At 45.7% G+C, this 72,089-nt stretch overlaps 2 protein-coding genes and 1 pseudogene across 3 annotated transcripts; 1 reads left to right on the top strand and 2 right to left on the bottom strand.

Annotated features, from left to right (window-relative positions):
• Window positions 1-40,227: 40,227 nt before the first annotated feature.
• Window positions 40,228-41,624, bottom strand: LOC125553062 (phosphoglycerate mutase-like protein AT74H). Its single transcript, XM_048716815.2, has 2 exons — window positions 40,960-41,624; window positions 40,228-40,847 (listed from the first exon to the last, which is right to left on the bottom strand). The coding sequence occupies exons 1-2, from the start codon at window positions 41,495-41,497 to the stop codon at window positions 40,342-40,344; spliced, it is 1,044 nt and encodes a 347-aa protein (XP_048572772.1). The 5' UTR covers window positions 41,498-41,624; the 3' UTR covers window positions 40,228-40,341.
• A 3,701-nt stretch (window positions 41,625-45,325) lies between these two features.
• Window positions 45,326-50,879, top strand: LOC125553063 (G-type lectin S-receptor-like serine/threonine-protein kinase At1g34300 pseudogene; annotated as a pseudogene). The gene is made up of 2 exons (XR_015601748.1): window positions 45,326-45,869; window positions 49,250-50,879. The product of XR_015601748.1 is annotated as a G-type lectin S-receptor-like serine/threonine-protein kinase At1g34300 pseudogene (transcript).
• Window positions 50,880-51,024: 145 nt separating this feature from the next.
• Window positions 51,025-56,438, bottom strand: LOC125553064 (uncharacterized). Its single transcript, XM_048716818.2, has 6 exons — window positions 56,042-56,438; window positions 55,651-55,907; window positions 52,260-52,524; window positions 51,967-52,166; window positions 51,697-51,884; window positions 51,025-51,574 (listed from the first exon to the last, which is right to left on the bottom strand). The coding sequence occupies exons 2-6, from the start codon at window positions 55,755-55,757 to the stop codon at window positions 51,288-51,290; spliced, it is 1,047 nt and encodes a 348-aa protein (XP_048572775.1). The 5' UTR covers window positions 55,758-55,907; window positions 56,042-56,438; the 3' UTR covers window positions 51,025-51,287.
• Window positions 56,439-72,089: the final 15,651 nt, after the last annotated feature.

Genomic DNA, 72,089 nt, shown 5'->3' with positions numbered 1-72,089 from the left:
TCGGCATAAATGCCACGGTTTCATTTGGGGACCTCGCTGACTAGAACCATAGTTACACCTAACGGGATCTTGGTCGTGTTCGGCCATGGTAACACCATCTGATCAGCTCAAATAAACCTTTTTTTGCAACGTTTTCTCATTGCACTTGATTTACACTTTTCTTTGAAGGGGGTTTTTTGCTTTTTATTGCGTTTTTTAAACCGACAAAGTTTTTTAACCAATCAATTGACGGAACACAGTTCACGTCAATCAGGAGACTATTTGCCCGGTTTGATCCTTGTTGTTAACATCCTCTTATGGAGTAACACGGTGTTTATTATAACCCAGCACGGTTTACATGGTAAACCAGCGTCATATATATACACGAGCTGTTATCTCCTCCAATAGTGTGGGTTTGCAAGACTCCGCTTCAAGATTGGCCAAGCCAACTTCATGCTCAACGAGGGCAAGTATTATGTATCACAAAAATTTGGTCATATACTTAAGAATTTTTTTGGATGTTTTGACTTCATATATGCAGACATCATATTCCGCCGGACGGTACAACCGCGGTGGCACTTGAAGAGTTTTTATTGCAGAAGGTGCTTTGGAAAGTTCATCACCACAGGAAGAACAAATTATGCACGAAGGCATATCAACATCAAAAGTATCAGCTAGCCTATTACAAGGCAACACGGTGCCCATAATAATATCATTGTTTTTCGCAAAGGAGAGGCAGTTTCAAAACCAGCTTCCGGTTCAAGCTTGGTCACCAGCCTGGCCTGATGGTTGTGGGTCACCTTGCACCGCTTCAGCCTCCGTTTCTCTACCCAGTGGCTAGAAATCAACAGTTGTCCAGTCTATTCCCATTAATGCTTGAAAAACAGCTTCATCATGGATCAGCAATGACGGGTCAATATCGGGAGCGTAAGTGTGCTTACGGATTGGAGGGATAAGATTTTCCGACTCATGAATTGGGGCAGCTATTCGCTTGTTCTGATTATCATATTGAGCTTGATAACGAGACAAGTCTGCTTCTTCAGCCAGTTGACAAGCTAGCGGACGCACCTCCCGGTTTATGGCTCGCTGATCCGCTTCACTAAATTCTGACCCATCTTCTTTCAAGCTGGGATAGCCCTGAGCCGCTTCAATAGGATCAAAATCCGGCACCCAGGCTTTTGCCCGCATTAAGGCATTGATCGCACCGGTTCGAGCAGCAAATTTCTTCAGCTCTTCAACCCGGGCGGGAAGCACCGACAGTTTCATCAGGATATCTTGAATCAAAGTGGGCGCTGGTTTGTTGTGAGATGCGGTACAGATGATCCGCTGTGCGCCAGTATACAGCTGTTCGACCAATGTGTAGACGGCCTTCAATTTTTTCCGCACATCTCAACCCAAATGACCAGTGTGTGTCCTTGAAATATCATAAGGGTTAAACCGGCAGCTCTGTAAGAAGGCCGAGTCAATTTAGAAGTCAAACTGGCTTACCAAAGATAGCAGTGGTCATAGTATGCACGTGCCGCTTTATACTGGTCAATTCATCCGCCACCGGTTTTAGTGCAGCCTCGGCATCCTCTACTCGTTTGATTAAAGTGGACTTTTCAGTAGCCCAATCCGCTTGTTTCTTCCTGAAGCTCTCCTTAAGCTGCTCCATGGCGCTTAAAGCGCTGGCTAATTCCTCTTTTGCTTTGGAGGTTTCAGCTTGTTGGGTTTTCAGGTTTTCTTGGAGGTCGGCTATTTGGTTTTCTTTCGTCTTCAGCTCAGCCTGCATGCAGACGGTTATATGCTTCAACAAAACGGTACAAGGATTGAAGTACCAACCACATAACAAGTTATGCACTTGGCACTTGGGGGCTAATGCATATTCGATCTTCATCTTTCAATTGCTTACAAAGTCCCAAGATCAATACAAGTATTCAACTTGGCACTTGGGGGCTAATGGCTATTTGCTCATATATATTCTGATGCAGCAATTTCAATTACTTAAAGTACCGGTTTAACTACGCTAAGTTGAACCGGCCCTTGGGGGCTACATCAGCGAATTTCAATGCATCAAGATTTATATTAGTAAGTCCCGCTTTGAAAGAATATTACAAACCGGCCCTTGGGGGCTAGGAGAGTCAGCAAGAATGGAAGCATACAAGCAGGAAGGAGCATATGGAAGTTGCCTTATATTTATCTTTCATCATGTTAACCAGACCGGCTTCATAGTCGCGACTGGTATACAACCGGTTCAGATAGCCGGAATGGATATCTTGGGCGTTCAGAGCAGCATAAGTCGTCAGATCAGCGTTCCACTTGCCTTTGCCAAAGGCAGCAAATTCTTCCTTGGAAGAATGTTTGGATAAAGCGACAGGATTGCTTGGCTCAGTATGGCCAGTGCCAGTAATGACAACCTCATCATCCTGGGTACCGCCGGTTTGCACTGGGGCTGTTGGCTTGTTAGTAGGTTTTGCTGGACCGGTGGAGCTTTCAATCCGGATGGAACCTGTGGGCTGATTGACAGGACCTGAGGCATCAGTAGGTCTCTCTTCAGCAATAAGATCATCGTCTTGCTGCGGTGGATCGTTGGGTATATCCTCAGGAATAGCTGCTTCAAGATTGGGTGTCTTGCCTGGTTCAAGAACGACATCTTCTTCGGCCGCTTTGTCCAGGCGGGCCTTCTTGCTTGGCCTAGGTTTGGCCCTGAGAAGAATAACAAAATCAAATACAGCATATGTTCTAAGGCGATGTACTGCAAACATCACAATAAGTATAGCTTACCCAAGCACCGTTTTGAGCAGTGGGAGCTGAGTAGCCGATGACTCGCCAGAAGATGAGTGGGAAGTAACCTGGTAATCGGAGTCAGACGGATTAAGAGGTTAATGAAAGCAGCCCGCTTTAGGACAATCACTGACAAGCAAATTAGAGACCTCTGAATGGCGTTTCCGAACCGGACTGTTCGGTAAACCGGCGGAGGTAACTACCCGGCCGCTGTGCCGGGTTGTGCGACGAGCTTCGTGTTGTTGGGTCTTTATAAGAAATTTAGGATCCAAATAAGCAAGAGGATGAGAAAATTTAACTTTCCGGTTTGCCTAACGGATTTTCTGTGAAGGCAAAGTTTCTGAATCGGAAGAGAGAATAATTACCTCTGCAACATCCGCGTGGCTGGCTTCGGCATCATCCTGACAAATATCATCATCAATAAGATGCATGAAAAATAAACCAAGTGAGTCAAGCTCTACCTCAAAGTCCGGATTATCCACATCATCATCAGGGGACGGATTAGAAGATGCAGTGGTTCTTTTCCTGTGGGCAGTCTTCTTCACAGCCTTAGTCTTTTGCCGAGTTGCTCTTTCCGGTTTGTCTGGTTTTTCTGGTTTCTCCTGCGGCAGTTTCTTGCTCCAAAACGGATCATTGCCCTGATTACACAGACACTGATATTAAACAAAGACCAGATATATCATTAACAGATTCAGCAAAAAGAAAAATCAAAGTCTTACAGCTGGCGGTTTGTTGGTGGCACAGAAGGGAAGTAGGCCGTTTCTAGCACAGACGTGTTCCGGTTCATTCAGCATCTTATTCACAGCCTCTGTGATTTCTTCATCGGTGAGCTGGATTTTCGAATGTCGCAGTGGATCATCAACACTGCCAGTATACTCGCACATCAAACCGGAGCGCTGACTAAGGGGCAGTATGCTCCAGGATATCCAATAGCGAGCGAGATCAACCCCTGTTAAACCGTTGGCCATAAAGGCTCTGAGCTTTGACAGTTGAGGAGCATATTTGCTTCTCTCCTGTGCAGTCAATCTTTGTGGAAAAGGGTGTGTATTGCTGAGCCGCTCCAGACGAAAGCCAGGCAAGGGATTCTCACCAGCAGGGGAGGTGTCTTTGCAGTAGAACCATGTCTGATTCCATTCTTTGGGGTGGCTATGCAGTTTGGCGTGAGGGTATGTGACCTCTTTCCTTTTCTGAATCGCCACGCCACCCAACTCTGTATTGGAGTCGTCAGTAAACTCAGTACGGCGGTTTAGATGGAAAAGGTCTCTGAACAATTCCACTGTGGGCTCCTCTTGAAAGAACGCTTCACAGAGCACTTGGAAGTGACACATATTTGTAACAGAGTTGGGGCCAGTATCTTGTGTATGGAGCTGGAAATCGGCTAAAACATCCCGGTAAAATTTAGAACCGGGCGGCTTAAAGCCCCGGGCTAAGTGATCTACGAAAACAACAACCTCTCCTTCTCAAGGTGTGGGAGGGCATTCTTTGCCAGGAGCCCTCCAATGGATGGTATCTTTGCTGCCTAAAGCGCCAATCAGGACTAAATCGTCCAGTTGAGCCTCTGTGACGCAAGAAGGAACCCAATTGCACTCATACACTTGCTTGGCCATGATGGAATCTACAAGGTAGAAGATCCCGGTTCAAAAATGCATTTGATCAAGATACATTGGTATGGGCATTGTTAAACCGGAGACAGAACTATCTGAACCGGAGTTTTATGAAGCAACAAGCATCTGGCGGTTCAATAAGGGGACTAATGGCATATACCGGTTTGGAAAAAATTTCTATAAGGTTAAACCGCCTGATCTAAGCATTGCGGATGGACAAGTACGCAGAAACAGGTTTCACGAGATTTCCTTATAGTATTGGATCTGAAGCAAGTTCGGAAAAGAGATAAATACTTAGAGGTTCAAAGGAGCTGTACCGAACCAATGAGCAAAACGTTCATATAGATCTATGGTTTTGAGATGCATAAGTGAAGGCGAAGGTCAAACAACTATCATTGCACAGAGTAAAGATTTGCGGATTAATCTAAAGATCTATCATATGAGCAAGAGGCAGACGATGAATACTGAAGAACTGTGAAACCCTAAAACAGATCCGCAGGGGAAAGGATAGAAGGTTTACCGGAGCTGAGGAAGACGCGGAAGGTTGCCGCGAGGCTCTGGTGCGCCCAGGTTGATGCAGCGGCCAAGGTTGAGGCAGAGGTCGACGGTGGCGGCGGAGCTCTGAAGCCGGGCAATGCAAGGAAGACGAAGCAGAAGGGGAAGAAGGAAAATAGAAAGGAAATGACCCTTCAGTCCTATTTATAAAGCAAAAAGACATGTGTCAGGCGCGACAATCAAGGGGCCACGAAACGGAGCTGTCGCCTCGATTTCCGCAGATATATTAAATAAAGAAGCATAATGGATATCTTCGTTATGACAGGTGACGTCACTCCGGTTTACAGTAATCATAGAAGATGACATCCTGGCGGTTTACCAATTTATGAGAAGATGTTGAAGATGAAGTTTTTGTTAAAGGATTGACATGAACCCGTTCAAATCAATCTGGGGCCTAATGTTGGGGATATTACTGCTGGGCGTAAACCGGCCTATCTGGGCCGGGTCAACTTCATCAGTAGTTCCAGAAGTGATAAAGCCCAAGAAGGCAGATGAGGGCCTAAGGCCCGTAGCCGGTTCAAGACTTGTAGCTGTAAACCGGAATTTGTATATAAACTTGTATTGTAAGTTAGGAATAAGGAGAGACCAACCCGGGTACGAATATCGACCGGTGTTGGGACTCTGTGAACCGACGGGTGTCACCCGTGTATATAAGGGGACGACCCGGCGGCGGTTCAAGGACAACAGACAACAACTCGAGACATAGGCGAAGCTTGTTTGCTCCCTAGTCACCGAAACCCCATCAATTCCATCACAACTAGACGTAGGCTTTTACCTTCATTGAAGGGGCCGAACTAGTATAAACTCTCTTGCGTCCCTGTGTCCGCTTTAACCCCTTCAAGCTAACCCATCGCGATGGCTCCACGACTAAGTCCTTTCTCTAGGACATCTGCCGTGACAAAACCACGACAGTTTCCGAAGTTTTTCTCGGTTATGTGTTGAAGGATGGATACAGCTGGATGTAGGATTTTCTAGATTTGGGTGAGATATTATGCTTCCCCTGTATCCCCAACACCTGATTGCATAACCGGAAAGGTTCGGGAGTTTCATAGGTGGGAATTCTTGTAGCTCTAGTTCTTCTTCCACGGATATTGGGTTTGAGATTGGGATTTCTTACCGAGTATTCGTTCTTGATCCATACCTTGTTGATTTATTCCTCTACCTAAATTCTAAGTGGCTTCTCAATTTATGGATATGTGACCATTTCAAGTGGAATGCATTCGTTCATTTTGTTCGGATGTGAAGACTATATGTTGCAATTTCAACCCGTTTGATTCAGCTTCATTTTATCTGTTAATGTGCTAACGGTTGTCAACCTCTTCAGGATGGCTCCCGCTAAGAGCACCAATCAGAATCAGGATCAGGATCCGCCAGCACCTCCACCTCCTCCGGAGGCATGGCAAGCTGTGATGGCCGCAACCAATGCAAACACACAGTTGATCATGCAAATTCTTCAAGAGCACAATCAAGCGAACCAAGGCAACCAAGGCAACAATCAGAATCACTTTGCTACACTCAACCAGTTCCTTGCTAACGGGCCAAAGACTTTCAGCAATTGTGTTGAGGAAACTGATGCTGACGATTGGCTCGTGGATCTGTGCAAGAATTTTGAGTGCAGTAACGTCAGGCCTGAGGACTTTGTCAAGTTCGCATCCTTCCAACTCAAAGACCAAGCTGCAGAATGGTTCCAGCAGGACAAGGATTCCAGAGGAGGCCGTGTGATTACTTGGGATGAATTCCGTCAAGACTTCAAAGCTCATCATATTCCTCAGAGCGTGGTTGAGAGCAAGCGTGAGGAATTCCGCAACCTGAAGCAAGGCTCTTTGTCTGTCTATGACTACAACAAGTTGTTTTAGAAGCTCGCCCGCTTTGCTAAGTAGGACGTCCCCGACGAGAAGAGCATGATATACCAGTTCAGGGGTGGTCTCAGAGAAGAAATTCAGCTAGCTCTTGTTCTCTTTGAGCCCTTGAGGTACGATGAGTTCTACAACATGGCATTGAAGCAAGAGGCTGCTCAACTGAGGTGTGATGCTTCCAAGAAGCGAGTCAGAGATGCTACTCCTTCTTCCTCTACTCAAGTGGCCAAGCAGCAGAAGTATTGGCTTCCTCCTCCTCCATTCCGTCAGCCGTATCAGAAGAGCAAAGGTGGCAGTGGATCTTCCCACCCACCCAACCCTGGCTTTCAGAACAAGACTTCGTCTCAAGCTCCAAGATCAAGTGCTCCGTATCATCGTCCGCTTTCAGAGATCACGTGCAACAAGTGCCAACAGAAGGGTCACTATGCCAACAAGTGTTTCAATCAGAGGCGCCTCCCTCCTCCTCCTCCTGTGAGATCGGCAAGTACAGCTGTGGTCAAGCATAACCCCAAGTACGCCAAGGTTAACATGGTGAATGCAGCTCAGGCAGAGGACTCGTCAGATGTCATCATGGGTAACCTTCCTGTTAACAATATTCCTGCAAGAGTTCTTTTTGACACTGGTGCATCGCATTGTTTCATCTCGAGACCTTTTGCATCTAAGCATGATTTTTTTACTCAAGTGTTGTCGAAACCGTTGGCTATTGTCTCTCCGGCCCGTCAAATGACATCTCGAGTATGTGTTCTGGATGTTACAATCACTTTGGGTGACTATAAGTTCTTGTCCTCTCCAAATGTCCTTGGTGACTCGGATATTGATCTTATTCTCGGGATGGATTGGCTTTCTAAGCACAAGGCGCATCTTGATTGTGCAGCCAGGCAGATTCAATTGACTCATTCGTCTGAGGATGTAATTGTTTTTGCCGCTCGTGATGATACCATCCGTCTGTTTTCTCTCAATGAGAAGGGTGAACTGGATGCTTTCTCGTAGATTCCAGTCGTTTGCGAATATCAAGACGTCTTTCCAGAAGAGCTTCCAGGAATGCCTTCGCACCGGCCAGTTGAATTCGTCATCGATCTTGAGCCTGGCACGGAACCAGTGTGCAAGCGTCCTTACAAGCTCGGACCTGAAGAGTTGAAGGAGCTGAAGAAGCAACTCGATATTCAAGAGAGAATGGGTCTCATCCGACCTAGTTCTTCTCCGTGGGGTTGTGGTGTTCTTTTTGTGAAGAAGAAGGATGGAATGGACCGACTTTGTGTTGATTATCGTCCATTGAACAAGAAGACCATCAAGAACAAATACCCACTTCCCAACATCAATGAGCTGTTCGAACAACTCAAAGGTGCCCAAGTATTCTCCAAGCTTGATCTCCGTATGGGTTATCATCAGATTCGAATCCGTGAGCAAGATATTCCCAAGACGGCCTTCGGGACAAGCTTTGGTTCATACGTATACACTGTCATGTCTTTTGGCCTCGTCAACGCTCCTCCGACTTTCTCTCGCATGATGAACTTCATCTTCAACGCCTACACCAATGACTTCGTTTTGGTCTATCTCGACGACATTCTGGTCTTTTCAAAGAACAAGGAAGATCATGCCAAGCACTTGCGTCTGGTGCTTGATAAGCTCAGAGAACACAAGTACTACGCCAAGTTCTCCAAGTGCGAATTTTGGCTCGATGAGGTTCTTTATCTTGGTCATATCATCTCTGCCAAGGGCATTGCGGTGAATCCTGAGAAGGTGTCTGCAATTGTGAATTGGGAACCACCTCAGAACGTGAAGCAACTCCGTAGCTTCCTCGGTCTCGCAAGATATTGTCGAAGATTCGTTGAAATTTTTTCTAAGATCGAGAAGCCTCTCTCAAATCTTCTCCAGAAGCACGTCAAGTGCGTTTGGTCTCCGGAGTGTGACATTGCTTTCAACACTTTGAAAGAGAAATTGGTCACTGCTCCAGTTCTGACTCCGCCTGATGAATCCAAACCGTACGAGGTCTTTTGCGATGCCTCTCCCCAAGGTCTTGGCGCAGTGTTGATGCAAGAGAGAAAGTTGTGGCTTATACCTCTCGCCAGTTGAAGCCCAACGAGAAGAACTACCCCACTCATGACCTCGAGTTGGCGGCAGTTGTGCATGCTCTTTTGACTTGTAGACATCTCTTATTGGGAAGAAAAGTGGACATCTTCACTGACCACAAGAGTCTCAAGTACATCTTCACTCAGCCTAATCTCAACCTCAGGCAGACTCGATGGGTCAAAATGATTCAAGAGTATAATCCGAGTATCGAGTATACTCCAGGCAAGGCCAATGTGATTGCTGATGCATTGAGCAAGAAGGCTTATTGCAACAGTCTGATTCTCAAGCCTTATCAACCCAAGCTTTGTGAAGCTTTCCGCAAACTTAATCTGCAAGTGGTTCCTCAAGGTTTCCTCGCCAACCTTCAAGTCTCTCCTACCTTGGAAGACCAGATTCGCCAAGCCTAGCTTCTTGATGCTATGGTGAAAAAGGTGAAGACTGGGATTGCCAAGAGTCAACCCAAGTACAAGTGCTACCGCCTTGATGACAAGGATACTCTCTTCTTCGAGGATCGTATTGTTGTGCCCAAAGGTGACCTTCGTAAAGTGATCATGAACGAGGCTCACAATTCTCTCCTCTCCATCCACCCTGGGAGCACGAAGATGTATCAGGACCTCAAGCAGGCTTATTGGTGGACTCGAATGAAGCGTGAGATTGCTCAATTCATGAATGAGTGTGATGTCTGCAGAAGAGTGAAGGCAGGACACCAAAGGCTAGCTGGTCTCCTCCAATCTCTTGCCATTCCAGAATGGAAGTTTGACCACATTGAGATGGACTTCGTGACTGGGTTTCCAAAGTCCAAACGTGGCAATGATGTTATATTCGTTGTCATCGACAAACTCACTAAAGTGGCTCATTTCTGCCTATCAAAGAGTCAATCACTGCAGCTCAATTGGCGGAGCTCTATACCTCTCGAATTGTCTTGCTACACGGTATTCCACAAGTGATCTCTTCAGACCGTGGCAGCATCTTTACCTCCAAGTTTTGGGATTCTTTTCAGAAGGCCATGGGCACCAACATCCACTTCAGTACTGCTTTCCATCCTCAAACTAGCGGTCAAGTCGAGCGTGTCAATCAGATTCTTGAGCATATGCTCAGGGCTTGTGTGATCTCCTTCGGCATGAAGTGGGAGGATTGTCTTCCAAATGCTGAATTCTCCTACAACAACAGTTTTCAAGCAAGTTCGAGCAAGGCCCCATTTGAAATTCTGTATGGCAGGAAGTGCCGTACCCCTCTCAACTGGTCCGAAACCGGTGAACGTCAGCTTTTGGGCAATGACTTAATCACAGAGGCAGAGGAAATGTGCAAAGTCATTCGAGATAACCTCAAAGCAGCCCAATCGCGCCAAAAGAGCTACTATGATAGTAAGCACCGTGATTTGGCTTTCGAGATCGGAGATCATGTTTACCTCCGCGTCTCTCCTATGAAAGGTACTCGCCGCTTCGGTATCAAAGGGAAGCTTGCCCTCAGATACGTGGGACCTTTCAAGATCGTCAGCAAGAGAGGCGATCTCGCCTATCAACTCGAGCTTCCTTCAAACTTTGCAAATGTGCATGACGTGTTCCATGTCTCTCAGCTTCGAAAGTGCTTCAAGACTCCTGACCGCACCGTCAACTTCGAGGACATTGAGCTCCAAGCAGATCTCTCTTATCGTGAGCACCCCGTTTCTATTCTTGAAGAGACTGAACGCAAGACTCGCAACAAGTCAATCAAATTCCTCAAAGTCAAGTGGTCACACTATTCCGACCGTGAAGCTACCTGGGAACGCGAGGATCACCTCCGTTCTGAGTACCCGGTGTTCTTTCAGTCCTACATCTCGGGACGAGATCCTTTCGTAGTGGTGGAGTGTTGTAACACCCCGGATATGATTTACCCATTATGTACTCCAACTCTTGCCGTTTCTGGCATTAAGTTATTTTATTTTCTCGGGTTCGGGTTTTTGTCTCCGTGTGTTGTTATCGTTGTCATGCATCTCATATCATGTCATCATGTGCATTGCATTTGCATACGTGTTCATCTCATGCATTCGAGCTTTTTCCCCGTTGTCCGTTTTGCATTCCGGCGCTCCGTTCTCCTCCGGTGGTCATTTCTACCTTTCTTTCACGTGTGGGGATTAAACATTTCCAGATTGGACCGAGACTTGCCAAGCGGCCTTGGTTTACTACCGGTAGACCGCCTGTCAAGTTTCGTACCATTTGGACTTCGTTTGATGCTCCAACGGTTAACCGAGGGACCGAGAAGGCCTCGTGTGTGTTGCAGCTCAACACCCCTCCAATTTGGCCCAAAACCCACCAAAACCCTCTCCATCATCTAGAGCGTTTGATCACGATCGCGTGGCCGAAAACCGCACCTCATTTGGACACTCCTAGCTCCCTCTACCTCTATATAAAGACCCCTCCTCGAAAATCCAGATCTCCCCCGTCCAAACCCTAAAAAATCACCTCCGCCGCCACCGGACACGTTCGGACGGCGCCGGACGCGTCCGCCCGCCGTCGCCCACCAGTCAGCCGCCGCCACGTCAGCCCCCGCGCGCCCACATCGCCGCCAGCGCCGCCGGCCCGCGAGGCCCGCTCGGGGCCCCCGAGGCCCACTCCCCCACGCGCCCACATCGCCCGCAAGCCGCCGCCGCCTCCTCGAGTCCGGCCGCCCGAGACGACCGGAGCCGCCGTCGCGCCATTGACACCGGCCGGCCGCGAGCTCGCCGTAGCTCCGCCGCCCGCGCCCGCCATCGACCCCGCCGGCCGCGCCGCCACCCGGACAGCTCCGGGGACACCCAGGCCATCTCCGTCCTCGTCGGCCCCCCATCTCCGTCCTCGAGCTCCGGCCGCCTCAGCTCTCTCCGGCATCTACAGTGCATCCCGGCCAACCTCGTAAACCGCGCCCGGCCAGATCTGGATTCGGATCTTGCCTCGGTTGACTTTTTTTGCCCGAAACCCTAATTTTTTGGCATTGTTCATCGCATCGTAACTTTGCACCCGTAGCTCCGTTTTGGGCATATAGCATATCAAAATGTTCATATCAGAGGGTATATCATTTCATCTCATTGCATCATTTTCATTTGAGTTCATCTTGATGCGCGAAATGCTGTTAGAAGAGTGCTATTTGAGATAATTGTCAGATCTGCTGCTCCAATTAGATATTTGTCATTTTTGCCATGATTATTGTGTGCATGATATGCCCCTGAGCTCTACATGTGTTTTGTTATATGTTTTGCCATCTATCCAGAGGTGCAACCCATGTGTTTTTGTGATGTGTGTGGTGACTAGCACAAGCTTGCAAAGTGGTGCATTCGTTAATGCTGATTTCAGGGACTTAGCATTTCCACCAAGTCCTTGATCTGTTTATCTCATTATGACATATGTTCATGTTGTTTCCTAGTGATCCGTGCCTCTTTTGAGGATGATCAGTAAGGATGTTTTGTTAATCTTGTAGTGCTCTATCCATGCATGTCTTTTTTTGCAATTATGGATCACCCTAGCTTGAGTCAATCGAGCTCTACTTTTGCTATTTCGTGAATCTGGGCAGATTGTCTACTTGTTAGCGATTTTGCCGAGGATGTTGTAGTTGATCCGTGCATGCTATGTTATTGTTCTTGCCATTTCTAGCTTGTATAATGTGTATTCTTGATGGGTGTATGCTTAAATTGTCATGACATGCTGTGTAGCGAGTGCATCGAGCTTGTAAACATGCCTACTTGATATCTGATTTTGCATGCTCCAATTTTTCACTAAGTCTAAGAACTGATTATGTTTTTGCCATGTTTGCCATGTTCGCATTCTTGATGGGTGATCTTTATATCGTTTTCAAGAAATTTCATCTCATCTTTCCAGTGGCACACTTGGATTTCCAAGTTGAGACCAGGTTCATGCATTCCTTGTCAAATCTTGCATATGCATCGCATATCGCATCCCGCATAGCATACCATCTTTGCATCATGTTGTTTGAGTTTGCACGTGGTTGATTGTGTCCTTGTTGCTTGTTTGTCTTGTTTGGGTAGAGCAGGGAGACGAGTTCGCTAACGAGGAGCCTGTTGAGTTTGCTTTCGAGGATCTAGTCAACTCTGACAACTTTGCAGGCAAGATGATCATACCCTCGAAATCACTACTATCTTTGCTATGCTAGATGCTCGCTCTTTTGCTATGCCTATGCTACGATGCCTACCACTTGCTTATCATGCCTCCCAAATTGCCATGTCAAACCTCTAACCCACCATGTCCTAGTAAACCGTTGATTGGCTATGTTACCGCTTTGCTCAGCCCCTCTTATAGCGTTGCTAGTTGCAGGTGAAGATTGGAGGCCGTTCCTTGTTGGAACATTATTTACTTGTTGGGATACCATTATATTGCCTTGTTATCTTAATGCATCTATATACTTGGTAAAGGGTGGAAGGCTCGGCCTCTCGCCTAGTGTTTTGTTCCACTCTTGCCGCCCTAGTTTCCGTCATATCGGTGTTATGTTCCCGGATTTTGCGTCCCTTACGCGGTTGGGTGATAATGGGAACCCCTTGATAGTTCGCCTTGATTAAAGATTTTCCAGCAATGCCCAGCCTTGGTTTTGCCATTTGCCACCTAGCCTCTTTTTCCCTTGGGTTTCCGGAGCCCGAGGGTCATCTTATTTAAACCCCCCTGGGCCAGTGCTCCTCTGAGTGTTGGTCCAACCTAGAGCCCCTTGCAGCGCCACCTCGGGGAAACTCAAGGGCTGGTTTTAGTTGTACGGATTGCTTATCTGATTGTGCCCTGAGAACGAGATATGTGCAGCTCCTATCGGGATTTGTCGGCACATTCGGGCGGTGTTGCTGGATTTGTTTTAACTTGTCGAAGTGTCTTGAAGAACCGGGATACCGAGTCTGATCGGAATGTCTCGGGAGGAGGTCTATTCCTTCGTTGACCGTGAGAGCTTGTCATGGGCTAAGTTGGGACTCCCCTGCATGGATTTGAACTTTCAAAAGCCGTGCCCGCGGTTATGGGCAGATGGGAATTTGTTAATGTCCGGTTGTAGATAACTTGAACCTTAACTTAATTAAAATGAATCAACAGTGTGACACTTCAAGCGATTTCATATCATCTTTCCAGTGGCACACTTGGATTTCCAAGTTGAGACCAGGTTCATGCATTCCTTGTCAAATCTTGCATATGCATCGCATATCGCATCCCGCATAGCATACCATATTTGCATTATGTTGTTTGAGTTTGCATGTGGTTGATTGTGTCCTTGTTGCTTGTTTGTCTTGTTTGGGTAGAGCCGGGAGACGAGTTCGCTAACGAGGAGCCCGTTGATTTTCTTTCGAGGATCCAGTCAACTCTGACAACTTTGCAGGCAAGATGATCATACCCTCGAAATCACTACTATCTTTGCTATGCTAGATGCTCGCTCTTTTGCTATGCCTATGCTACGATGCCTACCACTTGCTTATCATGCCTCCCAAATTGCCATGCCAAACCTCTAACCCACCATGTCCTAGCAAACCGTTGATTGGTTATGTTACCGGTTTGCTCAGCCCCTCTTATAGCGTTGCTAGTTGCAGGTGAAGATTGGAGGCCGTTCCTTGTTGGAACATTATTTACTTGTTGGGATACCATTATATTGCCTTGTTATCTTAATGCATCTATATACTTGGTAAAGGGTGGAAGGCTCGGCCTCTCGCCTAGTGTTTTGTACCACTCTTGCCGCCCTAGTTTCCGTCATATCGGTGTTATGTTCCCGGATTTTGCGTCCCTTACGCGGTTGGGTGATAATGGGAACCCCTTGATAGTTCGCCTTGATTAAAGCTTTTCCAGCAATGACCAACCTTGGTTTTGCCATTTGCCACCAAGCCTCTTTTTCCCTTGGGTTTCCGGAGCCCGAGGGTCATCTTATTTAAACCCCCTCGGGCCAGTGCTCCTCTGAGTGTTGGTCCAACCTAGAGCCCCTTGCAGCGCCACCTCGGGGAAACTCGAGGGATGGTTTTAGTTGTACGGATTGCTTATCCGATTGTGCCCTGAGAACGAGATATGTGTAGCTCCTATCGGGATTTGTCGGCACATTCAGGCGGTGTTGCTGGATTTGTTTTAACTTGTCGAAGTGTCTTGAAGAACCGGGATACCGAGTCTGATCGGAATGTCTCGGGAGGAGGTTTATTCCTTCGTTGACCGTGAGAGCTTGTCATGGGCTAAGTTGGGACTCCCCTGCATGGATTTGAACTTTCAAAAGCCGTGCCCGCGGTTATGGGCAGATGGGAATTTGTTAATGTCCGGTTGTAGATAACTTGAACCTTAACTTAATTAAAATGAATCAACAGTGTGAGTTACCGTGATGGTCTCTTCTCGGCGGAGTCCGGGAAGTGAACACGGTGTTGGAGTAATGCTTGCCGCAGGTTGTTCTCTAGTTATTCGCTCGCGCCTTGCCTCCTCTTCTCGCTCTCTTTTGCGAACAGGTTAGCCACCATATATGCTAGTCGCTTGCTGCAGCTCCACATATTTACCTTGCCTTACCTATTAAGCTTAAATAGTCTTGATCGCGAGGGTGCGAGTTTGCTGAGTCCCTGTGGCTCACAGATTACTTCCAAACCAGATGTAGGGCCTGATGATTCTGCTCCAGATGACGCGCTTGAGCTCAAGTGGGAGTTTGAGGAGGACTCATGCCGATATTACGTGTCTTTCCCTGATGATCAGTAGTGGTGCCCAGTTGGGGTGATCGGGACCGCGTCGCATGTTGGGTTTATCTTTTATTTTGGCGCCGTAGTCGGGCCATGAGTGTTTGAATGTTGTAATGCTATTTATGTACTTTGTTTGACGTGGCGAGTGTAAGCCAACTATGTATCTCCCCTTTTATTATCTATATTACATGGGATGTTGTGAAGATTTCCTAACCTGCGACATTGCTTTCAATGCGGTTATGCCTCTAAGTCGTGCCTCGACACGTGGGAGCTATAGCCGCATCGAGGGCGTTACACTTAAGGTGTTATTCTAGTACGAACTCTATGATAGATTGAGCGGAAAGAATAGCTTCATGTTATTTTACTACGGACTCTTGAATAGATCGATCAGAAAGCATAACTTTGAGGTGGTTTCGTACCCTACCATAATCTCTTTGTTTGTTCTCTGCTATTAGTGACTTTGGAGTGACTCTTTGTTGCATGTTGAGGGATAGTTATATGATCCAATTATGTTATTATTGTTGAGAGAACTTGCACTAGTGAAAGTATGAACCCTAGGCCTTATTTCCTAGCATTGCAATACAGTTTGTGCTCACTTTTATCATTAGTTACCTTGCTGTTTTTATATTTTCAGATTACAAAAACATTTATCTACCATCCATATACCACTTGTATCACCATCTCTTCGCCGAACTAGTGCACCTATACAATTTACCATTGTATTGGGTGTGTTGGGGACACAAGAGACTCTTTGTTATTTGGTTGCAGGGTTGCTTGAGAGAGACCATCTTTATCCTATGCCTCCTACGGATTGATAAACCTTAGGTCATCCACTTGAGGGAAATTTGCTACTGTCCTACAAACCTCTGCACTTGGAGGCCCAACAACGTCTACAAGAAGAAGGTTGTGTAGTAGACATCAAAGGAGAGTTCTAAAGTAGGATAAGGTCATTGGCGCACAACTGCTCTACAAGGACTACCTCCAACCTAGACCATATTCCCTGAATCATTTTTTTGTCGATGCTTCCACATGCGCAATCCTTATTCTTGCACGAGGTGGAGGGAGTGGAGGCACACGATGCCTACTTCAGGCTCAAGAGGGATTGTTGCAGACAACTCTTGTTCTCTCCTTTGCAAAAATGAATGGCTACTCTGAGGATGCTTGCATTAGGTACTGCTGCCCATGTCGTTGGTGAGTTGGTCCGGATGGGGGAGATCACATGCCTTGATACCACTATAAGATTTGTCATGCCGTGGTGAAGGTATTTGGAGAGGAGTATCTAAGAGAACCAACTATGCAAAATACAAAAAGGTTGATGGCTATTGGAGCGGCAAGAGGTTTTCCAGGTATGCACGGTCTAGTTGATTGCATGCATTGGCAATGGAAGAACTGCCAAGGGTTTGCACAGGATGTACCAAGGTCACACCAAAGAGACCACCATTGTACTTGAAGAAGTGGCATCAAGGGTTTGCACAGGATTTGGCGTGCTTTCTTTTGGCATGCCTGGTTCTCACAATGGCATCAATGTGCTCTAGCGATATATGTTGTTCAAGACAGTTCGTGATGGAGATGCACCATCATGCAACTGCACCGTCAAGGGGCACAACTACAAAATGGGGCATTGCATTGCCGATGGTATCTATCCTCAACATGCGATGTTTGTGAATACCATACCTGATCCCCATGGCAACAAATAATGCCATTTTGTAGCAATGCAAGGGGCAGCTAGGAAGGATGTGGAGAGGGCATTCAGAGTGCTCTAAACTCGTTGGGGTATTTGTTCATGGAGCTGCAATCACTAGTAGAAAAAGGGCCTTTTGTCCCGGTTCATAAGGGCCTTTTGTCCCGGTTCTGGAACCGGGACTAAAGGGTCGTTACTAAAGGTCCCCTCCTTTAGTCCCGGTTCTTATATGAACCGGGACTAAAGGCCCTCCATGTGGAGGCTGCCTGGAGGTACACCTTTAGTCCTGGTTGGTAACACCAGCCGGTACTAAAGGATTTTTTTTTGAATTTCTGAATTATTTTAACCTCTAATCTCTAATCACCCCTCATCACTGCTCAATTTAATCTCTAATCACCCCTCATCATTCCAAATCAGCTAACTTCCCGGACGGTCACCCATCCTCCCACTCCCCCAGCCTGAGCACGCTTAACTTCCGGGTTCTATTCTCCCTCGTTTCCAAGTCTGCACTTGTTGTTTTGCTGACAATAGTAAGATGTCAATCCTATTAACCCTCAGGAGTTTAGCTTGAGCATGAAGTCACTCATTTCACTGTTTGAGTTTAAAACTATTGTTCTAAAAAACAATAATTATTTGGTAACACTAATATTTCTTGAATAAGTAGTTTGACCATTGTTTGACCACAGTTTGACCAGATTTGACCAAAATTCAAAAAAACTGAAATAATTATTTAATAACACTAATATTCTTGAATAATTATTTAGTAACACTAATACTTCTTGAATAAGTAGTTTGACCATAGTTTGACCAGATTTAACGATTTTTTTAAAAAAACTGAAATTTGAGCATAACTTTTTTCCTTTTGGAATTTGAGGCTTCTACAAATTTGCAAACAGGCCGTCTGCTGTCAAAACCGGATGCGGATTTTTGTGCTGAACATTTTGATATATTATATGTTTTTTTCTGACATCGTATGCAAAAGTTATAGCCATTTTACATTTTCCCTATACTTTTTGCAAAACATGTCCAAATTTAAGTTTTTAAATTTTCCTAACTAGTAGATATAGTAACATAACTACATCTCAAAGGATTTTAACTTTTGAAGTTTTTATCATTTTCTTTTGCTTTTTACAAAACTGAAAAGGCGATACACACGGGGGGGTAGGATTTGAAAATTGCACCATTAGTACCGGTTCGTGGCACGAACCAATACTACCGGTTGGTGCCACGAACCGGTACTAATGGGCATCGCGCCCTTTAGTCCCGGTTCGTGGCACCAACCGGGATTAAAGGTCCCATTTGAACCGGGAGTAATGCATGTACGGTGCCCTAGCCGCTCGAACTGGGACTAATGCTCACATTAGTCCCGGTTCGTAATGCAACCGATACTAATGCTCTTTTCTGGCCGAACCAAAGCCCCCTTTTCTACTAGTGAATGATGTGGGAATTAGAGATTTATGGAAGCCGATGACATGTTCTGTCATTTTTGCACAATATGACTCTCAAGGATGGGGTGAAGAGGCAGCACGACCGCATCTTTGAGTAGCCCAGAATACAAGTCTGCCTCTCGGAACAAGATGCATAGCATATTGTGAACTTTCTGGAGATGCACCAAAATCTTCAGGATCAACAGGTGCACGTGCAACTACTCAATGATCTTGCAGAGCATATGTGAACCGACAATGAAAATCAATGAATTTAATGTTTGCATTGTGCACTTCAAATAAATTTTATGTTTGAACTATTATTTTTCGCTGTCAAGAAATGATATTTACGTTGATATTCATATGTATGATCAACATACATAGATTTACGTGGACTTTAGATTTTGATATGAGGAGTGTGGTTGTGCATGAGGACATTCAGGCCATTCGGCGCTGTCTGAGGCTGTGTCTCGGCGCGTCAACAGATATTTAAGGGGGGGTGGATTTGCCCAGTCATGTAGATGCTCTTACAGGTACCCGTGCACAAGTAATAGAAGGTCCTTGTCTTTAGGCTTGGTCAGCTCTTATGCATGGGGTCATCTAGTAAATTTTCATGTTAGCAATTGTGATCTGCGTAGCATGGACGTCTTGAAAGAGTCACCTAATAAATCGTTGTTGTCGGTGTCAAAACTGGCGGATCTCGGGTAGGGGGTCCCGAACTGTGCATCTAGGCCGGATGGTAACAGGAGGCGAGGGACATGAAGTTTTACCCAGGTTCGGGCCCTCTCGATGGAGGTAAAACCCTACGTCCTGCTTGATTAATATTGATGATATGGGTAGTACAAGAGTAGATCTACCACGAGATCGGAGAGGCTAAACCCTAGAAGCTAGCCTATGGTATGATTGTTGTTCTGTATCTTGTCCTACGGACTAAAACCCTCCGGTTTATATAGACACTGGAGAGGGTTAGGGTTACACAAAGTCGGTTACAATGGTAGGAGATCTACATATCCGTATCGCCAAGCTTGCCTTCCACGCCAAGGAAAGTCCCTTCCGGACACGGGACGAAGTCTTCAATCTCGTATCTTCATAGTCCAGGAGTCCGGTTATCCGAACACCCCCTAATCCAGGACTCCCTCAGTAGCCCCTGAACCAGGCTTCAATGACGACGAGTCCGGCACGCAGATTGTCTTCGGCATTGCAAGGCGGGTTCCTCCTCCAAGTACTTCATAGAAGATTTTGAACACAAAGATAGTGTCCGGCTCTGCAAAATAAGTTTCCACATATTGCCATGGAGAGAATAATATTTACACAAATCTAATCTGCTGACGTAATCCGTAGTGTGACACACCACGGCCAAGCCTTTATCCAAGTCGTTTTATTATCCCACCTCAGCGCGTCATGCGAGGCGGTTTCCTTGGCACGTCTTGTTAAAGCAGAGATCGTGTCCCCTTATTCTGGGATTCTCATCAATACGTGTGTGGGTAACCCAACCGCGCCATTGATTACGGCGCTTGGAGATAAGCGAGTTTTACCAGGCTGGTGGGGACACGTAGTTGCGTCCACCCATATTAGGGGATAAGGATCCACCTTTTCACCTACGCCTTCTTCCTCCCTTGCTTATCCATTCTCGCACACTCGAGCTCCAGCGCCCATGTCCGCACTCCCCACCTCAACCTTCTCCAGCCATGTCTGGAGCGGGAGGAAAGTGGATGGCCTCCTCCGTCACGGAGGGACACATCAAAAAACTGAGGAAGGCCGGATACTTATCTAACGACATCGCGTACCGGCTTCCCGAAAAGGGGCAGCTCATCCCCACCCCTAGGCCCCATGAGAGGGTGGTGTTCCTCCCCTATTTCCTCCACGGACTGGGCTTCCCTCTCCACCCATTTGTCCGGGGGCTCATGTTCTACTATGGCCTGGATTTCCATGATCTCGCCCCGAACTTTGTCCTCAACATCTCGGCGTTTATCGTCGTGTGCGAGGCTTTCCTCCGCATCCGCCCCCATTTCGGCCTATGGCTCAAGACTTTCAATGTCAAGCCGAAGGTGGTGCGCGGCAACCAGGCGGAGTGCGGAGGCGGCATGGTGGGCAAGATGCCCAACGTCTTATGGCTCGAGGGCTCCTTTGTGGAGACCCTGAAGGGGTGGCAATCGGGGTGGTTTTACATCACCGAGCCGCGCGACCCCGAATGGGTCGCAGCCCCCGAGTTTCGATCTGGACCCCCTACGCGGCTCACCTCCTGGAAGGAGACAGGCCTGTCGTGGGGTAAAAAAGGAGAGCTGACCGGACTCCAAACATGCATCCAAACCCTGGTGGACAGGAAGCTCAAACTTGTCAACGTAGTCCAGGTTATGCTCATCCGCCTGATCCTCCCGTGTCAACAACGGGCTTTCAACCTGTGGGAGTTCGACCTGGCACGGCACCGAACTCTGAGCAGGCTCTTCGACATGACGTACGAAGATGCCTGGAAGGTGCTTTTCAAGGGCGCCGAGGCCCCCGCATCCGCTACCGAGGATCGCGGATTCAGTACGCAGCGTCATGCTCATGCGGTAAGCTGTTTTTTTTCCTTTTACAGGGTATCAGTTTTTCATAGTTTGACTCCATGTGGGATCTAAGCTCCCTTACCTTTGACAGGATTGGCAGGAGACGTCCGGACAGATCAACTGTCCCGCTCCTTTGCCCGAAGGCCCAGCGGACGCTCGCTTGGCGAAGCTGCTGGTTCCGGCACCCCATGTGGTGCCGGAGAAGAAGGCCAAGAAGAGGGCCACGGGGACTCGAAAGAGTGCCCGGCGCCTGGAGGTGTCGGATCCCTCATCCGACGACTCCAAGACTCACTCCTCCCATGAAGACGAGGAGGAGGAAGATGAGACCCCTCCCCCTCCAACGGGGGAAGGGAAGAAAAGGAAGGCCGCCCCAGCTGGGGAGGCCGAAGGGTCCAAGAAGGGGAAAACCCTTCCTCCGGACTACTCCACCGACACTGACGACGGCGGAGAGGAGTGGCCGCCCAGGGCCAAGCCCCTGGCTAAATCGTAAGTATCCGGATACCAGAGTAATTCATAGTATTCGTTTATTGCACAGCTTTCCCTTATGTCGAATATGTTTATGCAGCCCACCCAAAGACCGGCTCGACGCATCGTCGAGCGGCTCACTGGACTCGTCGGATGTGAACTCGCTTCCGACGGCTTCCTCCCCCCACCCTACGGACGACACCGAAGTGTTGTCCCAACAGGTTCCAAGCCGGGAGGAGGTGGTCCTGGAGGCGCCGCAAGGCGACCTCCCGGACTCCAGGAGTAAAGGGGATGAAACCCCCCAGGGCTCCAAGTCCGGCTCTAGGCCGGACACCGCTCCAGAACCTTCAAAGGTTCCAGAGTCCGGCGGGGGGGCTCCTTCCAAGAGGAGCAAGCCCGCCGTGCCGGTGACCCCTGTCCAACCGGAGGCGCCGGACAATCTGTTGGGGGCGCTCCAAGGCGCCTCCATCGACGAGGAGCACCGCACCATTATGAGTGCGGTGGTCCAGAAGGTTCAGTCCGCCAAGAGCGGACTGACTGAAGCTTGTACTAGCCTTTTAACAGGCTTTGAGGTAAGTAAAGAATGTGTAAATAATATTACCGCATAGACAGTAGCCCCTGATGCTCTGTTTGGCGTTCGGGAAGAAAAGCCGAATAGGGGACCAAATAAAATTCGCAGGAGTCTAACAAAAGGAGTCAATATGCGTATGCAGGCTTCTCTGCTTGCGTCCGCCGCACTGACTGCGGAAGTGGGCATGCTAAAGCAGAACCTCGAGCGGTCCGAGCAAGAGCTCGGGCGTGCCAAGAAGCAGCTCGAGGACAATGAAGGTAAGAAATACCTTGTTTAAATATATATATATATATAAAGGTGCAATTGCAAAAAATGACAGGATTATCGTGGCTATTGTAGGGGCCACTCTGAGGTGGCGACCCTTAAGCAAGCGCTGGTCGAGGCTGAGAAGAGGGCGGCCACGGAGCGCACCGAGCGGGAGAAGTATGAGGCCGAGGTTGGCAAGGTGCGGCAAGAGCTCCAGGCTCTCATGGAAAAACATGAGAGTTTGGAGCTTGACTCAAAGACGCGAGCGTCCGAGCTCGCGGTGGCTATTGAAAATGCCAAGTCTGCCAAGGCCGAATCCCAGAAGACCCTCCAGGAGTTGGATGAGGTGAAGAAGATAGCGGCAGGTAAGGCATTCTTTATGCAAAGCAAACACATAAACGTGAGTTACTTGTTACTTACCCGAATCCGGAGCTCTCTAGGAGCGTTCGCAGATCTTCCCCGGAGTGTGTCCGATGCCGCCGCATTCTATCGAGCCGAGGAGGGCAGCTCGACAGAGAAGGTGTTCTGGTCTCAGTATGCTGAGGCCGGACACCCCGTGCCCCTGAGCGACCAGCTGAAGCAACTGGTCGAGCTCCACAAGGCGGCCGAATAGGCCATAAAGGGCCTCATAGTTCGGCTGTGCTCTGGAGAGGCTCTGCCTGGGAGCTATTTCGGGCTGGTGCGGTGGCTGGTGGAGGCCTGTCCAAGGCTCGAAGTCATCAAGCGCTCCGTCTGCATTGAAGGTGCCTGTAGGGCCCTTGCCCGTGCTAAGGTGCACTGGGGAAAGCTGGATGCTGAGAAGCTTGTGAAGGACGGGCCACCGTCGGGGAAAGAGCATCGCAAGCCCGAGAATTATTATAAGGATGTTCTGAAGGGTGCCTGCCTTGTGGTGGATGAATGTTCTAGGGATGTAATTTTTTAGTAAAACTTGCTCGTTTTGTCCTGTGCGCTGAAAACTTGTTCATATGCGCTAAGCAATGCTGTTGGAATTTAAAATATTACCTTCTGTGCAGCTGTTTATCAATTCTGAGAGATGGCAAGTCGTTGGCTTCTGCCCCCGTGCCGCTAGTGCTGGGGTGTTCGGGGATAAACCTGAGCGCTCTTTTTCCCATGTTTGGGTCCTTCGAGGGAGGCGCTCATCCCAACGAACAAGGCAATCGGACTATAATGCGTGAACACTCTCACTTAGCCATAGAATTCTATAATTTTAAATTTCGGCGAAGCCCCTGGTATTCGGAAGACCGAGTTTGGGGCGCTATCCACGCCTTGGCCGGACAGAGCCGGCTCCTCGCTCTAAGCGGCATAAGTCTTTAGGGACTCGAAAAACCTCTCAAACAGCGACCAGCTCTCGCTTCATCATGACAGTCAGTTTTAGCTTTCTCCACTGAGGTGCTCGACCCAGCTCAACTGGGGCACAATCGCAGTGGTTCTCCTAGTGCTACCTTAGCTGATATAGCGGAACGTAAGGCACCGAAACATAGGAGCCGGGCAAACCCAACTATTGACCCAAGACATGATTCGGAGCCGATGCATATAATGCTATAAGTTCGGGGTGCCGCACTTGTTAAAGTGTTCGGACTTCTCACACCATATGGAAGGGTACTAAAGCCCCTGGCGTATTTTGGCCGTACCAAATTGTACGGGTGCAACATGTCGTTAAGGAACATATATATATATATAAAAGAGTAATGCAAAAGTAGACAAAAGCTATGCACTGTTTATTAAAGAGGGCTGCGATCAAAGCAAAACGATACAAATAATGTGATAAGAAAAAGGTTGGACTATGTAACATGTTCGTTCCAGGGGCAAGCTGCGGAATAGTATGCGAAACAGGTATACTGCTCGTGATAGAGACCACCTGGGAGTTCCGTAATGCGGCGTGGCTTGTCTGCTTCCCTGGTTCTTGCATCGTTTGTGCGGCAATTGAACTGCCGAACAGGCCTTCCGAAGAGTGGAGTCCTGAAAGTAAGAGAAAATTAAAAAATCGGCAGCCCCTGGTGCGGTTTAAGCCGTGTTTCGGGCGTGCCGTGATGGTGCCCCTCCCCCTGTACCCATGGTATTTCTATAGCGTAGTTATGTACGGGAAGTACTGGTGTAGCATTTTTGCGAGGGCTGGGGTTGGGGCCGCATTGCTACGCCTGCTCGGATCGTGCCAGGCGGTCTTGTTGTAGGTTACTCCGGGCGCGCTTGACGGTGTCCGGTCATTTAATGGCCGGACTAGAGAACTGCCTGGAGAGGCTGCTTTGTACTTCCGTTGCAAGGGCCGCCGTGTGCTCCTCCGTTCGGAGGGAGCGTTTGGTGTTTCCATTGACAGTAATTACTCCTCGAGGGCCTGGCATCTTGAGCTTAAGGTATGTGTAGTGCGGTACCGCATTGAACTTGGCGAATGCGGTTCGCCCGAGCAGTGCGTGATAGCCACTGCGGAATGGGACTATGTCGAAGATTAACTCCTCGCTTCGGAAATTATCCGGAGATCCGAAGACCACTTCAAGTGTGACTGGGCCTATATAGTTGGCCTCTACACCTGGTATTACGCCTTTAAAGGTCGTTTTGGTGGGCTTAATCCTCGAGGGATCTATGCCCATTTTCCGCATTGTATCCTGGTAAAGCAGGTTCAGGCTACTGCCGCCATCCATAAGGACTCTAGTGAGATGAAATTCGTCAATAATTGGGTCTAGAACCAATGCGGCGAATCTGCCATGACGGATGCTAGTGGGATGGTCCCTTCGATCAAAGGTGATCGGGCAGGAGGACCATGGGTTGAACTTTGGGGCGACTGGCTCTACCGCGTATACGTCCCTTAACGCGCGCTTCCGCTCCCTTTTGGGGACGTGGGTTGCATATATCATGTTCACCGTCCGCACTTGTGGGGGGAAACCCTTCTGTCCACTGTTGTTTGGCGGCCGGGGCTCCTTGTCGTCATCGCTATGCAGCCCCTTGTCTTCATTTTCGACATTTAACTTGCCTGCCTGCTTGAACACCCAACAATCCCTGTTGGTGTGATTGGCCGGCTTTTCGTGGGTGCCATGTATCTGGCACAAGCGGTCGAGTATACGGTCCAAACTGGACGGGCCCCTAGGATTCCTTTTGAATGGCTTTTTCCGCTGACCGGATTTAGAGCCTCTGAATCCGGCATTAATTGTCGTATCCTCAGCACTGTCACCGTTAATGCGGCGCTTCTGCTTGTTGCGACGCGACCTGCCACTACTATCCTTGGTATCCGAATTACCAGGGTTCTTGGTCATATTGTTGCTATGATCAAGCCAGTTGTCTTCTCCCGCGCAAAAGCGGGTCATGAGTGTCGTGAGTGCTGCCATAGACTTCGGCTTTTCCTGTCCAAGGTGCCGGGCAAGCTAGTCGTCACGGATATTGTGCTTGAAGGCTGCTAGGGCCTCAGTGTCCGGACAGTCGACTATTTGATTTTTCTTTGTTAGGAACCGTGTCCATAATTGCCTGGCCGATTCCTCTGGCTGCTGAATTACGTGACTTAGGTCATCGGCGTCTGGGGGTCGCACATAAGTGCCCTGGAAATTGTCGAGGAATGTGGCTTCCAGGTCCTCCCAACAACTGATTGATCCTGTTGGCAAGCTGTTAAGCCAATGTCGAGCTGGTCCTTTAAGCTTGAGTGGGAGGTATTTGATGGCGTGGAAATCATTGCCGCGGGCCATGTGGATATGAAGGAGATAATCCTCGATCCATACCGCAGGATCTGTTGTGCCATCATATGATTCAATGTTTACGGTTTTGAAACCCTCAGGGATTTGATGATCCATTATTTCGTCTGTGAAGCATAGGGGGTGTGCGGCGCCTCTGTACTGGGCTATATCACGACGAAGCTCCAATGAGCTTTGTCTACTGTGTTCGGCCCTGCCAAATTTGTGGCCGGTGTGACGGTTACCGTCTCGAGCCGTGGGGCGCCCACGCGATCTGTAGATCGATCTTGTTTGCCTTGCCTTGTCCTCCAACATATCTCGTAAGTCCGGCGCATATTCCCGTGCCTTGGTACGGGGTGCGGCTTGAGTGGAGGGCCGAGAGGCCTCTCTGTCGCGGCCACGAGGTGGCCGGTCGGCCGCATCAAGTGCTTCCTCCTCTAATCGGGGTAGCAACCTGTGCTTTGGGTAGCTCTTGGAGGGGCGTTCGAGTTTATGCTCTTCGGCCGCAAGGACTTCAGTCCATCTGTCGACTAGCAAATCTTGATCAGCTCTAAGCTGTTGCTGTTTTTTCTTGAGGCTTCTTGTCGTGGCCATAAGCCTGCGTTGAAAACGCTCTTGCTCAATGGGATCCTCTGGCACGACGAATTCGTCATCGTCGAGGCTTGCCTCATCTTCGGAGGGAGGCATATAATTATCGTCCTCGACCTCTCTGCCTGCCGCTCTCTCATGAGGGCTGGTTTCTCCATCCTCCTGTGCTAAATCTTGCTGGAGGGGGTTTTCTTCGGCACTTTACGGAGTATTATTATCTCCCATGCTGGAATCACCGTATTTGTTTTGGCGGGATTTTGAGAGGCGCCGCTGACGCCGGCGCTTAGGCTGTTTCTTGGAGGGGTCATCCTCCGCTGTTCCATCGCCATCTCCTTCTTTTGGGGTGTCCACCATGTATATGTCATATGACGAGGTGGCTTTCCAGGGCCTGATAGGCGCTGGTTCTTCATCGTCTCCTTCATTGGCATCCATACCGTCAATGTCTTCGGAGTCGAAGTCGAGCATGTCGGTTAAGTCGTCGACAGTGGCTACAAAGTGGGTGGTGGGTGGGCTTTGAATTTCTTCATCGTCCGAATCCCAACCTTGCTGACTGTAGTCCAGCCAGGGCTCTCCTGATAAAGAGAGAGACTTCAGTGTCTTCAGAATATCGCCGAAAGGCGAGTGCTGAAAGATGTACGCGGCAGTAAACTCCATGATCGGCGCCCAATCGGATTCGATCGGCAGGGGCGCGGAGGGTTCGGAGTCCGGAGAGGAGTCCGGCTCCTTGGAGTCACGAGTCTCGCAGAGTGCGGGGCTGGTGTTCGGCTCGATCGCCGTTGGGATCGCAGCCCCCGAGGCGGCGTCCAACCACCCATCCTCGATCGGCGCAGTTGGCTCCGAATTAAGGGTCGAAGCCGATGCGGGTGCGGCCTCCAGGGCACTGTTCGGCGGCAGAGCTAGATCATGCTCGTCGTGACAGTGCGGCGCGCTCGGCAGTGGCTCGAATCCGTCGAAGATCAAGTCCCTGCGGATGTCAGCCGTGTAGTTTAAGCTTCCAAATCTGACCTGGCGGCCAGGGGCATAGCTTTTGATCTGCTCCAGATGGCCAAGTGAATTGGCCCGCAGTGCGAAGCTGCCGAAGACGAAGATCTGTCCGGGGAGGAAGGTCTCACCCTGGACTGCATCGCCATTGATGATCATAGGAGCCATCAAGCCTGACGGCGACGACACAGAGGAACTCTCAATGAAAGCACCAATGTCGGTGTCAAAACCGGCGGATCTTGGGTAGGGGGTCCCGAACTGTGCGTCTAGGCCGGATGGTAACAGGAGGCGAGGGACACGAAGTTTTATCCAGGTTCGGGCCCTCTCGATGGAGGTAAACCCTACGTCCTGCTTGATTAATATTGATGGTATGGGTAGTACAAGAGTAGATCTACCACGAGATCGGAGAGGCTAAACCCTAGAAGCTAGCCTATGGTATGATTGTTGTTCTGTATCTTGTCCTACGGACTAAAACCCTCTAGTTTATATAGACACCGGAGAGGGTTAGGGTTACACAAAGTCGGTTACAATGGTAGGAGATCTACATATCCGTATCGCCAAGCTTGCCTTCCACGCCAAGGAAAGTCCCTTCCGGACACGGGAGAAGTCTTCAATCTCGTATCTTCATAGTCCAGGAGTCCGGCTGAAGGTATAGTCCGGCTATCCGAACACCCCCTAATCCAGGACTCCCTCAGTTGTTCTGTAAAAAAAGAGAAGTTAACTACTCACGCCTTCTCTTTCCTCCTCCACAAGAAATGATTCCAGGATTTCTTGCCCCCCCCCCGTTGGTGCCGCCGCCGGTCCGCCTCATCTCCGATGGCCTTTTGGCCATGGAGGTGGGGAGGACCTCGGCCCCCGCCGATGGGAGGGGTCTCGTTCTTGTTCTTTTTATATTCAACATATTGGTTGGGGCTGTGTGCCGGCGGTGATGCCCCTTAGGCCCCAGTAGGAGTAATGTCTCCAACGTTCTAACCCCGTTCCGATGGTGCGTCTAGCTTCGTCAAACGGTCTGTGGAGGCGTGTCTCTGTCGGATCTCGCGGGATTCTGTCGATACTGGTCTTCGCTGGATCTATTTGGATTTGATCTTCATTCATCTTTGTTTTTTAATAAAGAAATCACAGCAGAGGTTCAGTATAGGTAACAACTATTGGAAATATGCCCTAGAGGCAATAATAAATTAGTTATTATCATATTTCTCTGTTCATGATAATCATTTATTATCCATGCTAGAATTGTATTGATCGGAAACTCAGATACATGTGTGGATACATAGAAAACAATGTGTCCCTAGTGAGCCTCTACTAGACTAGCTCGTTGATCAAAGATGGCTTTGGTTTCCTAGCCATAGACATGAGTTGTCATTTGATAAAGGGATCACATCATTAGGAGAATGATGTGATGGACAAGACCCAAACTATGAACGTAGCATATGATCGTGTCAAGTTTATTGCTATCGTTTTCCGCATGTCAAGTATATGTTCCTATGACCATGAGATCATGCAACTCACTGACACCGGAGGAGTACCTTGTGTGTATCAAACGTCGCAACGTAACTGGGTGACTATAAAGGTGCTCTACATGTATCTCCAAGGGTGTCTATTGAGTTGGCATGGATCAAGACTGGGATTTGTCACTCCATATGACGGAGAGGTATCTCAGGGCCCACTCGGTAATACAATATCACAATGAGCTTGCAAGCAATGTGACTAATGAGTTAGCCACGAGATCTTGTATTACGGAACGAGTAAAGAGACTTGCCAGTAACGAGATTGAACTAGGTATGGTGATACCGACGATCCAATCTCGGGCAAGTAACATACCGATAGACAAAGGGAACTACATACGGGATTAGCTGAATCCTTGACATCAAGGTTCGACCGATAAGATCTTCGTAGAATATGTGGGAACCAATATGGGCATCCAGGTCCCGCTATTGTTTATTGACCGTAGAGGTGTCTCGGTCATGTCTGCATAGTTCTCGAACCCGCAGGGTCTACACACTTAACGTTTGGTGACAATATAACTACAGTTGAGTCATTATGGTGGTTACCGAAGGTTTTTCAGAGTCCCGGATGAGATCCCGGACGTGATGAGGAACTCTGAAATGGTCCGGCGGTGAAGATCGATATATTGGACGAAGGGTATTGAAGTCCGGAATTGTTCTGGGGGTACCGGGTGATGACCAGCATCACCGAAAGGGGTTTCGGGGGGGGGCAACAAGTGTTGGGGGCCCCATGGGCCAAGGGGAGGGGGCAAACCAGCCCCACTAAGGAGCTGAGCGGCCCCCTCACCCCATCTCACGTAACCAGGAGGGTTGGGGCGTTCCCCTAGGGCTTCCCACCTCCCGGCTTGGGGGGCAAGTCACTCTAGGGGAGACCCCATCTGCCCTGACCGCCGCCCCCCTAGGGGAAACCCTAGGGGCGCCACCCCTCCTCCCTTCCCCTATATATAAAGAGGTAGGGAGAGGGCAGCCGCACCCGAAGAGCACATCTCCACGCAACAGTGCTGCCTCTCCTCTCCCTCGCATCCATCTTCCTCTCTGTAGTGCTTTGTGAAGCTCTGCTGAGATTCGGCCACCGCCGCCGCCGCCACGCCGTTGTGCTGCCGGAGGACTTGAGCTACTACTTCACCATCGCTTGCTGGATTGAGGAGGTGAAGGCGTCATCAAGCCGTACGTGTGTTGAACGCGGAGGTGCCGTCCATTCGGCACTTGGATCAGGAGTTCGCGGGACGGATCGTGATTGGATCGCGAAGACGTTCGACTACATCAACCGCGTTTCTTAACGCTTTCGCTTAGCGATTTACAAGGGTATGTGGATGCAATCTCTCCTCTCGTAGATGGTCATCTCCTAGATTGATCTTGGTGAGCGTAGGAAATGTTTTGTTTCCCATGCAACGTTCCCCAACAACAACTGAAATCAAGTCTCGTAACACACATAGGCAAACCCAGCGAAATAGAGGTCCATGAGACCACGCCAAAGGATACACAGACGCAGGACCGGCAGAACAAAATAACTTAGACGACAGCCATCCCGAGTGAGCCAGGTTAGCGTTCGTCTTCATTTGGGTGTTTACAAACTTGATCCTTTTGATCTACGACTTTCTTCATCAGCAATGGTCACTGCTCTAGTGCGCCGGTCCTATGTGATCTTAGCACGACAATTTTTCGGCTGTCTACTAGAACAAAGTTTGGCCATCTCTGACGAGGGATGGATGATGACGCCAGTGCGCCTTCGGCTCGCTCCAGTGCTTGTAGTCATTGCTAGGTGGTCCATAGACCTGATTGTAATTTTTATTACCTCAAGTGTTCTTTGTACTGCCATGATTGAAAATCAATAGATTGGAAGTTTCTAAAAAAAAGAAGTTAACTCTGGTAACTTTGTTTTTTGCTATAAAGTTAGTAAGTTGATAACTTACTTCGAGAGGTTAGTCCATATGCTGAAGTCTTTGCCCTTGTGTTGCAAAATGCTTCCTCCGTCCTAAGATAAGTGTCATGGTAAAATTTTAACTAAAACTACAACACTTGTTTTAGGGACGGACGGGGTACATTGCATATTAGCCTTGTCATAATCATTTGTAAAGTTTGACTAATTTATATTAAGAAATATAAGTATTGACATGTTATCGATTTGGCATATTGTGATTGTTGATATATATTTTTATAAACTTGGTCAAAGTTTGTAGAATGTAACCTAATATCAATATGCAATGTATTTTAGAACGGAGGGGGTAGCTAATTGCCGAAAGGCCTTGCTAGAATCTATAAAATGCAAACATGCGGCGGTGTAGTGTACTATACTACTAAGATGATACGGCTGTACGTACTACTGACATAAGCATGACAATACATGCGTGCAAGCCTACTTCATTTTTCTTTATAATACTAACTGCGGATCTACTTCTTTGATGTGACATCTACGCGCAACCAAAAAGCTAACGGAGTCCAGGCATGCGCCTTGTCTTATTGCACCGTTAATTCACTCGATCACACAACCTACTTATATATTTATTTAACTATCACTATCACATTCGTAATTCAGTGTCAGCTCTGACACGGCACAAGTTGAGTCAAGCAGGTCTCCGGCCGGAGGTTCGCCGTAGAGCTGGAGAAGCGCTCCGCATCGCGAAAGTCAGAATCAAGCCACTTGCTTTTAGATTTCTTTTTTTCTTTAGATTTCAGCACTGCAATCTTTCCGATTGTTGAGGGATACAGCTGTACGTGTATATATGTTTGAAAAAATCAATGAAAGCGGCGGGAAGAAGATTCCTACGACCGTACCTCTGATCGACTAAGAAATTCTTCGTCCGATCACAATCGATCTTTGATTCTTCATCAACCGGTAATAGTTGCACATTTTAGAAATTAATCATGTCCAAGTCCAGGTCCATAAATGTTGTCATTATGTAATTTGAAAGGTCTTGCTGATATATATACCACTTGATATCAATTTAGGAAAATATCAAACGTCAGACGTATAACTTATTGTCAAAACTGTGCGGAAAAACTAATTTTAGCAAGGTAAAATCTTATGGCGCACCGTGCTGTGCCAATCTAAGATCATTTTTGGTTTGTTGCCACGGACTATCGACAAAATCGTATACTATCGGTGTGTTGTCATCGTGATATTCACTCTACAAGTACAACAATCATCATTGAGAAATAATATATGTACAAACTTGGTGTGCTGTCATATAGATATAGTGCCAGCAGCTCAAGATATATAAGATTATTAGCAGGGTACGTAGTGGCATCCAGGATAATGGCCACTGATAGGCCCTAGGCCGTTGACATTGCAACGGTCGTTGCTGAACCTGAACTCCTGGAGCATCGTAGGTACGGGCATCTATCTATTTCTCTTATACAATAAAAAACAAGAGTGCTCCCAACCTTCCATTATTTCATTATTGCTGCCTACGTACGTACATACCCCTACAAGATCAGCATCAAATTTTTGTTTTTTCGGCAAGAAGATCAGCATCAAGTCGGTGTGCTGTAGGATTTACCGGCCATTGTTCTGGTACATCCTCTTTATTTTTTTGCGGGATACAGTTGGATAGTTTATGGGTCTGAACAACGCAAACGTAACGCAACAGCTTTGAGTTCGTCGTATGTGCATTCATTAAATAATACACTTTTTTCACCCTCAAAAATTAACCTTTTCAGTTCCTAATTGTTTCAAGTTCTGGTTTTGTCTGAAGTCAAATTTTATTAAATCTGAGCAAGTCTATAGTAAACCAATCAAAATATACTAAAACAAAGGTTGTAGTTACACGATGGTATCTAAAATCAAAGTATCTAATAGTTCTAAGCAAACTAAGAAATTCTTTCATTATCATGATATTTCAGATCGTTCATCTAGTTAATCAGTGATAATTAGATACTTGCACATTTTAGAACATGTGCCGTTGTAGATTCAGAAATGCATAAACAACACTAAATTGTGTCTAAAAACACAAAGGAGCAATCTTGTGGCATTATTGTACTAATCTAAAAGAAGCCACCGACAGGTTCCTTTTATTTGTGAGAAACTATCAAGAAATTATACACATACCGGTGTGCTGTCATCATGATATTTACTCTACAAGGACAACAATCATGGGGAGAAACTAAACAAACTTGGTGTGCTGCCATGTTGGATACCTAAATTACATATGTTTATCAGAGTAGTGAGCTCCAGGATGAAGGCTCCTGATAGGCGCTAACTCAAAATTAAGCAGCACGCTCTCCACGGCCGTTGACATTGCAAGTTGGCAACGGTCCCTGAACCTGAACTCCTGCGGCATCGTACGGGAATTTATATAACAAAACGAAGAGTGCTCCACGAAGAATCTATCTAATGTTCGGTTAGGACAACTTGGTGTTTGTACTGTATAGAGTATGTAAGCTTAACTGGCTGGGGATCTCAGTAATCTGACTATTATATACGGCTCCACAGTTGCTTCAATTGATCACACAATAAATTAATTCATTTGTTTGTATATCTGTCGCATTCATAATTCGGTGTACATTGCAACTTGAGTCAAGCAGGTTTCGGGCCAGTTCGTCATGAAGCTGGAATTAGTCTAAAACACTCCACGCCACAAAAAGTCAGAATCATACCATAAGTACTTTCTGTTTTATGAGTGGCCAATTCTGATGAGGAGTACAGCTATAAGCGTTGACGTTAGAAAACAAATCAACGAAAGCGTGGGAAGCAAGATTCTTACGACTACGACGAAAAAGGATTCTCATGACAAAGATAGATATCACGGGACACGGGGCAACAATATTATAGGAGAGTTCTTTGTCAAAACAATCATGAAACCAAAAGCTTTGGAAACATATTTGTTCATATAAGGGTTTAAGAATCTATAGACGGTACTATTTTTTGTCCCATAGAGATAATTAAAGTTTTGAAAATTGCAAATCACTCTGGATGCAACTTTTCAAATCATGTCCAAAATATTGGAATTTAATTTGAAATTTCAAGAAGTGTGTGTTTCTGTGAAATTTGATCGGATTTTAAAACCCTAATTCGAAATTGCACTAATTACGGCATGTAACATAACGGATCTAACGTCTGATTCGCACTTCACACAAGGACACGGTACCTTACATTATGTGCTATAACTAATTATGGGAAGGTGTGGTCAACAGAACTCAGACAACAACTTTGTGATGGCCTGCAACAAAAGATATGGTTTTGAGATAATATACTCTCTTGATGTGCTGCCATTCTGCCAACCTGATTAAGATAAGAAAAATAATATAAGCAACGCGCTCTCCACGACCGTTGACATTGCAACGGCCGCTGATCATGAACTCCTCGGAGCATCTCGGAGTGTAGGTTCAAAACCAAGATGAGCAAGGTTTTTTTAGGGAACCAACCAAGATGAGCAAGTTGGTGCCCTGTAGAATACATTATTTTTGTATGAACTGTACTGTAGGCCAGTAGGACAAAGCCCCCACTGAATTTTTTGTTATTATTATTGCAAGTAAACCAGTGCAGGAGAGCTGTACAAAATAGAATACGCGAATTTATTCGGCTGAGGTGTAATCTAGCTGTTGTTCAAGTGAGCTAGTCCGTACGTGCGTAGCTTACCGCTCTGGGCAAACGGAAACGTAACGCACCAGCTTTGTTTGAGCTTGAATTGGTCGTCCGTGTGTTCGTTTGTGTTGTTGGCGGTAAACATGATATTTTTCTTCCTGAAATCTTAAAAGTGCACATGCACTTTTTCATAAAAACGAGCTGCCGGCTTGTTACTCATATGTGTGTATTTTTTTGTTAGCTAGTGCATATTTTTGTTAGCATTAAATGCATACAGACTAGTCTGAAAAACAGATTCACGCATATTTATTTTAACCTTTCAAATTTTTAAAAAGTCATATCTTTTAAACCACACGTCGGAATTCAGATCCGTTTTCACTGTTGGATTCATCGCGACGAGATCTTCGAAATTAGATCCCGTATGGGTATGTTTTGACGAAATTTTTTTGATGCCAACTTTGATGCTATATGGTGCAACTAAAGTACTGCACTGTGCAATTTTAGTCCTACATGGTGCAACTTTTTTTTAAACCAACTTTAGTACTACATGGCTTGTAATTTAGTCTAGTTGCACACACATTGATGTTTAGTTGGCTTATAATGTAGTCTAGTTGCACACACATTGATGTTTAGTTGCCAGAAGGACTAGTTGCACACACATATACTCAGTTGGCTTGTAATTTAGTCTAGTTGCACACATATTGATGTTTAGTTGGCAGGACACTAGTTGCACACACATATACGTAATTGACGCGGCAATGTAGTCTAGTTGCACACACATTGATATTTAGTTGGTAGGACTAGTTACACACATATATGCTCAGTTGGCGAGGCAATATAGTTTAGTTGCACACACATCGATATTTAGTTGGCAGGACTATTGGCACACACATATGCTCAGTTGGCGCGGCAATGTAGTCTAGTTGCACACACATTGATGTTTAGTTGGCAGAAGGACTATTGACACACACACATATGCTCAGTTGGCGTGGCATGTATTCTAGTTGCACACATATTGATGTTTAGTTGGCAGGAGGACTAGTTCATCGAAACTCCCCCATGTGGGATCTACTTTTAAAGAGCACGTCGCGACGGTTTCAGCGGTGAAAATGAATTTGAATTTCGACACACGGATTGAAAGTTATGCCTTTTTAAAATTTTAAAATCACAAAAAAAATATGAACAAACACATGCACATGCATATACATGCACATAAGAAGATGTATATGCACGTAGCAGGAAAAGGGACTACTAGATGACTATTCTAATTAAAATGAAAGAAACAAGAAATTGCCTAAAAATGACGGGCCGCTCGCCACGCATCCCAGGCGGCCGTGCGTTGGCTAGACACGTCCATTTTTCTTTTGTATACTATACTATCATAGTATTTTTCATTTGGATTTTGTTTTTGTCAACTTTAAATTAAAGTAATTAGATGACAAATGAATTCTTAAGTTTTTACTGCAGTACATTTTTTTGTTGTGACACCTTCAATTTTTTCCCATTTTGACAGAACACCTTATAATTTGTCCTTTTTTGCAGAGGAAAAACACCCTATAATGAGTCAATTGAACAGATTTGAGGGACTATTGCAGCTGCACTATGTTAAAAAAACAGATTTGAGGGAGATCTTATATGACGCCCTCAGCGTCCAATAGCACCCTGACTCACAGGGGAGGTCACAGGCCATTTACAAAGGACTGTAGCGATGGTCGCATTAGCGAGAGAACAACTAGTTGATGAGCGCTTTTTCGGGAGCCTCGCAACGACAATTGCGGTGGGCTGTGCGCTCTCAGCCTGTGTCATGCCCTGTGCACTTCTTTCGGATATTATTTTTTTGCACGCGTTTTTGGTTTTTTAGATGATTTTTTTTAACTTTTTGGTTTTCCACCGGTCTTTAGCTTTTCGTGAAAAAAAATAGGGGAAAATTTTGCGAGAAAAAATGTGTCTTTTTGCTTCCTTGAGAGGCATGGTTTTGCTTTCGTGAGAGACACGGTTTTGCTTCCGCAAGAGACACAGTTTTGCTTATGCAAATGGAAAAAAAATGTATTTCTCTTTTTTTCGCGAGAGGCACGGTTTTGCTTCCATGAGAGGCACGGCCGTGCCTCTCGAAAACGTAATAAAACATGTTTTCTTTTTTTCATGAGAGGCGCAGTTTTGCTTCCGCGAGAACCACAGCCATGCCTCTCGGAAACAAAAAAACAATGTGTTTCTCTTTTTTTTCTTCATCGAGAGGTACGATTTTGCTCCCCGCGAGAGGCACGGATTAGCTTGGCACGGCCGTGCCTCTTGGAAACGGCTTCCGAAAGGGAGGAAAGTGTGCTCCCGGTTCGTTTTTTGTCCCTTTTTTGTTTGGTTTTTTTGTGACAAAAGTCTGTCAAAACCTAGGAACATGGGATCTAGTTTTGAAGATCTCGACGCGAGGAATCCGGCAATGAAAATGATTTGAGATTTGGACACACGGTTTAAGAGATAAAACGTTTTGAATAAATGGATCTACGAAAAAAGAAAAAACTTTCAGGTTGCGACAAAGTGATGCACATGCAGCGCACCACTTGTCACAACCTAGGGAGGTGGGAGTGATATTTGAAAAAAAAAGTACTTCGCAATTAGTGATTTCGCATTAGCAGGAGACTCGAGTTGCTCAGAAAAAAATTAGCAAGAGACTCGAAGTCGTACACGTGTCGATGCGGGGTTTTTCCATGATTACTGTAGCAGTTCTTCCTATAGTTTTTTTTACTTTTGTCCAATTTTTTCAGGTAACATGATTTTTTTAAAATTCTATTGTTTTGACAATTTTAAAACAGCTTTAGGAAAATTGAGAACATTTTCTGAAAACACGATATTTTTTAAAATATGAGGGCATTTTTTTAAATACAAATATTTTTCTAAAACATGGAATTTTTTTTGAAAATCTAGAGTACTTTTCAGAAAAACACGACCATTTTTTAATAATGAGAACAAAATTTGATACTGGGACATTTTTTGAAATTTTGCACATTTTGTAAAAGCATGATTTTTCAAAATTCCAGGATATTTATTAACTTAATAGAAAAGTAAAGAATGGAAACATTTTTGGACATCCTACATATTTAAAAAAACAATTTTTTTGAAATTCTTGATTTTTTTTAATTTATGAACAAAATCTGAAAACACAAACATTTTTTTTGAGAATTGAACAAAAGAATTTGAAAAAAAGGAGCCGTTATGACATAGACTGATAGACCAGCCCTAATGGAACCTGTGAACCACATGGGGCGCCACTTCCATAATGAAGAGCTTTGCCGAATTGGACGACGGAGGGAGTCCTTCCCTCCTTAGGGCAACTCCAATGGGTCGACGCATTTTGTTCGTCCGCGTCCTTTTCTATCTACAGACAAAAACCATGGCCCAACGCGCAACGGATATGGGTCGATGTTTGTTTTGCTATCTGCTTCGACCCATTTCAAGCCCAAAATTGGGATGAGTTTGCATCCACATGGATACGTCGTTAATGTCGGGGGCGTCCTCCCCTTGCCTGCACGTAGGTGGCACACCATCTCCATTCCCACGTTCCTCTCCCAAAACCCTCTCCTCTCCCTCCCTAAAACCATGGTCGACGCACCCATCTCGGCACTGCCCCTAGACCCGCCGTGTCGCTCGCGGCATGGCCCTGGTGAAGCCAAAGAAAGAGGTCACCCCAAAGCATTGAGTGACCGAAAGTGAGAAGCGAGGCAACCGAAAGAGGAGGGGTAAGGCAAAATTAGATACTACCGTCGTCGTCACTGCTGCCGCCGCTCAGCGACGGACCTCTATGGACGCCGAGGCCATCACCGGCAAAGCCGCACAAGCCACCCTCCCCATGCTTGGCATTGGTGTCCGCATCCTGGCCCTTGTTGCAGCCGCAACCATGCCGACCAACTCAGACTCATCGGCAGCCCGCGCGCCTAGCCTTGTGGACCCGTCATCCACGTCAACATCGCCACCGAGCAATTTTTTTAAAAGAATGTGAATTTTTTGATAATTTTCAAGAGCGTGAATTTTTTAAAATGCTAGCATTTTTTGAAATGTAAAAAATTTCCGAAATAGATATTTGTTTTGAAATTTGTGAACAGATTCTAATATCAAGAACATTTTTTAAATTCCTAAGAAGAATCTGAAGCCGTGAACATTTATTTGAAATTCTTGAAAAAAATAGTAACTTTAAATTGTTTTACATATCAATTTTGAAATTCTGAACATTTTCAAAATTGTGAAATGTTTTTGAAAATAAAATTTGTTTTATTAAGAACTTGATTTTTTTGGAAACTGACAACTTTCTAAAACATCGTGAATAATTTGTGAAACTATGATCACTTCTTAAAATTGTGACCAATTATAAAATTCTGAGCATTTTTATAAGTTGTGAACAATGTTTACTCTTCTTAACAAATTTGGGAACCCCTGAATATTTAGATATCCTGAACATTTTTCTAAACTCTCAAAACATATTTTGAATTTGTAAACAATATTTTAAAAAAAATAGGAACATGTTTTATATACCCTAAAAGTTGGAACCACAAACAATTTTGAATTTATGAACAAATTTGGATAAACATGAACATTTTATAAAATTCCAAATAATTTTGAAAACAGAAACATTTTTTGAAAATCCTGAACATATTTTGAAATTGCAAATATTTTTTTCTATATTTGTGAACAATTTCTAAAAGGGGAGATTTCTTGAATTACGAATTCAAACGTTCTTAAAAGAAAAATAAATTGAAAAGTTTAAAAGGAAAAAGAATAGAATAGAAACAGAACAAGTGAAAAGGAAAATAAACTTGAAAAAGAAGTAAAACAAAAGAAAATAAAGAAAAAGAAAAAAAGAGAAAAAAGAAAAAAAGAAAAAGAAAAACTAAGAAGTCGCAAATAACAGTATTTTTGTAGTCTAAACACACGGTTTATTAATGATCATAAACAAGATTCAGGAGGATACAATTTAGGTCCAAAGGATTAAGGAGCCATAGATGACGCCCTAAAGAAAGTCCGAAAGCATGTTTAGTGAGGCTTTGTGCCTCAATATTCGCATCACGTCTTTCGAAGATGAAGGGGCATCTCGTAAACTGCGTTGGCCTCGAAATGATCTCGCTGATGATGCTGGCATATAGACCGCATGTGCTCTTGTGAATTTCATTGATCACCATCTTACAATCTTAAGCAATGACTACATGTGATAATGATAGGTCAAGAGTTAGAGCAAGGGCTTCTCGGCATGCCAAGGCCTCAAGTGTAGCCGGATTCGTGTCCCCCCCTATGCGTTTCAGTGACGGTTTGTCGCAATAAGCGTCATATATGATATTACGTGATTAAGGACATACTAACTGGTGGATACATTTTTTGAAAGAAACTGGTGGATTAATTTCATAATAGGCTAACAAAGTGAGCCCAAATCAGAATTTAACCGGGCTGGAAAGTAGTCCCCGTTAGGCTCCTCTCTAGTAGTTCTAAAAAAAGGCCCCTCTCTGCACTCTGTTTTTCTAAAGAAGAGGGCAAGCAGAGGAGTATCTCCTTGCTCCGCTCTGTTTTGCGCCGACCTGGAAAAAGAAGCACAAGCAGAGGAGTGATCGATGAAGTTGAATTCATATAGCGTGCTGCGTAGTAATGATTTCCTAAATCAAAGCGGGAATTTACAAATCTTTCGTATACAGGTATACAGATCAGCTCCAACGAATTTCCTAGCTGAAATGGGTGAAGAAGGAGGGGCCGTTGGTGATGAAGTTGTAGTTGAGCTCGCCGGGCCTTGCTGTCCGCTGCCACATCTGGTCGTCGATCATCTCGTCGGTGAGCCCGAACTCCCTCAGCTCGTCCACGGTGTGGTGCACCAGCAGGCTGTACCGGCCGCCCTCGCCGGTCTGCATCACCAGCGTGCCGCCGTTGTCCAGGTTCGCCAGGCCCTCGAACTGCCGCACCGTCCACTTGTACCACCGCATCAGGAACACCCGCAGCGTCAGCCCGTGCGACACCAGCACCAGGTTCATCTCCGGCGCCGTCGGGGCCCCCGGCGGCGAGGGGGGCTGGAACCGGCCGATGTCGATGTCCGCGCGGAGGGTCTCCCGGAAGCCCGTGATCCGGTCGTACACGTCCGCCGCCGACTCGCCGTCCGGGAACCGGTAGAAGAACCGGCCGTACCGCCGCCGGATCTCCTTCTCCACCCGCATCTTCTCCCGGTCCTGGAAGTTCCCTGCTCTCACAGTCACATACAGACGCGTGGTCATCGATCACGATCAAGCCACGTGGTAGTACGAGATAAGGCAATCCATTTCTTTATCCACATGCAGATCGGGTCGTCGTACCGAAGTCCTGCTCCCGGATGCGGGGCTCCTCGCGGACGCCGGCGATGCGGCGGGCGTCGAAGGCGCGGCCGACCCCGCGGAGCGTCTCGAGGGTGCGCCGGTACGGGGACACGTAGAAGTAGACCTTCCAGTCGTCGTCGCCGTCCTCCTCCTCGTCGTCTCCGTGGCCGGAGGAGAGGAGGCGGTGCAGGCGGCGGCCGCAGTCCTCGGCCTGGCGGTGTCCCTTGGGGGTGAGGCCGATGAGCGGGTCGGGGACGCGCGTGTAGGCGCCCTCGTCCACGTTCCCCTCGCTCTGCCCGTGCCGCACCAGCACGATGCGCCGCGGCCGGGGCGGGGGCGCCGGGTACGGCAGCGGGCGGAGCTCCGGGAAGTAGTGCTGCTGCTGATGCTGCTCCTGCTCCCGCGCTCCAGACGACGCCGTCGCGCGGCGGCGCGGGACGCCCAGCGTGTCCTCGCAGCAGCGGCACCGCAGCCGGTGCCGGGACCGGGGCTGCGCTGCAGCCGCGGGCGCCGGGACGCACCTGGTGGCCGCCGCCATCAGCTAATCAGCTGTCTTGGGCGGTTGCTATGGCCGCATCGGGTCGCCGGTGGCCAGCGGGGAACAGAGAAGCCGGCTGAGGGTGTGTGCGTGGGCGAAGAAGATTTGTTGCCTAGTGCGCGTGCGGCGTGCGTACGATAGCTACGTGTGCGAGCCAAGAACGACGAGAAGTTCCACGTGTACACTGTCTTCGAAATTAAAAAAACATTCTACGTGTGCACAGAATGGCCTTTGTATTCTGCTCTTAACTGGGCCTCAACTACCGGCCTTGTTAGCCAAAAACATTCCGATGTCGTCCACTCCAAAAAAAATTTTATCAAGGACGCGAAGGGTGCCAATGCACCCGAATTGAAAAAAATAATAATTTAGAAACTTTTAAAAAGATTCAAAATTTTATGAAACCGTTTGGTGTCGAACATGATTAGGTGTTACACTCCTGTGAAAAGTTTCGTGAATAAATGGCTTTCTTGGCCCTTGAGTCCGTCGGAGCTATTCATTCATGAAACTTCTCAAGCGGATGTAATACCTGATCATGTTTGATCCTAATAAGTTTTAGGATCTTTGACTCGAGTTTTCTAAATTATTTTTTCGAATTCAGATCCATTGAGACCCGAGACCCATCGGGTGTTTCCAAGCAAACCATCATCTATTGCATGGTAATCAATGTTGCATTGTTTTCGAGACGGGTAATGATTTCTTCTGAGGTGCTTCCATCCACTCATTACACAAACTACACCTAGCCAGACTGGCTAATTCATGAGCTACACAGTTCCCCTCTCTAGGAACATTCTCGAAGATTACATGTGGGAATTCACACGCAATATGATAGGTATCATCAAAGATTGCACCAGCAACTCCAAATGATCGTCTGCCATTCTTCATCGTCTCAATCACCTCCATAATATCTGAGTTCACTTCTGTGTGATTGCATCCTAGTGTTAATGCTAGATTCGCAAGGCCATAGCCTCACCCATGAGTACATCCCCACATGAGTCTATTTTCCCATTTCTAGCAGTAATAAATTTATCATTTGAGTCTATAAGAACAGTTCCATAAGAGTCTTCGAAACACTTCGGGGTCGAAAGCTCCGTTGACATTCAACTTGACGTAGTCTCTTCTTGGTTTTGTCAAACCATGATACCTCATCTTTCCATCGGGGTGTTGGTTGTAGAGAAGTTGGCAATCGGTGCTCTAATAGCCAATGCTATATGCTTCGGTTGCTGCACTTTTTATTGTGGACAAGTTTCCTTCTCTCCCACCATAAGTACCAAGATCCAATGGTAATTGGTTTTTTCTTAGTGAAATTACCCAAAACCAAGAACCACAAATTCCTCTGCGTGTTGCATTAAAAGATACTCAGAGCACCGCCTCACGTAACCAATCCACAACACAAGCTTTCTCAATAGCCTCATTTCCCTAATTTGGAGTAATGTATGACGCCATTTAGCGCCATGTCTAGTTAATGCGTACTCTTGTGATGGTTAACATTCATGTAACTTTGAATAATTAAGAGTTTACAAGAGTTACTACTGAAAAAGACATTTGTGTGTGCTTAAAAAAATATATATTTTACTTGGGTTATAATTTCAAAAAAATCACTTTAAATCCTAATATTATAATAATTAAAGTTAATTCTACTTTTTACACCCCCCCGGGAAGTTTGGTTTGTGATGCATATTATCTCATTTAGCGAAAATATTCAATTTATATCTCTGTTTAAGATATTGTGTGTGTCATATTTTAACTCATTTTAATGTTTTACTGATGATTGGACGTGGCATGTCTGTGATTTATCTCTTTTTTCTCTAGGTTTTCATCTATTTTATTTTGCATAGAACGAAGCGGACCGGCTAGACCCGACCTAGTCCGTGTCACAATGCACTGCTTTTATTTGTTACCAGGTTCGGTCATTTTGTTTTAACTTTATTTACTTTTACACTAAGCAAAATTAATTACAGAACAATTATAAGATAACTTATTAGTGTTATAATCTTTACAAATAGATTTGCAAGTTAAAACATGTTTGGTGTTTGGAACCCGTTACAGAAAAACCTTTTTATTTCAACTCATCCTCTTCAAGACAAGTTTCTCCGCCTCCCGAACTAATTAGAATGTGTTTGAATTTTCATGCAGAAAGATAGTACCAAACATATTTATATAAAACATATTTTCACTGGAAATAAATTTAACTTCGTTTCTAAGAACAATTGCATGTAAACGCCACAAAATTTTGGTCGAGCAGGATGGTTGAATCAGCACAACACCTATTTTAGCGAGACAAACTAAACCGAATGCCGTGCCTAGCTAGTCTAGGTTAGCAAAATTACCCTAGTAGTGCCAGACTAGAAGCCAAACACCCTCAGTTACTTCCATGAATGTGTATATATATGGTTTTTGTTTAAGCATGGTTAAATATCTTGAGAAAGATCTACCTATTTTACTGCTGTCGTATATCTTCATAAAGAGCTCTAGGATGCGATGCCAAAAAAATATCTTCAGAGGGTTCGAGATTGTACGATTTTCTTATTTGATGTAACTAAATGGAAATAATATTATAATGGTAAGACGTATGTAAGATATGGTAAGGCAGTTTTTCTCCTTTCGCAAATAGTACAAATTAACACAAGGAGAGTCAACAAGAAAGTGAAAAAAACTAATAATATGTACTATGCCTATTTTCAGCATTGAGCCCTTATTAGCAGAAAAGAGTTTCATTTCATACAACCAACGAAAAACAAGTGGGCTAGATCGACCGTCCAGAAGCCGCCCCTGTTGACTGAGCATCCGACCGACGAGCGACGCCCGGCCCTGCAAGTACGTTACCAGGAGGTCAATTGTGTTGACGGTCTGGGACCACCTTCGGCTCATCGGGCCCCTCCGTGTGATATTGAACGGCTGGGATGGCTTCGTAACATACTTGCACGTGCTCCTATCGGTGACGTTCCGCTGATATTTCTGTTAGCGGACTTGGTCTTGAGCTCACCGGCCATGCTCGATCAGTCGTTTCTTCTGGTCCAAAGACACGGTGACCTTCTTGGTATCTTTGCTTGATTTTTGGTATATGCAAGGCAAGGGGTCTAGATTTTAGCTGGAAAAGTAAGTGATTAAGCGCATCTAGAATTTGCCTGTTCACTTGTCTTCCACGTGGTGTTATGGGCCGATTGGTTCGTATGAGAAAAAAAAGATATATGCAAATTATGTGTACAACAAATTTTTTTTCCTATGCTAACACAACTTTCAATGTACAATTTGTTTGGGTTTTCTTAAGTTGCCTATCAAAGCATGGTGCGCCACCACCATCCCTTTTTTGCCCCGCTTTGTAGAGTAATTTTCCATGCCCCAACCCTCCTCCCAAATCCTTGTAGATGGTCCAATCATTGGTGTCGGACCATTGTTGTCTTTTGCCACCCCGTCTACATGTAGCCATCAATGTTGTCATGTTGCAGCACCAACCAGCCTTGCTCAAACCTTCAATGGCATGAACATGTCGTCGTTCGGCATCCTTATAGTCTCCACAGCCAACGAAAATAAACTCTAACACTGGCAAGAGATCATTAAAGCACCGCTGAGCTAAGAAATGTCGCATAAGAAGAAGAAGAATTGGATAGAGCGAAAGTCTTCTTTTGTTCCTGGCCTCAAATGAGCTTGAATGAACAGTAAAACTTGATACAAATGAAAAAAACAATTGTGAATCTTGTTTGTGAAACCTTTAATACAATAGAACGGAGTTTCTACTCACGGCGGCATGTGTGCACGGTATCTTGCGCGTGCGTTCACGCTTTGAGATGGTAACTATCAGTACCGGTCTGGGATATTGAACAGTTGTACAAGCATATACACATCGTATTAGTTTGTTTGTTCGTACGCAAGCGGTCCAAGACGCGTGCATCGGGTCGCCTTCCGCGGACGGGGATATGTGCCGGCACAAAACGAGCCTCGTCTGATATGAAACAAATTTTGCGTGGACATGAAACGAGCTCTCTCTCTCTCCCTTTTCTTTCCCATGGTGTGCGGCGCTCTGGTGGTTGCCGGCGACGAGCCGACGACCAGCGTCGCTAAGCCATTCTTGGTGCAAATCCGCTGGGTGAGCGTTTCCACCGACGACGCACACTCCTAGCCGCGGCCTGGAAAACGGCGCGGCCACATTCAATCTCGGCTCCGGCACCACGCCAATGCTCTGCTCTCCTTCAGTGTACCGGCACCACCGCGAACTGACTGCGGCAAGGTCCTCGTGTCTCTCAAGCAGGACTTGGTGCCGCCGCCGATTCCATTAAGTTTCGCACAGATCCACCGGAAGCAGTCAACACGGAAGGGTCGAAACTCCAGATCCAGTGGCAGGGAGACCGTCGTCCACCTCGCGAGCTCCGATCAGGTGAGTTCTTTCCCATCATGTCGCCTCGTCATGGCCAGTTTATGTGTTCTATTGGAATCTTTTCCTCCATGGATGGTTTTGAATCCATGGCTGTTCTTGTCCATAGGTGCTAGCTTTGCATGTATCAAATTTTGCTCCATTTATTTCTTTGATTTGATCCGGGTGGGTTGCGGCCTTGCGGGAGCAGCCGACCTGCCGGCCAGCGGATCATCTCGTCGTCTCCCATCTCCTCCGTGGCTGATGTGCTCCCGTGAAGTGGAGGTCACCTCAAGTTCTTCTAAGCGGGTCTTTTGCTAGATCCATTTCCATGGCGATGGACGTCGCTGGCCATTATGTGAACTGTTGTTGAACTCCCCCCCCCCCCCTCTTCTGAAATTCTTGCTGCTTGGCCACTAGCCAGATTGTATAACGGGAGGTGGTCCGTTGGTTGGATTTGCCGGGCATGCAGAAACTCTAGTCAAATTCTTTTTTCTCTTCATGGGCAGTGCATTTTGTTTGCAGTCAAATCTTTCTTTTTTCTCTCCATGGGCAGTTCATTTTTTGAATTATTTGGTTCACCGATCTTCCCTTGTCTTGTATTCCCCCCTTCTGTTTCTTGCTTGCATGTTTTTTTTGGTGTGCATATTGTTTTCCCCTACAGGATTCCATCCGTGTTACTACTGTTTTGAAGTTGATTAATACTTTATTCCCTATGTTTTTGAGGTACTTATTCCTAGAATTTGTTCTTTTGTAACTAAGTGCAAAACGTCTAAAAAATGGTTGCAAAAACAATGAGCCAGATATTGGATGGTTCTTCTCGATAATGGAGATGTTTTCGAAAGCAATGATTTGAAGGGCGATGCATGCGGGCGTATTTTCCAGGCTGGTCTCCTTCAACAAACAAAATCAAATTTGGATAGTTGGAGGAAGGGATTTCACTTGCAGATTTTCCAGGCCGAAGCCGTGGCCTTTCGGCGTGCTATTGCAGGGGCGAGTTTCTTTCCGGCGGGTTGTGGTGTTCTGGTGGGTGTGCGTCTGACTCGGGGAAGAAGAACAGTAATTGTTGGGCGGTTGGGTAGAATAGGGAGAATGGAGCGTGTCAATATTGCCCCCAATCTGCCGCTGGGGGCCAACACTGTTTCCAGGCTGTACTGCTACTTGTTAAATTTTGGTATATGCAGTGAGCAGTTAATTTTTTCACTTGACTGTTTATTGGAACGCAGATTCAAAATTTGAATCTGAATCTGGTGTGTTGAGTGTTAACCCACAAGAAAAACACGATATCTTTTAATTATTTGTTCCATATCTGACAGGTTTGAAACTATGTATCAGGATTAGATAGACTGGTTTGATGTTCCACTACTGGCACTTGTTGCTGAATCACTCCAGTCCTGGTTCGGATCAAGTTCGAAAAAACTGTCTAATTTCTTTGCAAACGTACAGTTCTTGCTTAAGACCTCTGGTCTGATAAAATATGTGCTGGCGCTTCTTGCTTATGAAGTGCTTCAAACCTTGGTTGATCAGTTCAAACAAAAACAGAATTGCTTTTTTGTGGGGAATTACTTGTAAAATTGACGGTATGGTTCTGGTTTAGTCGACGATCCTGGTTCTCGTACAAGACGGACGATTAATTTCTGCATGCAGCCCACCAACTCAAGCTGCTGGTACTGCTCTGTTCGGGAGCCAAAGTAGTACGTACTCCTCTGTTTGGAAGCCGAATTAGCAAGTAATCCGCCTAAATAATGTCCTGACCGTCATTTTGATTTCAGCCATGCATGCCTTACTGGGGTAGGTATAGTAGTCAACCACTGTTGCATGCGTTAATACTCCCCACTAATGCTCAAGCTTAAAATAGTTGGTCGCCTAGCTTTAGTTTTGTTAGTTGACTGGTACTGCTGCAGTAATTTTGAATGTCCTAATGGCGCCTAATCACTCCCAACCACAGCACGCATTTTTTTTCTTCACAAAATGGTACTGATTGATTTGTTTCATAATGCACGTTCAGCGAGTTAGATCAAAACAATGGCGTCTTTTAAAAGATTTCAAACGAACCAGTAGCTTGCTTCTTGTGCCGGCTCATGGACTCATGGTACTCTGTCGCTCAAGGTTTCTACCTCGTGCCAAACCTGGCACTCGATCCGGTGGCCCAGGTGTGCCAGTACGGGGCGCTAACGTTTGTAATACATGCATTCATATAGCAGGAAACGAAACATATACACAGCGTCATAACTGCGGTTGTGTGGTCCACCAATGGACGCCGTGCACAGAAAGCATTATTCGTTAATACAAGTCCTTCTTTGCATAAAACATTTTATCATAAAAAAAATCAAGCACACAAAACATTTGTCAACGTTCGTCACAAAAAAGTTCAGAAGTTTTTTTAATTTATCTTTTTTTGCTATTTTTCTGATTTTATTGTTCATCAGATTCTTTGTGTCCCGGATAGAGCAAAGATAAACTATAAACGCGAAGTAAAACTAGAAGAGGCAATACAAAATCAAAGGCCACTGAAAATAAATCTATGGAAACTTGGCCATACGTACACTGGCTACTTTATCGATTTCTCTCCTACATAGCAAGGCGTGCATGCAATATCTAAAATCGCATAAAAAGGTATTAACTTACATGCACAAATAGGTTTACTCATAAGCACATATGAAATGTCTGTGAAATTGATTGCAGTTTGACTTCAATAATTAATTTTTTATTAAATATCCATGTAATTTTTTTGAAATTGTTTAAGGATTGATTTTTTCTAAAATTGGTAGAATTATGACCAAAATAATCGAAAACACCAAGGTTAACATGTTTCCCCGTTCATCCACGCGAATAGTACATTTAGAGAAAGTGGTAGGAAAAAAAGTTCTTATTTTTTTGGGTACCAAACTTGGTATACCATTCTACTCACGCGTGAAGTAAAGCAAATATAACTAAGACCTTACTATTCACCAAACAATGTTCTTTTAATATAGTTTTGATTTTGTCAATTTTTACCAAGATTACCACGGATGTCATTTCTTCGTGAAACTTCACACGCGAGCATAGCAGTCGACTATTTATGTTAGAAAATGCTACAGATTTATTTTATTTTTCAAGTATTTTTTCAATTTTATTGTTCTAGCTGTGCGTGTAGAACCATGTTTCAAAAATTCATGTCCCAAACTAATTGACATTTATGAATATGTATGAATCTATTTCTATATTTGATGAAAGAACTAGAAGTCGCTAAAATAAATAAAAATGAATTGATAATAATGTTTTTAAATATCACTGAAATAATTTTAAAAATCAATAAAAATGCCCCAAAAATATGAAATGTATGTGACTTCTGTTGGATAAGCAAAAATATGTTTTACAATTCTATTGTTCTGAATAGTCTTTGAATTTTTGGTCATACACAGGAGCGACATGACAAAGATTGAGGGAGACGCCCATCAAGGAAAATCAGGGAATTGTCAGCAGCTAATTGGCCGTGGAGACTCTGCTATATAGCCGAGGGAAGACGCCATGATATGGGAAGCCGAGCTACGTAGCCCCCGCAGCTAGCCTCTTCCGGTGCAACCACCACCACGGAGGAATCCGGGGTCTTCTTCCTCGCCGCCGTCGAAGAAAGATGCGGCCTCTACGGGGAGATCCCGGAGCCGGAGCGGATCTTGCTGTCCTCTGCTGCTGCTTCTTGCTCCTCTCCTTCCTGTCCCATGGCGCGGACATGCCCCTAGGCTCCTCCCTCTCGCCGGCGGCCAATTCGACCTCGTGGTCGTCGCCCAACTCCACCGTCTCCCTCGGCTTCGCGCCGTCCCCGACCTCCCGGTCGCTCTTCGTGGCCGCGGTCACCTATGCCGGCGGCGTCCCCATCTGGTCCGCCGGAGCCGGCGCGGCCGTGGATTCGAGGGGCTCGCTCCGCCTCTCGTCCTCCGGCGATCTGCAACTGGTCAAAGGATCCGGGGCCGTGCTATGGTCGTCCGGCACCGCCGGCCAGGGCGTCGCCGCCGCCGCCCTGCAAGAGAGCGGCAACCTCGTGCTCAAGAATTCCAGGGGGCGCGTCGTGTGGCAGTCATTTGACCACCCGACGGACACCGTGGTCATGTCGCAGAGCTTCACCTCCTGCATGAACCTCACCTCCGGCCCCTACGTCTTCGCCGTCGATAGGTCCGGCAACCTCACGCTCAGCTGGGCCAGCGCCGGCGCCGCCCCCGTCACCTACTTCAATAAGGGCTACAACAACTCCTTCACCGCCAACAAGACAGTCACGCTCACGATGCAGACCAACGGCATCGTCTCCCTCAACGACGGCTCCCTCGTCAACCCCGTCGTGGTCGCCTACAGCAGCAACTACGGCGAGAGCGACGACATGTTGCGCTTCTTGCGCCTCGACTCGGACGGCAACTTCCGCGCCTACAGCGCCGGGCGCGGCAGCGGCACGGCGACGGAGCAGTGGTCGGCGGTGGCGGACCAATGCCAGGTGTTCGGCTACTGCGGCAACATGGGCGTGTGCAGCTACAACCGCACGTCGCCGGTTTGCGGCTGCCCGTCGCGGAACTTCGAGCTCAACGACGCCGCCAACCCCCGCAGCGGGTGCAAGCGCAAGACCGAGCTCCAGAACTGCCCGGGCAACTCCACCATGCTCCAGCTCGACAACACGCAGTTCCTCACCTACCCGCCGGAGATCGCGATCGAGCAGTTCTACGTCGGCATCACGGCATGCCGCCTCGACTGCCTCGCCAGCCGCTCCTGCGTCGGCGCCACCACGCTTTCCGACGGCTCCGGCCTCTGCTGGCTCAAGGTGTCCAACTTCGTCAGCGCCTACCAGTCGGCGTCGCTCCCCAGCGCGTCTTTCATCAAGGTCTGCTTCCCCGGCCTCCCCAGTCCGGCTGTCGTCGCCGGGCACTAACGCGTCGTCGCCGGGGACCTCCAGCCTCCATGGATGATTTTTCCTTCTTCTGTAAAACCATACACTACTACTGTACTACTAGCAAAGCTTGGCAGCCGTTGCAGAACTTTGTGGGTTCAGAGAAGTAAAATAACACCCTTTTACGTTAATAGGGAAGAAATGAGCGTCCGAGTGGAAAATTCCCCAAGGAAGTGAAATTCAGAACTTCTGGCTGCTATCTCGTCTTTGACTGCAATGCTAAGGTTTATATAAGCATTGAAACCCGTGAGGTGAACCATTTCAACAGACACGAAAAAGATTATGTCCTTTCCTATTACAGAACAAAACAATTGTTGATATCAATCAAAACAGAAATCTGGAGGTCAAGAACCAAAGATACCGCATAAACAAGATGCTGAGTTTCGCTGAAAGATGAATGGTAAGTCCTGATCGATCCAGGGAACACCGAGCTTCTGGGGACGCATGGCATGGCAGCACGTGTGTCCTCTGCCCGTGTTACCTCGAGAGAGGGACAAGCTAACAGCATTCATACTGACCTTAATTTACTACTACTTGGCCTTCTTAACAAGTGTGGAGGTGCGGAATTCTGCATCGTCTCTAACGAAGGTCCACCAAAGATAGGTGAGAGGAATGGTGCTCGCGTGCCACAGCGAATGTGCATCAGCATACCCCTTGTACGGAGGAAAGTCATACACTTCAAGAAGCACTGCTAGAGCTCCTCCGAATATGACGATCCAAACCTTGAATCGTGATGGATGATGGGTCACAACGGCCCAGGTTGTCCATGCGACAATGTGAACAACACCCATTGCCACACAAACTTTCATGTTCCATCCTGAAAAGGCAAATAAACGCAGCAGATGCACATGAATCGATATTATGTTTCTACACAAAAGGCAAAGTATGTGCAAGGTGCCAAGGTAAACTGAAGACACGATCAAGCAAAAGGAACTTTACCGTAGTCAAGTTCGTAGAAGTTAAGATACAAGATGTGTGTTGTAACGAATGCTAGAATAGGTGCAGCAAACATCACCCTGCCAGCCTCATCCTTGACATTGAAAGTTCTTAGCAATGTAAGGATTAAAGAGTAGCCAAGTTGGGCCACAGCTGAAGAGTAATCCATTTTCTCGGTCAAGTCAATATCCCTACAAAATGAAGAATGATGCTGCTGAGCAAGATATCAAATACTATTATGACAGCATGCCCAAGCTTTGAGCAAATGCACACCTAGTATGGAATATAGTGCTCCAGAACCATGCATTTAGTGATAATATTGCATAGATATGCCACAAGCCAGTGTATTCGTAGTATGTCCTCTTCGTCTGAGGTCTAAGAGGTAATCTGTAATTCACTTGGAGGAAGAATGAAAGCCAGCCAATGAAGTGCGTCAATAGGTTGAGAGCAGACAGTGCAGCTGAAAGGGGCTCCTGATAAATGGCAAACAAGTTAAGACATGTAGTAGTGGTAGTCATCATGGTGAAATACCAGTATCACTCATCAACATACAAGCCAAAACATGCCTGGAAGACAGAAACACGTTTGAAGGGCCATTTTCCATGATATTTAACAGGGCTCAGGCCACCTAATTGCCGTCGCTCTTCTCTTTGTATCATGCAGTAGTAGCGGCAGTCTGTCATACAGTTCTGTTGCTTCCACTGCAAGTAAAGGGGCTCATGTGTATACCAAGAACTTCCAGCAGATGTGCTGTCGTTATCCCGGGACTGACAGTGGCTGATGATGTTACTTCCAGTAATCCCTGTATTCTGACACTCCTTCACACAAGTTCTGCAGGTTGATCACAACGCAAGTTACCAGAAACTTCTAAACAGTGTAACATCAGAATGACAGCAACTGAAAGGTCGATAGATGAACAAATTTCAGGAACCCAACCAGTTTTCAGTTCAAAATTTTGTCAAGAAAAATACAAAAGGAAAAAATAAATATGGTGAACTCAATTACTTTGTACGAAATACATCCACAAACTTAATAGTCACTTTTAAGAGTCCATAGAGTGCAGGAAAAAAGGACAGGCAGAAACCAGATATTATGGGTGGTAGACTGATTGCACAAACAAAATGGAAGCATACTAGAAGAAAAATATTACTGCAATCATACTATAAATTAATCATGAACAACCCACGCACTGGAAAAGAAATATCATTCACAGGTGTAGCCTAGTTATTGACTTACAGTAATCCACTGTTAATGTTTTGTTTAGAATTGGGGTCATTCTACTATTGTGCTGCTATATCTCCTAATGTGCAGCCACATAAATTCAATTTATAGTATTATATCAGATACTCCCTCCGTTCCTAAATATAAGTCCTTTTAGAGATTTCAATATGAACTACATACAGATGTATATAGACCTATTTTAGAGTGTAGATTCATTAATTTTACTCTACACGTAGTCTATATTAGAATCTCTAAAAAGACTTATACTCCCTCCGCCCCAAAATAATATACTCTACATGTAGTCTATATTAGTACAAAGTTGAGTCACTTATTTTGGGACGGAGGGAGTATTTAGAAACAGAGAGAGTATTATTTACTATTTGTTCTTGCATCCTGAAATTTGATCAAGAGGACCTAGGCATCCTATCACCACCCAGGTTGCCTCAACTGACTGTCACAAGACAGCTACAGAACAGATGATGTGCAAGCAAACACAACATTAATTAAAATCATTTCTTTAACACTGTCCCACAATTTAGCAGAATCTATTCAACTGCGTCTAGAGCAATTTTATTTACAATTGATAAAGCTAAACAAATGTTATGGTAAATGGCAAAGGGGTACTTTGGATTGAAGGAAATCGATAGGAAATTGGAGAAACCTAAATCATTTGGAATTTGATCCTACCCTTCCGAGCAAAGAAATGGCCACCTGAAATTTCAGGGTACTATTCAACAATTCAATAGGAATCAAAACCCCCTCCAACCACTGTTTCTACTCATGCGCGTAGGGATGGGGTTGTTTTCCTGTGCTTTGAGACTCCAACAGACTAATCATGCAGTTTTTTGTGCTTCACAATCCTTGTTTTTGCACCTGTACTCCTGTAAAATTGCTATGTGAGAGAAAAGCCCAACACGCCTCCCAGGCTGCTCTCCCAGACGACTCCCAGGTCGACTCCGAAGGCGACCAATAACCTCACCAAAAGCGCTCCTCCCGTGCCCTCCCGCCACCGGCAGTTCAAATAGGAATAGATGTAAATAGCATGAAAATAACAGCAATTTCGGTCCATGCAATGAAATGGCACCACAAACCATGTAGTAGTATGTCACTCCAAAATAAAAATAAGTCATCGGAAAGTATGACTCCGGTCAGAGAGTTCAACAAGGATGAAGATGAACAATTGCACACACATGCAATTCTTCAAGTGTCATAGTTAAACTGGTTTGTTCAGACATGCCATTCATGAGACGGCGGCAGATGACAGCACCTCATGAACACAAACTAGTACAGCCCCTCACACAATGTATAACTCCTAACCAATGGTTCTACAATATGTAGCACAAATCAAGACCAATAAAAAGAAAAAATTCCAACAAAAACTGAGGCAACGATGCCACAACAGTTACTAAAGGTGGTCGGTAGATCCACAGCAACTGTTGCAAAAATGAGTTGGCCTGTAACAATTTTCATAACCAAACAAACGTCTAAAAAGACATACTATGTTTTGTTAACAATGTATAGTTCAACCACTTGCTAGAAGAATCATTTGTGCACAGCTTAGGTAAGAAAATATATCCATGCAATGATAACCAATTACCAAGTAAGCGCGTATAGCTTAATGTTTTTCCCCGAAATATAGTAAGTACTCCCCCTCCAACTCTAAAAAGATGCCGCCCACACTTTTCGAGATTTAACTTTGACCGCCAATTAGACCAATAATACATAAGCCATGTAACTTAAAAATTATACCATTGGAAAATTCTTTCAGATACAAACTTAATGGTATAATCTTATTAGTTAAATTCATGGTCAAACTTGACTTTCATAAAGAGTGTGTGCCTTCTTTTTGGAGTCCAATAATTAATTGTTTGACCTGCAGTCTCTCTGTCTATCTAATACTCCCTCCGTAACTTAATATAAGACGTTTTTTGACAAATGTCTTATATTAAGTTAGAGAAGGAGAAATTATGATGGACTAATTTACTACCATGGCAAGAATACCAATCATGTGTCACCACTTAATCTTTGTGCATCTAATCAAAAGCATCTAAAATGGGATTGAAAATTATGTAACTCAATGTATGGCACTATTTTCTCGCATATTATTCCCTCCATTTGAGTGTTTGTCACTTTATCCACTTTAGTCAATCCACCTTTGAACCAATTTACTAATTACACTAGAATAAGTAGGGTGTGGTAGCTGAAACTTGACTAATTGTTCATCTGACGGACAGGAATACTTTAAGGTTCTATTATTCCATTGTCAAGTTGAAGTCAAACAATAACCATCTTAGATTGACAGTGTCTGGTTTTCCTATTCAGATATTTTCAATCAAACTGTAGGATAGTCAATTGTGGACTCCAGTACATGCATACCGATAAGGCTAAGATATCACAGTTTGGAGATAGAAAGAGAGATTTAATATTTTTAACCAACTAGGTAAGATGACGAAACATCAGCCGAAATTAACCCAATTACGCATCTAGATATATATATTTAGAAGACGAACAATGCTACTGCATCCGATATATCTGAGACTTAATTACTACAATTACAAGCAATAAGCATCAACCAAAACCCAGCTAGGCCCACTTTCGCATTAGAAAACCTAACAAAATTCGAGAACCAACTTATCCAGCAAGGCCTGGAATAAGGTATATAGGAAAATAAACGACAGCCAAGCGCAATGGTACATCATGTGCAACATGGGATGAGTCAGCAATGCTTCGTCTCACCTGTACTGCGGATGAGCATCTCCCGGACTGGCCTTGACGGAGCCGACCACGAATCCGACTGCAAGAAGGGAAGCCAATCGAACTACCCAGAGGCTACTTCCGGCCATCCCGGATGGCACGCCTGGGTCAGAGTCCGCGAACCCCTCGCCGCAACCAGCTAGATGGATCTTCACTCCACGGCAGTCCAGGAGTAAAGGGGAGAGGACGACAAGGAGTAGCACTGCAACGAGTTCCAATTGACAGAGAATGTTGATGCCCTGTTCCAACTCCCAAGTTCCAGAGGGATAGAATTAGGCTTTTAGTAAGTGTAAAATTGAATAATCAAATCATTAGCTAGCTGTACTGTAGTCTGTAGATCACCTTCAGTAAGGCAATGGCACCAGGAGCGTACCTTGGGTGGGTGCTGCTGCCGCAGCCTGCGAGGGCGAAGTGGAGATCTAAAGCGGCGAGCTGCCGCCGGCTTGCCTCCGTGCCTCGCCGCTGGCTGCTGACTAGCCTGGCGCCTGAGAGAGCCAGAGAGCTGAGGGTGGAGTCGGGGGACGGGGAGGAACCGTCCGGGGAAGGAGAGGAGCAGTCCTCGCCGCCGGGTCAAAGGCGGGCTCACGGAGCGGAGCGGAGGGAGCGGCGGTGGTCTGGTGGAGGCCGGCGGAGGCGGCTCTGGTGAGGGCCGACGAAGGGGAGCGGCGCGGCGGCGGTGGACGGCGGAGTGAGCGAGGCTGGGAGATGGCTCCTGGTCGTGGCGGCGCAGTCGGAGATGGAGATGGGAGAGGAGGATGAAAAAAGGATTGGGCTATTGATTGATTTGTTCGTTGGGGGTCGGCCATTTTCGCTAACCAGACGGGCCCTTGGGCTGATGGGAAAAAGCCCACTCGGGCCTTCTTTGATTTGTGCGAATTGTGTAGGAATTTTATAGCACAGGATTTTCAAAGAATTTCGTTTTGGGGGGTTGTAGGAAATGATTATATTATTACTATGCAGTAGGATAGAAACTAATTCTTCACATTTCAAAGAAAAAAACATTAGACTGGGAGAAATGAAAAAAAATCATAACCTATGCATCAAATGACATTCATTTTTTTTATAGGAATTGAGATACATTTCATCACACTTCCTATGATTTTCCGATTATTATGATATTCCTATCCTATAAACAAAAGGAGGTCTCAGTCAAGACCCCCACACCACACCCAGGAAAGAAAAAGAAAATAACTAACTAAGGTTACCCCTTGCGGGGACCCCCAAGGGTGCGCCAAGTAGTGTGTTCAGTTGTCGCCACATGTTACGTGTTGGGTGCGTTCCATGTATTTTTTTATTCACGTTTTTGGGGTTAACATGAGATTTTTCCGGGAGGTTTTTTGTTTTCGTTTTCTGCCTATTTTTTCCGATGTTTTGAAGGGAAAAAATGTGAAGCACAGCTATGCTTCAGGGGAAAATGTTTTCATGAAAAGCACATATTTGCTTCCGCGAGAAGCACAATTAAGTTTCCCGAGGGAAAGAAAAATTGTGTTTTTGTGAGAAGCACAAATTTGCTTCCGCGAGAAGCACAATTGTGTTTCTCGAGGGAAAGAAAATTTGTGATTTTGTGAGAAGCACAAATTTTCTTTGTGTGGAAGTACAAACTTTCGTATATGCGCTTCTCCAAAAAAAAGAGGAAAAACACATCATGTGCTTCCAGAAAAAAGGGAAACCCCTCAACACGCTTCTAGGCTTCGGGTTTTCTCTTCCCTTTTTCAGTATTCATTTTTTTCATGAATAATTTATTATTTTTTTTTGAATTTTGTTATTTGGATTTTTTTTCAGCTCTTAGTTTTTTATTTCTTGTCTTTTGTGTGGAATTTTTTTTTGTGGAAACTAATTAGCATGAGATCTAGTTTCAGATATTTCAACATGAGAAATCCATTGTTGAAAATGATTTGGTATTTGGACGCACGGATCAAGAGATAAAACATCTTGGAAAAATGAATCTATACAAAAAAGGAAAAAATTCAGGTTCCGACAACTGATGCACATGCAGTGCCCCATTGGTCAAACCAGAGAAAATGGGGAAGTAAACTTTGCAAGACGTAACCCTTAACTAGTGATTTTGAAGAAAAATACACAAAATCCGGAGAGCTCCCAATCGGCGTTGTCCCTATCTCCCCCATAGGTCTATAGATATCGACCAAACATGCACCCCCTTGCAACCACAAACCATACTGGGCCAGCCCAGTCCGCATGGTTTTCTCTGTGCTTCCCGTCAGTTTTGGGAAGGTTCTATGGGTTTTCTTTTTTTCGGTTTCTTTTTTAATTTTTCTTTTATTATTTTAGTTGTTATTATTATTATTTTGTTTCATGGCCATTTTTTGAAACTTTTTTTTCAGAAATCACGAACATTTTTAGAATTCAAGAAAAGTTTGCAAATTTTCTTGAATAGGAACATTTATTGAAATGTAAAAAAATCAATTTGTGAGAATTTTTTTAATATGTGAGCATTTTAAAATTCAGAACATTTGTTTCAAATTTGAGAACATTTTTTGAAATTCCGATTCGAAATTTGGGAACATTATTTCAAATTCATGAATAATTTTTAAATTTGAGAACATTTTTTAAAAATTGGGAGCATTTATCAATGGAACCGTGCATCCAATTACCGAATCATTTTGCCCGTTGGATTTCTCGTGACGGGATCTTCAAAACTATATCTCATATTAATATTTATCTCTTAAGTCAAGTAGCTTTAAATATGTGAAAGATAGATTGTGGGGGAAAGTGAATAGATGGGTAGAAAAAAGCAATTTCCGTCGCTTGCAAGGAGATACTTTTTAGATCAGTGGCACAAGCAGTTCTCATCTTTTCGATGTCATGTTTCAAACTACCTCGGGGATTATGTGAACATATGAACAAACTCATCAGTCAATTTTTTGGGGGCAGCAAGGAAGGCCAATGGAAATCACATTGGGTATCATGGAGATCAATGACACATCCGAACTTTTTAGCCTCGCTCTTTTGGCTCGACAAGCTTGGCGTATCCTAACTAGCCTTGATTCCATGTGTGCTTGGATGATAAAGTCTATTTAATTTCCTATTGGTACTATTCTTTCTACGGAAGTGGGTTCCAATCCCTCTCAAATATGGCATTCAATAGTAGAAGGTAGAGACGTGCTCTCTCAAGGTCTCATGAGAAGGAGCAATAATGGAGCTTCGACACGTATTTGGGCATAGAATTGGATACCAGGGGGCACTTCCATGAGGTCAGTTGCTTATTTAGCTAATAATTGATAACCCACAAGTATAGGGGATCGTAACGGTTTTCGAGGGTAGAGTATTCAACCCAAATTTATAGATTCGACACAATGGAAGCCAAAGAATATTTGAAGGTATTAGCAGCTGAGTTGTCAATTCAACCACATCTGGAGATTAATTATCTGCAGCAAAGTGATCAGTAGCAAAGTAGTTTGATAGTAGTGATAGCAGCAATAGTAACAGTAATAGTGATAGCAGTAATTTTGTAGCAAGTGTAACAATGATGATAGCAGTAGTAACTTAGCAGAAACAATATGGAAAAGTTCGTAGGCATTGGATCGGTGACTTGTTGGATGATATTCATCATGAGACAGTTATAACCTAGGGCGATACGACACTAGCTCTAGTTCATCGATATAATGTAGGCATGTATTCCGTAAATAGTCATACGTGATTTATTAAAAGAACTTACATGACATCTTTTGTCCTACCCTCCCATGGCAGGGGGGTCCTGTTGGGGAACGTAGCAGAAATTTAAAATTTTCTACGCATCACCAAGATCAATCTATGGAGTCATCTAGCAACGAGGGGAGAGGAGTGCATCTACATACCCTTGTAGATCGCGAGCGGAAGCGTTCAAGAGAACGGGGTTGATGGAGTCGTACTCGTCGTGATCCAAATCACCGAAGATCCTAGCGCCGAACGGACGGCACCTCCGCGTTCAACACACGTACGGAGCGAGGACGTCTCCCGTGCCTTGATCCAGCAAGGAGGAAGGAGAGGTTGAGGAAGAGGGCTCCAACAGCAGCACGATGGCGTGGTGGTGGTGGAGCTGCAGTACTCCGGCAGGGCTTCGCCAAGCTCTTGCGGAGGAGGAGAGGTGTTGGGGAGGGGAGGGGCTGCGCCTTGGATGTTGTGTGCATCCTCCCCTTGCCCCTCTATATATAGGGGAAGGAGGAAGGGGGCCGGCCCCCTCTAGATGAGATCTAGAGGGGGGGCGGCCAAGGGGAGGGGGCTTGCCCCCCAAGCAAGGGGGGCACCCCCCTTAGGGTTTCCCCCCAACCCTAGGCGCATGGGCCCAAGGGGGGATGCGCCCAGCCCATGTAGGGCTGGTTCCCTTTCCTCTACAACCCATTAGGCCCTCCGAGAGAGGTGGCCCCTCCCGGTGGCCCCGGTACAATACCGATATGCCCCCGAACCTTTCTGGTGACTGTATGACAACTTCCTATATATAAATCTTCACCTCCGGACCATTCTGGAACTCCTTGTGACGTCCGGGATCTCATCCGGGACTCTGAACAACATTCGGTAATCACATACAAGTCTTCCTAATAACCCTAGCGTCATCGAACCTTAAGTGTATAGACCCTACGGGTTCGGGAACCATGCAGACATGACCGAGACAACTCTCCGATCAATAACCAACAGCGGGATATGGATACCCATGTTGACTCCCACATGTTCCACGATGATCTCATCGGATGAACCATGATGTCGAGGATTCAAGCAATCTCGTATATAATTCCCTTTGTCAATCGGTACGTTACTTGCCCGAGATTCGATCGTCGGTATCCCAATACCTCGTTCAATCTCGTTATCGGAAAGTCACTTTACTCGTGCCGTAATGCATGATCCCGTGACCAACTACTTAGTCACACTGAGCTCATTATGATGATGCATCACCGAGTGGGCCCAGAGATACCTCTCCGTCATACAGAGTGACAAATCCCAGTCTTGATTCATGCCAACCCAACAGACACTTTCGGGAGATACCTGTAGTGCACCTTTATAGTCACCCAGTTACGTTGTGACATTTGGTACACCCAAAGCACTCCTACGGTATCCGGGTGTTGCACAATCTCATGGTCTAAGGAAATGATACTTGACATTCAGAAAAGCTCTAGCAGACGAACTACACGATCTTGTGATATGCTTAGGATTGGGTCTTGTCCATCACATCATTCTCCTGATGATGTGATCCCGTTATCAATGACATCCAATGTCCATGGTCAGGAAACCGTGACCATCTATTGATCAACGAGCTAGTCAACTAGAGGCTCACTATGGACATGTTGTGGTCTATGTATTCACACATGTATTATGATTTCCGGATAACACAATTATATCATGAACAATAGACAATTATCATGAACAAGGAAATATAATAATAACCATTTTATCATTGCCTCTAGGGCATATTTCCAACAGTCTCCCACTTGCACTAGAGTCAATAATCTAGTTACATTGTGATGAATCAAACACCCATAGAGTTCTGGTGTTGATCTTGTTTTGCTCGAGGGAGAGGTTTAGTCAACGGATCTGCGACATTCAGGTCCGTATGCACTTTACAAATATCTATGTCTCCATTTTGAACATTTTCACGAATGGAGTTGAAGCGATGCTTGATATGTCTGGTCTTTCTGTGAAACCTGGGCTCCTTGGCAAGGGCAATAGCTCCAGCGTTGTCACAGAAGAGAGTCATCGGGCCCGACGCATTGGGAATAACTCCTAGGTCGGTAATGAACTCCTTTACCCAGATTGCTTCTTGTGTTGCCTCCGAGGCTGCCATGTACTCCGCTTCACATGTAGATCCCGCCACGACGCTTTGCTTGCAACTGCACCAGCTGGCTGCCCCACCATTCAAAATATACACGTATCCGGTTTGTGACTTGGAGTCATCCAGATCTGTGTCGAAGCTAGCATCGACATAACCCTTTACGACGAGCTCTTCGTCACCTCCATAAATGAGAAACATATCCTTAGTACTTTTCAGGTACTTTAGGATATTCTTGACCGCTGTCCAGTGTTCCATGCCGGGATTAGTTTGGTACCTTCCTACCAAACTTACGGCAAGGTTTACATCAGGTCTGGTACACAGCATGGCATACATAATAGACCCTATGGCCGAGGCATAGGGGACGACACTCATCTTTTCTCTATCTTCTGCCGTGGTCGGGCATTGAGCCGTGCTCAATCTCATACCTTGCAACACAGGCAAGAACCCCTTCTTTGACTGACCCATATTGAACTTCTTCAATATCTTGTCAAGGTACGTACTCTGTGAAAGACCAATGAGGCGTCTCGATCTATCTCTATAGATCTTGATGCCTAATATATAAGCAGCTTCTCTAAGATCCTTCATTGAAAAACACTTGTTCAAGTAGGCCTTTATGATTTCCAAGAATTCTATATCATTTCCCATCAATAGTATGTCATCCACATATAATATGAGAAATGCTACAGAGCTCCCACTCACTTTCTTGTAAACACAGGCTTCTCCATAAGTCTGCGTAAACCCAAACGCTTTGATCATCTCATCAAATCGAATGTTCCAACTCCGAGATGCTTGCCCAGCCCATAGATTGAGCGTTGGAGCTTGCACACCTTGTCAGCATTCTTAGGATCGACAAAACCTTCCGGCTGTATCATATACAATTCTTCCTTAAGGAAACCATTAAGGAATGTCGTTTTGACGTCCATTTGCCATATCTCATAATCATAGAATGCGGCAATTGCTAACATGATTCGGACGGACTTTAGCTTCGCTGCAGGTGAGAAAGTCTCATCGTAGTCAACCCCTTGAACTTGTCGATAACCCTTAGCGACAAGCCGAGCCTTATAGATGGTCACATTACCATCCGCGTCTGTCTTCTTCTTAAAGATCCATTTATTTTCTATGGCTCGCCGATCATCGGGCAAGTCAGTCAAAGTCCATACTTCGTTTTCATACATGGATCCTATCTCAGATTTCATGGCTTCCAGCCATTTGTCAGAATCTGGGCCCACCATGGCTTCTTCATAGTTTGAAGGTTCACAATTGTCCGACAACATGATTTCCAGGACAGGGTTGCTGTACCACTCTGGTGCGGAACGTGTCCTTGTGGACCTACGAAGTTTAGTAGCAACTTGATCTGAAGTTTCATGATCATCATCATTAACTTCCTCTCTACTCGGTGCAAGCACCTCAGGAACATTTTCCTGAGCTGGGCCACTCTCCGGTTCAAGAGGCAATGCTTCATCAAGTTCTACTTTCCTCCCACTTACTTCTTTCGAGAGAAACTCTTTCTCTAGAAGGGATCCATTCTTGGCAACAAAGATCTTGCCTTCGGATCTGAGGTAGAAGGTATACCCAATAGTTTCTTTAGGGTATCCTATGAAGACGCATTTTTCCGATTTGGGTTTGAGCTTTTCTGGTTGAAGTTTCTTCACGTAAGCATCGCATCCCCAAACTTTTAGAAACGACAGCTTAGGTTTCTTCCCAAACCATAATTCATACGGTGTCGTCTCAACGGATTTCGACGGTGCCCTATTTAAAGTGAATGCGGCGGTCTCTAAAGCATAGCCCCAAAATGACAACGGTAGATCGGTAAGAGACATCATAGATCGCACCATATCTAATAGAGTGCGATTACGACGTTCGGACACGCCATTACGCTGAGGTGTTCCAGGCGGCATGAGTTGTGAAACTATTCCACATTTCCTTAAGTGCGTGCCAAATTCGTGACTCAAATATTCTCCCCCACGATCTGATCGCAAGAACTTGATTTTCCTGTCACATTGATTCTCAACCTCACTCTAAAATTCCTTGAACTTTTCAAAGGTCTCAGACTTGTGTTTCATTAAGTAGACATACCCATATCTACTCAAGTCATTAGTGAGGGTGAGAACATAACGATAGCCACCGCGAGCCTCAACACAAATTGGACCGCACACATCAGTATGTATGATTTCCAATAAGTTGGTTGCTCGCTCCATTGTTCCGGAGAACGGAGTCTTGGTCATTTTGCCCATGAGGCATGGTTCGCACGTGTCAAATGATTCATAATCAAGAGACTCCAAAAGTCCATCTGCATGGAGTTTCTTCATGCGTTTGACACCAATGTGACCAAGGCGGCAGTGCCACAAGTATGTGGAACTATCATTATCAACCTTACATCTTTTGGTACTCACACTATGAATATGTGTAACATCACGTTCGAGATTAAATAAGAATAAACCATTGACCAGCGGGGCATGACCATAAAACATATCTCTCATATAAATAGAACAACCATTATTCTCGGATTTAAATGAGTAGCCATCTCGTATTAAACGAGATCCTGATACAATGTTCATGCTCAAAGTTGGCACTAAATAACAATTATTGAGGTTTAAAACTAATCTCGTAGGTAAATGTAGAGGTAGCGTGCCGACGGCGATCACATCGACCTTGGAACCATTCCCGACATGCATCGTCACCTCGTCCTTCGCCAGTCTCCGCTTATTCCACATCTCCTGTTTTGAGTTACAAATATGAGCAACCGCACCGGTATCAAATACCCAGGAGCTACTACGAGTACTGGTAAGGTACACATCAATAACATGTATATCACATATACCTTTGGTGTTGCCGGCCTTCTTGTCCGCTAAGTACTTGGGGCAGTTCCGCTTCCAGTGACCACTTCCCTTGCAATAAAAACACTCAATCTCGGGCTTGGGTCCATTCTTTGGCTTCTTCCCGGCAGCTTGCTTACCGGGCGCGGCAACTCCCTTGTCGTCCTTCTTGAAGTTCTTTTTACCCTTGCCTTTCTTGAACTTAGTGGTTTTATCCACCATCAACACTTGATGTTCCTTTTTGATTTCCACCTCCGCTGATTTCAGCATTGAATATACCTCAGGAATGGTCTTTTCCATCCCCTTCATATTGAAGTTCATCACAAAGCTCTTGTAGCTAGGTGGGAGCGACTGAAGGATTCTTTCAACGACCGCATCATCCGGGAGATTAACTCCCAGCTGAGACAAGCGGTTGTGCAACCCAGACATTTTGAGTATGTGCTCGCTGACGGAACTATTCTCCTCCATCTTACAACTGTAGAACTTGTCGGAGACTTCATATCTCTCGACCCGGGCATGAGCTTGGAAAACCATTTTTAGCTCTTGGAACATCTCATATGCTCCGTGTTGCTCAAAACGCTTCTGGAGCCCTGGTTCTAAGCTGTAAAGCATGCCGCACTGAACCAGGGAGTAATCATCAGCACGGGACTGCCAAGCGTTCATAACATCTTGGTTTGCTGGGGGTGGTGCTTCACCTAGCGGTGCTTCAAGGACATATGCTTTCTTGGCAGCTATGAGGATGATCTTCAAGTTCTGGACCCAGTCCGTATAGTTGCTACCATCGTCTTTCAGCTTGGTTTTCTCTAGGAACGCGTTGAACTTGAGGACAACATTAGCGTGGGCCATTTGATCTACAAGACATATTGTAAAGATTTTAGACTAAGTTCATGATAATTAAGTTCATCTAATCAAATTATTTAATGAACTCCCACTCAGATAGACATCCCTCTAGTCATCTAAGTGATACATGATCCGATTCAACTAGGCCGTGTCCGTTCATCACGTGAGACGGACTAGTCATCATCGGTGAACATCTTCATGTTGATCCTATCTTCCATACGACTCATGTTCGACCTTTCGGTCTTCCGTGTTCCGAGGCCATGTCTGTACATGCTAGGCTCGTCAAGTCAACCTAAGTGTTTTACGTGTGTAAATCTGGCTTACACCCGTTGTATGCGAACGTTAGAACCTATCACACCCGATCATCATGTGGTGCTTCGGAACAATGGACCTTAGCAACGGTGCACAGTTAGGGGGAACACTTTCTTGAAATTATTGCGAGGGATCATCTTATTTATGCTACCGTCGTTCTAAGAAAATAAGATGTAAAACATGATAAACATCACATGCAATCAAATAGTGACATGATATGGCCAATATCATTTTGCTCCTTTTTGATCTCCATCTTCAGGGCGCCATGATCATCGTCGTCACCGGCATGACACCATGATCTCCATCATCGTGTCTTCATGAAGTTGTCTCGTCAACTATTACTTCTACTACTATGGTTAACGGTTACTGATAAAGTAAAGTAATTACATGACGTATAAGTTGACACGCAGGTCATAAATAAATTAAGACAACTCCTATGGCTCCTGCCGGCTGTCATACTCATCGACATGCAAGTCGTGATTCCTATTACAAGAACATGATCTATCTCATACATCACATATATCATTCATCACATCCTTTTGGCCATATCACATCACACGACATATGCTGCAAAAACAAGTTAGACGTCCTCTAATTGTTGTTGCAAATTTTTACATGGCTGCTATAGGTTTCTAGCAAGAACGTTTCTTACCTACGCCAAAACCACAACGTGATATGCCAATTTCTATTTACCCTTCATAAGGACCCTTTTCATCGAATCCGATCCGACTAAAGTGGGACAGACAGACACCCGCTAGCCACCTTATGCAACTAGTGCATGTCAGTTGGTGGAACCAGTCTCACGTAAGCGTACGTGTAAGGTCGGTCCGGGCCGCTTCATCCCACGATGCCGCCGAATCAAGATAACACTAGTAACGGCAAGTAAATTGACAAAATCGACGCCCACAACAACTTGTGTTCTACTCATGCATAGAAACTATGCATAGACCTAGCTCATGATGCCACTGTTGGGGAACGTAGCAGAAATTTAAAATTTTCTACGCATCACCAAGATCAATCTATGGAGTCATCTAGCAACGAGGGGAGAGGAGTGCATCTACATACCCTTGTAGATCGCGAGCGGAAGCGTTCAAGAGAACGGGGTTGATGGATTCGTACTCGTCGTGATCTAAATCACCGAAGATCCTAGGGCCGAACAGACGGCACCTCCGCGTTCAACACACGTATGGAGCGAGGACATCTCCCGTGCCTTGATCCAGCAAGGAGGAGGGAGAGGTTGAGGAAGAGGGCTCCAACAGCAGCACGACGACGTGGTGGTGGTGGAGCTGCAGTACTCCGGCAGGGCTTCGCCAAGCTCTTGCGCAGGAGGAGAGGTGTTGGGGAGGGGAGGGGCTGCACCTTGGATGTTGTGTGCAGCCCTCCCCTTGCCCCTCTATATATAGGGGAAGGAGGAAGGGGGCCAGGCCCCTCTAGATGAGATCTAGAGGGGGGGTGGCGGCCAAGGGGAGGGGGCTCGCCCCCCAAGCAAGGGGGGCGCCCCCTTAGGGTTCCCCCCCAACCCTAGGCGCATGGGCCCAAGGGGGGATGCGCCCAGCCCATGTAGGGCTGGTTCCCTTTCCTCTACAGCCCATTAGGCCCTTCGAGAGAGGTGGCCCCGCCCGGTGGACCCCCGGAACCCCTCCGGTGGCCCCGGTACAATACCGATATGCCCCGAACCTTTCCGGTGACCGTATGACAACTTCCTACATATAAATCTTCACCTACGGACCATTCCGGAACTCCTCATGATGTCCGGGATCTCATCCGGGACTCCGAACAACATTCGGTAATCACATAAAAGTCTTCCTAATAACCCTAGCGTCATCGAACCTTAAGTGTGTAGACCCTACAGGTTCGGGAACCATGCAAACATGACCGAGAAAACTCTCCGGTGAATAACCAACAACGGGATCTGGATACCCATGTTGACTCCCACATGTTCCACGATGATCTCATCGGATGAACCACGATGTCGAGGATTCAAGCAATCCCGTATACAATTCCCTTTGTCAATCGGTACGTTACTTGCCCGAGATTCGATCGTCGGTATCCCAATACCTTGTTCAATCTCGTTGCCGGCAAGTCACTTTACTCGTGCCGTAATGCACGATCCCGTGACCAACTACTTAGTCACACTGAGCTCATTATGATGATGCATTACCAAGTGGGCCCAGAGATACCTCTCCGCCATACGGAGTGACAAATCCCAGTCTCGATTCATGCCAACCCAACAGACACTTTCGGAGATACCTGTAGTGCACCTTTATAGTCACCCAGTTACGTTGTGACGTTTGGTACACCCAAAGCACTCCTATGGTATCCGGGAGTTGCACAATCTCATGGTCTAAGGAAATGATACTTAACATTCAGCTCTAGCAGACGAACTACACGATCTTGTGCTATGCTTAGGATTGGGTCTTGTCCATCACATCATTCTCCTGATGATGTGATCCCGTTATCAATGACATCCAATGTCCATGGTCAGGAAACCATGACCATCTATTGATCAACGAGCTAATCAACTGGAGGCTCACTAGGGACATGTTGTGGTCTATGTATTCACACATGTATTACGATTTCCGGATAACACAATTATAGCATGAACAATAGACAATTATATCATGAACAAGGAAATATAATAATAACCATTTTATCATTGCCTCTAGGGCATATTTCCAACAGGTCCATATTGGAAACTAAGGGATATTAAGGCCTCTCTTTTAATAGAGAATCGGAACATAGCAATAACACGCGGTGAATACATGAACTCCTCAAACTACGGTCATCAGCGAGAGTGGGCCCGGTTGTTGTCACTCCGGGGTTGTCGGATCATAACCGTAGTAGGTGACTATAACTTGCAAGATCGGATCTAGAACATGGATATAATGATGATAACATAAACGGTTCAGATCTGAAATCATGGCATTCGGGCCCAAAGTGACAAGCATTAAGCATAACAAAAGGCATAGCAACATCAATCTAAGAACATAGTGGATACTAGGGATCAGGCCCTAACAAAACTAACTCGATTACATGATGAATCTCATCCAACTCCTCACCGACCAGCGAGCCTATGAAGGAATTACTCACTCTCGGTGGGGAGCATCATGGAATTGGCGATGGAGAAGGGTTGGTGATGATGAAGAACGAAGATCCCCCTCTCCGGAGCCCCAAACGGACTCCAGATCTGCCCTCCCGAGGAAGAACAGGGCTTGGTGACGGCTCCATCTCGTGGATCGCGATAATTCTTTCTCCCTGTTTTTTTTTCTGAAAATACGTGATTTTATAGTATCAGGGGGTCGTCTGCGGGGCCACCAGGTGGGTACAACCCACCTGGGCGCGCTAGGAGAGGGGGGCGCGCCCTGATGGGTTGTGCCCACCCAGGGGCCCTCTCTGGTGGGTCTTGGCTCTAGAATTCTTATTGTTGATATAAAAAATCCTCACAAAGTTTTGTTCCATTTCGAGAACTTTTATTTCTGCACAAAAACAACACCATGGTAGTTCTGCTGAAAACAGCGTCAGTCCGGGGTTAGTTTCATTCAAATCATGCAAATTAGAGTCCAAAACAAGAGGAAAAGCATGAGAAAAAGTAGATACATTGGAGACGTATCAATAATTCATCCATGTGTTGTTAGTGAGCTAATTGATAATACTTCTGTAACATGGAGAGACGACTTAATTCAACAATTTTTCCTTTCTATTGATGCAACTGCAATCAAAAGTACTCCTCTTTGCACTCTCCCAATGGATGATTTATGGCTTGGCAGTCCGAGAAATAAGAGTTGTTTTTCGTGGGATCAGCCTATAGAATGTTAGCAAACACGAGAACTAGGTTGAGGATTGGCTAGAAGAGAGAAAAGCAACTTCAAATGGGTCCGTGGAGGAGAAGCACTAGATTTCCTTCTAGAATGTCCAGGCGTCGGCTAAAATCAAAAAATTCCTTTGGAGATCAGGGAAGCACTCATTGTCATCCGAGGATGTCCGACTCAACAGAAAGATGACTAATGTTGATAGTTGTCAATTGTGAGGGAATATAGACTCTTAGAGACACTTTGCTTGAGTGAAAAATGGCAAGCTGAGCATGGGCCTTTATAGGTGGAGATCTTGCCAAACATATTTTGGAGATGCGAGAAGCAAGTGCAAAACAATGGTTATTTTGATTGCTGGAATTTTTACCTCATGCTAAATTTAGGAAGATGGCAATGAACTCCATCAACCCTAGCTTTTTGTTCTACGAACTTTTACCTCAAATCCTTTCGAGTATAATTTCTGGTGTTGATTACTTCTTGTAGTTGACGCTTAGAAGTTTTATTGGTGAAAGATTTATATGTTCATATTGTTACTCATAATATATTCATCTTCACTGATCATGATCCATATGATGTGTTGTGAGTAGCCTGTTACATTCTTGAGGACATGGGATAACCTTGGTTGCTAGCTAGTAATCTTGTGAAGCTTAATCTAGTTCAATGTTTCGATGTGTGTGTGTGCGCGCGCGCGTGTGTTGCTCATTGCAGGGATGTTGGTGGTGATGCGGCTGATTAGCGTCGACGGTGGTGTGTGTGTTTATGCGCCCCTGATAATCCCCAAGTGCAAGGAATCATCATAGCAATTTCCAAAGGTGGAAGTGATAAGTATGGAGTGTCAAACCCACAAGGAGCTAAAGGTAAGATCAATATTCTCTCAAGCCCTATCTGCCACTGATACGACTCTACGTACACCGGACGTTTGCTTCCAACTAGAAACGAGAAATAAAACTACGTTGTGGGTATGGAGTAGATAACTTTGCATGATATCGGAGAGCTAAAATATGAAAGTAGGTGCTGTTATCAATAAGTTAGAATATGTTACTAAATATTATGAATAGCGAGTGTGGAATAATGGTGGATCGGTGTGCGGAATTGTCCTAGGCAATTGTTAACAAGATCGGTAATCACTATTGCAGTTTCATATGAGGGAGAGGCATAAACTAACATACTTTCTCTACTTGGATCATATGCACTTATGATTGGAACTCTAGAAAGCATCCGCAACTACTAAAGATCATCAAGGTAAAACCCAACCATAGCATTAAAGCATCAAGTCCTCTTTATCCCATACGCAACAACCCCGTTACTCGAGTTTGTGTTTCAGTCACTCATGCAACCCACTATAAGCGAATCATAAATGTATTGCAACACCCTACAGCGGGAATCCCTCATTCTTGCGCGACACGGAGGGCACCATAGGACAACACCAAAATAAAACATACAACTCATACCAATCTAGATCATCAATCAACCCAAAGACAAAGGATATCTACTCAAAACATCATAGGATGGCAACACATCATTGGATCATAATATGTGGCATAAAGCACCATGTTCAAGTAGGGATTACAGCGGGGTGCGGGAGAGTGGACCGCGTAAAAGAGATAAGGATGGTGATGATGATGGTGATGTTGATGAAGACGATCACCGCGGCGATGATTCCCCTCCCGATGGCACTCCAGTGCCACCAAGAGAGAGGAGGAGAGGTTCTCCCCCTTGTGCTTCCTCCTCCATGGCCTCCCCCTGGATGGGGAGAGGTTCTCCCTCTGGTCCTTGGCCTTCATGACAATAATGGCCCCTCCGGGATCCTCCTCCATGCCTCCGCTGATGATGGCCCCCTCCGGCAGGGTGCCAGAGAGGGCCTAGATTGGTTTTCGGTGGCTACGAAGGCTTCTGGTGGCGGAACTCCCGATCTAGGTTAATTTTCTAAGGTTTCTGTATTTATAGGAATTTTTGGCGTCGGTCTCACGTCAAGGAGGTGCCTGAGGCGTCCATGAGGCAGGCCTACGCGCCTGGGGGGGGAGCGCCCCCACCCTCGTGGACGCCCTAGGACTCTCCTGGCCCAACTCTTTTACTCCGGGGTCTTCTTTTGGTCCATAAAAAATCGTCAAAAATTGGCACATCAATTGGACTCCGTTTGATATTCCTTTTCTGTAGAACTCAAAAACAAGGAAAAAATAGAAACTGGCACTGGGTTCTAGGTTAATAGGTTAGTCCCAAAAACCATATAAAATAGCACATAAATGCATATAAAACATCCAAGGTTGATAATATAATAACATGAATACTTCATAAATTATAGATACGTTGGAGACGTATCAGCATCCCCAAGCTTAATTCCTGCTCGTCCTCGAGTAGGTAAATGATAAAATAAATAATTTATGAAGTGTGAATGCTAGCAAGTGCATAAGTTTCATCAATGATAGTTCCAATCACTTTTTCTAGCATCATTATATATCATAACAATAGCTCATCTTCATAAAACTTTTCATGATCAAGTAACAAGCTATTCACATGTTAAAGTATAGATCATAAACTTTCTTGAAACTAACAAACTATATTCTCAGTCATCAAACAATTACAATTCATCTTATTTTCAGGAAGGGTCTATGTCAGAGCTTTGATTTAGCAAACCCCACATACTCAACTATCATTTAATCTTCCACAATTGCTAACACCCACGTGATATTTAATGGTTCAAAGTTTTAATTGGACACAGAGAAAGGTAGGGGCTTATAGATTCGCCTCCCAACCTTTTACCTCAAGGGTAATGTCAGCAATAATAGTTCATGATAACTTACATCCAATTGGATATATATATCAGGATCTTTCCAACACAATGTGCTTGCCAAAGGATAAAACGTAAAAAGGAAAGGTGAAGAT

The sequence above is a fragment of the Triticum urartu genome, chromosome 4A (assembly GCF_056163025.1).
Source record: "Triticum urartu cultivar PI428250 chromosome 4A, HENAU_Tu73, whole genome shotgun sequence".
Classification (NCBI taxonomy): Eukaryota; Viridiplantae; Streptophyta; class Magnoliopsida; order Poales; family Poaceae; genus Triticum; species Triticum urartu.
This window is presented reverse-complemented; position numbering and strand designations above follow the sequence as displayed.

Coding starts and splice junctions, on each gene's coding strand:
- LOC125553062 (XM_048716815.2), bottom strand. CDS start 41,497: ATGGCGGCGGCCACCAGGTGCGTCCCGGCGCCCGCGGCTGCAGCGCAG. Junction 40,848..40,959: donor CATCCGGGAGCAGGACTTCG/GTACGACGACCC, acceptor CTGTGAGAGCAG/GGAACTTCCAGGACCGGGAG.
- LOC125553064 (XM_048716818.2), bottom strand. CDS start 55,757: ATGGCCGGAAGTAGCCTCTGGGTAGTTCGATTGGCTTCCCTTCTTGCA. Junction 52,525..55,650: donor GATGCTCATCCGCAGTACAG/GTGAGACGAAGC, acceptor ATCAACCTGCAG/AACTTGTGTGAAGGAGTGTC. Junction 51,885..51,966: donor AGCACTATATTCCATACTAG/GTGTGCATTTGC, acceptor TTCATTTTGTAG/GGATATTGACTTGACCGAGA.